The 72,089-nt window shown below is 42.8% G+C and overlaps 1 protein-coding gene across 1 annotated transcript; it reads right to left on the reverse strand.

The window, feature by feature from the left end:
- Window positions 1-31,512: 31,512 nt before the first annotated feature.
- On the reverse strand, window positions 31,513-39,714 carry OSR1 (odd-skipped related transcription factor 1). Its single transcript, XM_054195626.1, has 3 exons — window positions 39,362-39,714; window positions 33,313-34,005; window positions 31,513-32,745 (listed from the first exon to the last, which is right to left on the reverse strand). The coding sequence occupies exons 2-3, from the start codon at window positions 33,957-33,959 to the stop codon at window positions 32,610-32,612; spliced, it is 783 nt and encodes a 260-aa protein (XP_054051601.1). The 5' UTR covers window positions 33,960-34,005; window positions 39,362-39,714; the 3' UTR covers window positions 31,513-32,609.
- Between the last annotated feature and the right edge of the window lie 32,375 nt (window positions 39,715-72,089).

Below are 72,089 nucleotides of genomic sequence, written 5' to 3' on the forward strand. Positions count from 1 at the left end.
ATCACCCTGAATCTGATCCTGCCCAATCCTTCATGTATTTTCAACTTGAAGTTCCTGTGGGAATGCCTACGATTTATTTTAAGACGCTCCTCCAGAACAAATTAATTACAGGCAGCAAATCTACAGGCACTTCCCAGGCATGACTGGAGGCCACTCTCTCAAATGAGCAGATCCCTTTAGGCTGTGGAGATGACACCACTCAGATTAAAGCAAGAAAACCACGGAGTGGTGTAATGGATTAGAAAATCTCTAGGCTTGCCTGGACATGAGGTAGGTGGCTTTCTGAGCATACTTCCCAACCCCTCTTCTACTCCATATGCCTTTTTACCAAATATATGGGTACACTCCAAAATATTAGTGGAGTATCAGACAAGTTTGGGATGCTAGTGGCATAGAAATCTTGCAAAATTAGGATCTTAGTCAGCACCTCAGAGACCGCTCACTTTAATAGCAGTAATGATGCTAATTATAGCTAAACTATTCATACAAGAAGTTCATAAATCACAATATGTGGACCTTTAAAACTCTTTTGCCAGTGCTAGCGTTCAGTTCTTCCCACGTGTAATATCTTATAAGGATAGGGTTATAAGTGCCTCACCGATCCTATGAGAAAGTGTAACCCTGCAGAGTAAGGAGCTGTGATTGCCACTGCTTTCATGTAAACAAAACCGCAGCTGACTCTCCGAAGCTGCTGGCAGTGATGCACCAGTTTGAAGTCTGTGAGAACTGCTCTTCTCAGACCAACATTAGTGCAGGTGTGTGGCAGAACAAGGTGAGGTGCTGGGGACAGAGATGGCAGCACCAGCCTGTACACCAGAAGGGTGTTAGGATCCTGGGGCAGTTTGTCATGTAAGGTGCATAGAGCTAAATGAGGGAATATATATGGGCTAGAGGCTTAAATGGGCTTGACAGAAAGATCAGCCAGGTTAGGGGCATGGTACTGGAGTCCTTGTTTGGAGAACATAAAAAGGACATAGAGGTCAGAAGGCAGGAGACCAGGAGCTGCTGCTGTGCTGCTTCTGAGGGCAGCGCTCAAACAAACTCAGTCTGAGAAACCCCTGGTTTATTCCATGGACTCTCTCCCACTGTTGTACGCAGACCAGAGCACCAATCCTGTGTATGCTCAGCTACGAATCTAGGAGAGAACTTGCTGCCAGCGTGGGGACTGACATGAGTGACATTAAACACGTGCATACAGTTTGGGTGCTACTGTGATATACATAATAAATAATAACAAGTATAAAAACAGACCTACCTTTTAGCAGCCACATCTCATCTGTATTTCTGGATCCACAGCCATAAATGTTATAAATATAGATGAAATCGTCCAATATGTATTGAATGCAGATATTCCAGGATGCCCATAAAACACATTGAAAAATGTGAATTGATTACATAAGCAGTTTTTTTTAATGAATAAGGTCTATAGATTTTATAGTATTCCTCTCTCGAATCTTGTAAAAAACATGGAAGTCTTAATTATAGCTGAAAATATCTGAACTATGTTGGCCTTTGATTTTATAATACAATATGTAATTCCTGCTGGCGTAATAAACCAATAAATTCAGTATTTGTTATAAATGAGTTTAAATTTACAAGTCTATCAAAATACCTCCTGGTTCCTGTTAATGTTTAGGAAACATTTCAGAAATGTTTCAGGTTCCTGGCTGAAAGAATTGCCTCACTCTTTGCTGAGCTTCTGTTGATCCAACGTCTTGAAGTAATCAACGGTTATATGTACTGTACAAGTAACACACACGCAAATGTTGTATATGTAGGTAAGAGAGATATAGAAGGAATGGAAAGAAAGCAGAAGTAGCAGTTTATGTGTACTTCCTCCAGGAAGATGTCTGGATCCTAGCAGCCCATCCTGAGCCAGTTGTAAATCACATTTTGCTTTGGAAGGCATAAAATAGACGGATCGCCTTTCAAATAGTACCCTCAAAACCCTGCAGGTCGTGGCCAGGGACATTCAGTTTGCTAGTAGACAGCCAGCTGGTGGCATTCATACAGTACCACCACCATGTACGTGACAATGCGTGTTTGTGCAGAGACTTCAGCTCTTGCGTTTTGGTCACATTCATATCAGTGCTCATGTAAAATGAGTTTCATTTCTCACTCTGAAAATCCTTAATATCTGGGTCCTAGCAAAAGGTGCTAAGAGTCTGGTGTTGTAGCTGAAGATGGTTAAAAAAATGGTCTATGAGTTGGTGCCCCTTGATGCGGCTCCTGAAGCTGCAAACAACCAAACCTGTAGCAGGAAGGAAGGACAGCAAAAGGAGATGAGATTTGTTTGCTCATATTATCAGGCTAAATATGTAAAATGAAGAAGCATCTGATTCTACTTTTAAAACTCAAATTTAGAACATATTCTAGCATAGTCTGGTAATGTTTTGTGACAGAAAACCAGTAAAATTTTCTTGTCAAAATACTAAATACCACATAAAGGAGTTACAGATGCTGTATTTAGGTAGATTAGCTAAAGCATGGCATAAACTGCAGTTTCTTGAAATTCTATCCCCAAGGCAAAATTAAAATGTTCAATGGTTGGGGGGTTTTGTTGTTGTTGTTCCTCAACAGAAAACAGGTTTAAAAATATGATGCATATAAAGTGTTATACTTTCTAAATTATGCTGGCTTTTGGCTAGGTACATGTTTTCTATTGAAGTTCACACCATAATCTGAGACATGTTAATTCAGGGTAGGCGTCTACTCAGCCAGCTGTTCAGTAGAACGTATAGACATATCCATTCAAGGCCTTTCATTCCCTGGAAGCCCAAGGAACATTTTGGATATTGCCTTTCAGCACTAAAACTGGTCAGCTTATGGTAGCATTTTCTCATTTTAGTTTCTGCAGGTCCAAACCACAACGATCCACAAGGGGATTAGAGCATATATTAATGAGCTTTTTAGCCCCTGTAGATTCCTCCTTCTAATTTGCCAGAATTTTATGTACCCCTTTCCTGACCCTAGAAGTGATATTTTCTTCCATCTGGAATGATTGTTTCATGTTAATATGTTGGTTTGAATATAAAACATAGGAATGTTGGTTAGCACAAAACCTAATGAAGGCTCTGGGGTTTTTAGCTTTTTTGGCTTTATTTATTTTTTTCCTTAAAGAAACATTACTCATTTGTTCAGGCCAAGAATGTAAGTCTTCAGATGTTACTCATGCAAATCTAATGTAAAACACAAACATTAGGCAGTAAATCCATATTTAGGCACCTAAATGAGCAGCCTGCTTTGATGCATTAGCATTCTGGTAAAAGCCTATGTTTTATTTCCTGAGCCCTGTCATCTGAATTCAGTCAGAGTTATTAAGAACTGAAACCCCATCTTATAAGAGGGACCTGTGTCTACTAGCTGCTGTAACTACCATTATGACAATTACACTGGAATAAGATCCCAGGGAAAGTTAGACCTGGGCAAACATTTTATTTAGGTCTTTTGTCTTGGACTGCAGCATCCATCTGAAATGGCCATTGTAAAATGGAACCGTACCTCCCAGTGGATGCAAATCCAGCTTGTGCAGTTACCCATGCGACTTCCCGCATAAAGACTCTGGTAGCTAAGTACATTTTTGAGGGCAGAATTTGGTTGCAATGTTCTCCCGTTGAGAATTTCCATTTGTTCTTTTTTTTTTTTCCTTTCTTCCATGTGTTCTACTTACTCTAAAGCAAAAGTGTGTGTTTTCTCTTGAGTTAATGAAAACTCAGCAATCGTTAGGCCCACTGAATTTTTAACTAAGCAGTTCCGCGAGAATGAAAAGGAAAAAAATACGCACATGGTAAACACAAAAGTGCTTAAGTAGATACCCATATATGGTAATACGTATGGGTTAAATACGAATATATTTGGCAGAAATGCATGACAAGAATCCCTGTCCAGAGCCAAACCCTCATAGAGCAAAGGGCAGAATTTACCACAAGCTTCCCTATCTCAGCTGCACGCAAAGCACGTTTCTTTTTTGGATGTATCTGGACCATCATCCATTATGCATTCCATACGACATACATCTCAATGGGGTTTACTTCACCTGCTTTCATGAAATAAACCTTATTCTTCTTGCTCTCATATAATAAGAACGTTTGCTACCGAGTATTAAAATGTGTGCAACATGTGGCAGACATCTGTGGTGTGCTGCCATTGCACTTGACTCACACAACAAAGTGAGCCATCTCACCTTCCAAAATCAACCCTGCCCCTCTTCAAAATACATCTTATTTGAGAAATGCAGGTGCAAAGCAACACACCTCAGCAAGCACTGAACACATAAAGAGCTTCAAAGAGTTTTTGTTCCACTGTATTTTGCTTAGACGTATCATGGAATCGCACATATGTAGGAATCAGTTTTCACTTGGTCTGGTCCAGGGGTTTTCAGTCAGTTGGGATTTGGTTTTTGTATGGTTTGGTTTTTTTTTTTTCACTTATTCTATGTCACCAAAATTTAAAATTATTCTTAAGAGTGCAGGTCACTGTTAGTGGGAGGCAGTTTCATGGTGCCGTTACACAGCACACCACACCAAGCCACTTCAGCCAAAACCCAGACTGGATTCTTTAAACTCCATGGTGACCATGACATAAAATGCATTAACTTTGTTCACAGTAACAGCAGTATAAATTAATACATCTTACTTCACATTTGCAATATTTTCAGTGCATGCACAAGCTGAAGCTTTGGTAGCTTGCGTTCTTTGGGGAAGCAAAGTAAAATAAATGTAATTGAGCTCCTTTCCTTTTGAACGAGTTCCTGAAGCCTCTTAATTATCTTTAGCTAATCCACTTTAACTGCTAATTCGCGCTGCCTCCCCTGAGCATCCTTGTGTCATCAAGTTCTGGCATGCAGGTGTGGGAAGTGGACCTTTTTCTGCTGCTTTCAGACTGCACCCACAGAAGATGTACACGCAAACAGACCTCTCAGGCCCAAAAGTCTCTGCTCACGTAGCTCTGGAGTAATCACTTACACCTGTGCTATATGAGTTCAAATCTCAGCATTTTCACTCTTACTTACTGTCTGGCAATGTAAAAGACTTGAAATTACATTTTCTTTAAGATCATTCTAATATACCAGGTAGCATAGCATATTAAAGTAAGGCCTCTCTCTCTCATCAATCACCTGCCATAGAGGTGGACATTTACACTTGCTTTGTACTTGCCTAGTCACCAACTTGAGGTGCAAGAACCTGGAAAACTAGACTCATTTTGTGCAGAAGCTGAACATTTGTCTTGTGTTACTTTCTTATGTTGCATTGCATCAGAAATGCTTCCCCTGACCAGATATTAATACGTAAATCAAAATGTATTCAAAATTTATTCGTCCTGCATGAGAATGAAAAAGATCATTAAAGAAATTCAAAACAGACTGAGGATTTTTGGAATCAGTCTTTCAAAAGGAAAATAAAACTCTGACGCGTGAGGAATTTCTAGAAGCAGGTAATGGGTCCTTCACATCTGCTATCTGCAGTGGATAACTTAGACGAGCACGCTGCTCCAGGATAGCTGCAGCTGTACCACTATCACCTTACTGTAACCCTGCGTAACCTCCGATACTGCAAGAAGAGGTGATGCTCCCCCTATTCACTGACAGGAATAGGAGCCACCTGTGCGAGTATTTCGTGCCACAAGGTCTGTTTCAATGCCGAAAACTGACGCATGTAGACACACATGCAGAAATATACGTGCCCTTTGAAAAACTACTGAAGGAATTTCTGGCATTCACCACTATACCTGGCTCTGCAAGGATTACAACTGTGAGCCGTGCCATAGGTGTTGCAGGCATGGAACATTTGCAATGTATCAAGAGAGCATATTGCCATTATTACATGAATGGAGGGATTCAAAGCAATTTTGACTGAAAAGGCCTCATTTTAATTTACAGTTAGGGCTCTCCCACCACTCCTGCAGTATAAAAATGCCTTCAAATGGATATAAGTAATCCTAATCAATCCCACTTTAAGGCATGTTTATGCTGCTTTAGGGCAAAAATGAAAGTTCAAGCTGTCAAGAATTATGCGTGTAAAGCACCTACTGAATTGGACCCGTTGCTATCTTTTCTTTGATGGCAACACTTTAGGGCAAAGTACAGAATCACAGCAACATCTTATCAAACTCTACATAAAAATAGTGTTTAGAAAAATTATAAATCAATGGAAGATATATACGGCCAGATCCAGACTCAAGCTACAGTAAAGAATTTCTGAAACCACCTTAAAAGCATGATAGGAATCAGACCAAGTAGGGAAAAAAAAACCACCACTCAGAAATATTAGTCCAGTCAAAGGAAACATTGTGCATTTACTTTAAGATAATCTGATGCTTTATGATATCTGATATCACAGTATTGTACCTACAATAATTCGAATGCATGAGGCAACTACTCTCTGAAGTACGTGACTTCAGGCATCTCTGCACTGTGTTTTCAGGTGAATGCTAAGTTACTCCTTTCCAAAAGTGCTGTAAACTTCTGCACACTTTGTGCTTGCCACAGCATAAGCATGAGAAACCAGTGCTCGGCTATTATTTCCCTGTGTGCCTGCACTGCAGTAGCCAGGTAGGCAGTATGGAGACAGCCGTTGCATCGTGTTGGTTGAGAGAGCTTGTCTTGGTGGCCGCGAGCTGTACTGCTTGGCCACAGGACCACAGGCCAGCCCCAAGAGATGCCCCATTAGATGTCTGCAGTTTAATGAGCAGCACTCGGGACACAGCACACAACAGATGTGGCTATCTACCCTTGCAGTAAGCTACCCTGCACAGAGGCACGCATCTCTCACAGGCAACAGCCAGGCATGTATCCAGCTAGCACAGCGCAAATCCAAACCCCAGCATACCACACATTAATCTGCTGCCTTATGCAAACGCTTAGTCTTCCTGGCCTATTGGGATGATGAACTCTTCAAGGCAGAGACTTTTACTGCATGTCCATTCGCATGTCTGAGTTATTTGAGCCAGCTGTGTTTGAGAAACGATGTCGGTTAGCGATGAACAAGACAAAATTCGTGTTGGCATCCACAGTGAAATCCCTGCTATGGGTATGGAAAAACAACCCAACCACTGAATTAAGGAAGGAGGATGGGTCAGTGGTCCCTGTTGCTGGTGTGCCTGAGAGTAAGCCTTTGTCCTCCTACAGTCTCTAGACGTGACACATTGCTTCATCTCCATTCATAGAAATGGAGACAGGGATATTTCCTACCCTCCTCAGGGTTGTGAAGGTCAAATCTAATAAAGAGGTTTATATAAATGTGAATACGGGTACCTCAGAAGAGGCATGGTGTAGACAGGGCACCTCTATAGGTCCTCGTACCGCCACACACAGCAGAGCCAAGCAAGACATGGCAAGGCTTTGCAGGGAAAGCTATGTGGATGTTGGAAGCAGCAGAGCCGTGTTAGCACATTGCTGCACCTGAACTAATAATACTGGCACCTGAACTAACAGTGCCATGCTGAGGAGATCACATACTGAAGCGGGCAGAGTCAGCTCAGTAACTCTGCATTACACTTTGTAGTGTATTTGTGCCACAGGCTGTCCTTCCTCAGAAAAGTCATCATAACATGGCCAGCTACAACCTTAGAGGGATACTTTTTTATTTGACTAAGCAAGGAAGATGCCATCTGTCTGTGTTGAAGGCACAGCTGTAGACAGTGTTACCCATACCAGAATAAATGAGGAATAGTTTCCCTGAAGACATCAGAGACAGACAGACGAGAAATAGGGGAAGTGAGATGTGAATTCAGCTCAAGAGTTCAGTTTCATTCATTTTTTTCCTGTCCCAACTGATGTGTGTAGAGAGTGAATGATCCTTGGCAGCAGACCAGGATGAAGGATATTGAGATCAAAGGAGTACCAGCACACCACTGTACTTCACAAAATAGTGTGTATTTGGCACAGAAACACCTCTGATAAGCATTAAAAATACCTTTTTAATGGATATTTTATTCTCTTGACAGAGGCTATTTAAGATTTGAAAGTGACACGAAAGTAATTTATCCTCACGTGTAAAAATGCACTCTTCAGATAGAGATATCACATTAATTTTACTCGCTCATGTAGCGCTCTGAAAACTGATCTTAGGTTCCTCCCTCAACACTGTGGAAAGCAAAAATTAATTAACTTGGGTACAAGGAAAGGAATTAATCTGCCCTTTCTTTACTTTAAGATTCTGCTTTCAAAGTAGCAAACCTAGGTCATCTGCAAACAATCATTTGTTTTCTACTACAAATTCTGCTTCATAATGTGTTTAATATGTCATTTGCTCATTAGCAATGAGCTAATTGATGAATATTTGGTCATCAATTTCTATTAACAGCACACTCTATGATCCATCATGCTTTTAATTTCTCCGGTCATCCAACATACAGTACATAATGTGGTCATAGTTGCATGAGAATGATTTTATATTTATATACTGTCTTTCAACCAGAAGAATCCCAGAGCAGGTTCATAAACTATCTTCTGTGAATAGGTTTATAAACAACGGTTTAGCGCAAATGTAATTATGGATCTGTTATACCTTTGTATACATATTTCCAACTGGTTTTTTGTTGGTTTTTTGTTGGTTTTTTGTTTTGTTTTTTTTTTTAAACTGCAGATCTGTCACAATATTGGCCATTTAATCCTTATGTTTCTTGCTAATCAGGAATTTTCTTCTTCTCTTCTCCCCTTTGAACGTTCTCTTGGTTACTCCTGGTGTTCTTATCAGGATTCTGAGGCATGGAAAAATTTAGCAAGAAATTGCAAAATAAGAAAAACTGACAGCGAAGCTACAAGACAGAACATCGTGTGCTCTCTTGCAAGACTTCATTGCATCAAAACCAAAATGGATGCCTGTCTTTGGAAACAGAAGACTTCGCGAAGGAAGTAAACCGCAGTTCAACGATAACAAAGACAGAGTATTAGAGTTACATATCTCCCATGGGCCAAATTTCAAGAGCTATTTAAACAGCATTATGAATTACCTAAGTCTCATGGAGCAGAATGAGGAGACTCTCTACAATGTATTCCCTAGCCTTAAAGACAATCAGACCCAGAGCATAAAACAGTATGTTATTGCGAGCTCCAGAAAAGACAGGTCTATCATGTGGAGAAAATACAGCTTTGCTTAGAAGTGAGATTAGGAACTCCAGTTCAGTGGTAGGTTTGTCGTTTGTCTATATATAAAGTAATTGAGATAAGTACATTCCTCATATTTTTGTACAGGCATGTTTAAACATGGGACAGCTTTTTCAGGGAGAAGATCATATAAAATATGTTCACCCTGAAGTGAACAGACAAATATTTCAGGGAAAGAATTTCTCTAGAAAACTGTTAATGAAAACAAACATTTTTAATCTATTTTTTCAAAGGAAAAAAGAAAAAGTAGTCAGAAAAAAAAAAAACTTTTTGGAAAAAAATTACCTCTGAAATGCTTTTTGGAGTCTCAAAAACTTGCAGTTCTTATGGCACCTGCCTTCCACTTCCTCAGGTTCCAGAACCAGGCTACATTTTTCATTATAGCTCCTTATTTCTGCTTCTCACTGAGCTGCTGTGTTGCAGTATGGGAGTCTATGGTCACTGTGGTTTTAAATGATAATACCTTCATGAGTAACCTAGCTCCTATAGAAGAATAAAGACTTGAGGCTCCTAAGATCCCGGAAATTCCTCAGCAACATTTAAAAGTATTTCTCTCCTGACCTACTCTTTAAACAAAAAGACATCATTTTATAGGAAAAGCCAACACTTTCCCTTAGACTAAAGGCTTGAAAGTCTGTCTGGGAGATTTTTGATGAACCATGCGAGATAGTGAAGTTCATCGGAACTAACCAAGCCTTTTCCTACTTAACTTTGGACCTTGTTGTCTGAGAAAATTAGTCATCCAGTGGCTGGTCAGCTGGTCAGCTGGAGACAAGTCACACACACCCCCTTTCCTCTACTACTGTCACTATCGGTATATAGGCTAGATAGATTAAAGTCTTTGTCCATTTACTACACCTGCATTCCTGGTAAAACAGGGCCAGGTACCAGAGCAAGCACTGTCCTGTGATTTTTCCTGCCATCAAATTGCTAGGATTCTCCAAGGCATAGCCTGATGACTCACGGTGCCTGAATAAAGCCTGGAAACAGCACAAACCTAGCAGAGCTTCCAACCAGCAGCCTGGACAGAACCACCCTCTCCAAGGGGACAAGCCAGGCTGGACACATGGACAGGAATCATGCTCTGCCACTTAGCTTCAGGGCCAGACAAGTAGCCTTGGCTTATTTTATTTAAGAATACGGAAGTAGTGACAGTGGCCAAATGGTTGACCCCATAGGAGCATCCTCCCACTTCGTGTGCTCTTCTGTTCAGATGCTGAGGACACTCTTCAGCAAACACACAGTTAGCAATCGTGCTGAAATGACAGCCAAATGACCAACTGTATTTTGTTGTTTCTCCCAAGTTTTCATATCATAGCTGAGAATAATTACCCTGTGAGTCTGATAGATTTTTAGGTGGCAGTTTTTCATACTTCAAGATAGACTACATGTCTCCACAGTAAATATTTTATTGGTAGATGAGAGTCTATTATTAACCCATGTGAGAAAATCTGGGCTCTTTGCTTCATATTTTTAGCTCTGGAGGTCCCCAATGTAATCCACGGTGCATCAGGCAGCATCACAGCTGTCACTTTATTATATTAATCTTCAACTGCTGATCTTACACCACCATTAATTGGTGAGATGGAGTGTCCCAGCTCTCTAATCTTACAAGGATCTGATTTCTTGATAAGCAGGTTAAGAGATATTCATATGCATATGCGTGTTCTAGATAAAATGATCACAAAACCATATTTAATGACACTGTTACTTACCTGAAGTTATTCAGCTATTTAAAATTAGTGACTTGTAAATTACTTCATTGCATATAAAAGTATCCTTTCTACGCCAAAATGCCCTGAAATGCAGTAACGGCTTATGCGCAGTTTAAGGTTAGATGAGGCTCATCGTGCATGCATTGAACTTCATAACATACGTATAAGGGTCACTGTTTTCCATGGTATTTCAATGAGACTTGGGCCACTGCTTCAAGTCAAACTTGTGCTGAAGTGCTTTGCTGAGCAGAAATGGACTTATGTACATCCCTCATTGGTCTGCTGAACCAGCAGTTCTAACACTAATTAGTATCAGCATTAAAACCCCCAGCAAGACATGACACTGAAATTCAGCAAAGGCTGGATAAAATTGCAGCTTGCATTCTTTAAATATTTATACAGTACATCAAAACAAATGAAACTGGAGATTCCATTTCCAGCATGAGCTGCAACATTGCTAGAATGGGGTCTACTGTGTCATGCCACTTATTTTCATTTCTTTGATTTTTTTTTTAATGACACTTCTGCTGAATCAGTAATCAGGGACAAGGGACAGAGTCATACTGTTTTAAATCTTCAGTATTTCTAAGAGTAAACAGATATCCAGTGAAGCAAGTCAGAGAGAACTTTAACTCTATGAATTATTTTGAGAACATGAAAGTCCCTTTTGCAGATCGAGTTTATCACAGCACTGAAAAGATGTAAGTATTTGTATTAAAAATTGCATACATCATAGAAAAACACCTAAGAAAAATTTGTCATTTTAATACAAATTCCTTATTTAGTTAATCAGGTCTGAGTGTCTCATGTCTGAGATACACAGATTCTCATGGAGGTTAATATTATCTCTACAGAAAAAAAACGGCTGTAGAGTTTGATAGTATTATCTATTTGTCTATTACTTTTTTTCTCTCTTTTGGAGCAATATGAATGCAGTAGTGGATCAGCTTTGATATGAGTGACTTCCAAGTGACTATGACATTTACCAAATAGTTGGTGAGGTATTTAAATAAAATGTAGAATAGTAAAGACTACTCCTGCCACTCTGCTCTTTCTCAAGCTCCGGAACATTGTGGTTAAACAGAGCCCTGGAATCCAATCCAAAGCTGTGATCTGTGTGGACGAAGCACTGCACATGTACAAGTCTCTGCTGCTCTTATTACTTTTAATATAGATTTTTTTCATCACTTACATGGCATACATTTTCTTTACTAAAGATGGAATGGAGTAACCAGAGTAAGGTCTGATCCCAAATGTGAACTAGGACTTAGTCTACAAAAGAAAAGACTGCAAGAAGTACATAATAACATATAAAAAACTGCAACCAAGAAAATGGGAATGGTGCACTTCCTGTTGAGGCTGAACAGGCCAAAAAATAGTATGATGAAACTTAAACATGGAAGAGTTGTGTTGGACCTTAAGGAATCACATTCTAACAGAAGTAGAATATCTGGGGAACTTACAAACTCTCTGTCATTGAAGGTCTCTAAAATAGATTAGAATTACTTCTCTCAGAAATTACAGAAATACAGCACTTTAAGGTAGGAAAAATGTAGGTGGTTTTTTGAGATCCCTCCCAGCTCTGCGATTCTGTAAGCAGTTACTGTGTTGGTGCTCGGAGGAGGAAATGGGATGCTCTGAGTGCCCCTCTTACAATGGTGTCTATAAGGTTTGTCTGATTGCGTATTGGAGAAAATGCCGCTGTTTTTCATTAAAGAAAGCAGCACTATTTTAGCCAAGACATTTTTTTTCTCAGTTCTCTGAAAGTGTAGGAGCAGAGCACTGCCACCCAGCACTTTGAATAGTGATGCTTTCTACATGAGAACAACCACAGTGCCAAGTCAACCAAACATCCAGCTAGTCCAGTATATGGACTCCAGCAGTGATCAGGAGGGAGATGCCCATAGAAGAACAAATACCCACAGTGAACAGTCATTCCCTATTCACTTTTTCCTTCTTTCACAAGATTTTAAAGACCTTTTCCAGTCCATTCAGTTTCTTTCACTGTAGTGCACCGTACCGCCCCATGTTGAAACCCATTTTGGGAAAGATGGACAGGGGAGAAATGATGGCCCAACCCTCTCATCCTTTTTGGTAGGAACTGAACATTTTCAATGACAGTAAGACAGTAAAATGTAGTGAGATAACATCCCTTATTAAATGTTTGAAGCCTTTTACGCTGAAGACCCTGCAGCCCTGGTTCTTATTATTTCCTTGCATGGGGAGGGGAAACTTAGGTTCTGTCTTAATTCAACAGTCCATCTTCTAAAAGAAGGTCTAGAAATTGGGATATGCAGTGCAGGAGGACTGTTACCTACCTTACAGGTCCCATAAATGAGATGACATATTTTAAGCCTATATTAAAAAAAGTTTAAATTTCTAGTAGCTTATGGCAGTGAAAGCAAATAGTTTCCTGTCATTTTGTTGATAGAGTTACAGTCCACACACAAACTATACAGACTTACACTAAGCTGGAAATAAAATTTCAAAATCACCTCCCCCATCGACTGTATTTTCCCAACAAGACTGCTCGTGTAAATCTGATCTCAGTGCACTGAAACTAAAAGCTCTGAACTCCCTGGGCTGAACTCAGTTCCAGCGTAAATCCAGTCAAAATGCATTTGTGCTATTCCAACAAGTTATGGACTTGCACAGAGTTTCTGCAAGCCCTTGTTAGTTCAGTCATTTATAGGCCTGAGTTTCAAAGAGTTTCAGCTTCCAGAAACCTCCCCCTGCAAACTCAGGGCTAAAACAACCCCACCAGCTGAATCTCATTTGTTTATGTATTTATTTATGTATGTGTTTCATTGATTTATTTATTGGTCCTAGAATAGAAGGGGTATGAAATCCCCTGCCTGCTACTGGGTTTTGTTAAATACCATCTGCTTACTCCAGCCTTGCTGAAAGAATTTCTAAGTTTCATGTTCTAGCTGGTGAACCTTCCTCAGTTCATTATAGCAATAACCGAAGGCCGTTTCTTTCTTTTCTCCATTTTCTCCCCCTGGTCTCGTAACAGCACATAACAGTGAACTTGCAGTGTCTCCCTCTGCCCATGATCTGTGCACACTCGTGAAGTTTTTCAGCTCTCAAGTTCCTAAAGAAAATTCTGATTTGGCACAGCTTCAAGTTCTTTTAAACACAAACATTATCTTCCTTGCTTTGGCACGCTCCTTGTTTTTTCTGTCAGCCTTTTCCCCTCCCTTCTTCATTGCTATGTCTACCTTCCCTCTATCTCTCACTCAATTCCTCAGTGAAGAAAGCTAACACTCTCAAAAAAATCCATGTTTATATGGTGATTGTCTTAGCTTAGAGCAATGCTACTGGGCAACACCATAAATAAAACGCTGCTCTGGGGCAGTTAGATAATCTCTATCTTGCACTTTCCCAAACTTTCATGTGCTTCACTCATTTGGAAAATTGTTTTACTCCATGTCAACTTTCCCATCTGTTCTTGTTTTGTAGATTTGTAATAATGATGCGACTTAAGGCTTTGCCTCGCTTTTGCATTGACTTTAGGGAAACTTTAGAACTTGAGTCTGAGAGCTGCAAAGTCCAGCAAGGCCAAAGTACCTTGGAATGACTTAAATCTTTCTCTGATAATGAGGTGCTCAGAAGAAACATCTACATCAACATCAGGAACGTCAGCGCAGACATACCAGAGGCTGCTGAATGATACTTCAGGCAGCCCCACTCCTAACGGGGAGCATTCTGCAGTATGAGCCAAATCTCCTGGAGGAACTCGGAATAAGCTCTTGCATCTTCAAGCCTCTGGATATAATGGAGATGAACCAATGATGTAAATGAACTTTCCCAACCTATTACACAAAGGTCATGACAGAAGGAGGCTGTTTTGCACTTTCCCAGTCTTTCTTATGTGTACATAGCTATGCATAACGACCTCTCACTTAGTGAAAAAGAAATATTGCAGTTGTTACAGAAAGGAATCTTTGCCTGGTGATTAAGGCTGGGAGAAATTGCTGCTCTGCTGATTTCCATGACAATTTTGCAATTGATCTCAACTGCATGGGGATTTTCCTCTTTGGTTTAGATAAATGAGGCCTGCAGAAAGTTCTTGGAAGGTGACAGACATGTTATGGACAAAACAGAACTTGCAGACCATATTTGGTCTTTTCAGTTATTTTTATGACATGCATATTCATCTGCTAGATTAAACCGCATTAAAAATAAACCTTCCCATATGCATATTAATGCTACTTTTTAAATAGCGTATTTCCATATATTAAATTACAAATAGATCCTTCTTATGCTTTTCTTCCTTAGGGGCTACATCAACTAATTATGATGGTTTCTTTAGAATTTTCAGCCTTTCATCTACGTTTGTACCTAGTGACTTTCACAAGAGCAACTGATTGCTGCATTCATAGTGATTTATGTGGAACGGGAAGCATATTCATATTAAGCATATAATGAGAGGCCTGAAACATTAGTTTACATTTTGCTGGCAATCACAGTGGCTTTGGCAATGGATTTTAGATGACCTTAACATTCACGTCTAAAACATATGCAGTAACTAGCCTCAGCCTTCACCCTACCGTTGATCTTTTAAAACAGTGAACATAAGATAAAGATCTGTTGTGGTTCTTTTCTCAGCTCTCCATAACATTTCATAAATAGGTCAGTTTTAGCATGTTTATATAAATTGATTCCCCTTCTGGGAATGCTGGGCTGTGATAAACAGTTCTTTCCAATTAGTTTGTTTTTTTAAAATAGTTAGGGATTACTATTACAGCTAAAAATATTTTAAATATAAGTATCTTCTTAGTCAAGAAAATGTTTTCTGTCTGTTAGTGACAGACGAACTGCAAATGCCCACTCCTGTTCCCTTTAAAATCAATATTGCAGTCTCCATGCATGTGGACTTCTTTTTGACACTACACGGCAAAATGAAGATCTAGTCCTGCAACACAATGCCCACTGCCACGAGTCATTTTAACCATAAGGAAGGAATGATTGAGGCCAATGAGACTTCTTTGGTTTGTAAGCCCTGCTCTTAACAGACTTCTACAGGATCAACTCTCTTTTGTCATATTTGCTTTAGAAGTCATTCTGTTGGCTTACAGATTTGTACATTCCTTTAGACGCCAGCTGTCCTTTTAGTTCTCATTAATGATCCATTTCATTTGATTTTGTTGTCAGATCCATTTCTAGAAAAAATTTGCATGGTAAGTCAGGTCAACTGGTGAATCAGTTGCCCAGTAACCTCCCTCAGCAATGAGCAGCAGTAGATGCATCAGAAGAAGATGTAAGAAATGCTAAGAAATTGTTACGCTGGGCAGAGTGGACTTATAGTTTTTGGCCATTATTGCTCATCTTGATGACCATATCTTTCTTCAGAGTACTTAGCAGAATGATGATGACAAATCTTGTGCCTTGACTCCCACTTTTTCGTATCATTGCAGCTTTAGGGGAGAGACTGAGGCTCTGAGGGAGCCTAGCTCTGCTGCCCACTTTGTGGTAGGTTAGATCTGACAGCAGATGGAATCCCAGAGGCATGTCATTTTAATTTTAGGTTGTGCGTGTAATGCACATGTTACCAATTACAGTGGTGTATGATGTCTTTCTAGGAAGGAGGTCTTTCTCTTTCCCACTGGATGAACATGCGAAGGATAAATTTTGCAAAAGTTATTAAATCTGGGCTCAGATCTGGGTTCCCCTGCATGAGAAGGGGAATATTTTTCAAGGATTATTTCTGACTCTCTAGAAGCAAAAGGACCAGCTACCCCCAGGGTGTTCAGCTTCTTGGGCTGGAATATAAGAATGGAGAACAGAACAACTCCCCTGTAATCCAGGAGGAAGTAGTTAATGATTTGCTTATGCACCTGGACACGCATAAGTCTATGGGGCCGGACAGGATTCACCCAAAGGTTCTCAGGGAGCTGGCAGGAGAGCTCACCAAGCCTCTCTCCATTATCTATCAACAATCCTGGTCAACAGGGGAGGTGCCGGATGACTGGAGGGTGGCCAATGTGACGCCCATCTACAAGAAGGGCCGGAAGGAGGATCCCGGAAACTACAGGCCTGTCAGCCTGACCTCTGTACCGGGAAAGATCATGGAGAGGATCATCCTGAGTGAGCTCTCAAGGCAAGTGCAGGGCAGCCAAGGGATCAGGGCCAGCCAGCATGGGTTTAGGAAGGGGAGGTCCTGCCTGACCAACCTGATCTCTTTCTATGACCATGTGACCCGCTTTCTTGATGAGGGGAAGGCTGTGGATGTTGTGTACCTGGACTTTGGTAAGGCCTTCGACACCATCCCCCACGGCATTCTCCTGGAGAAGCTGGCAAATCATGGCATAGACAAGTGTACTCTTCGCTGGATAAAAAACTGGCTGGATGGCCGTGCCCAGCGAGTTGTGATTAATGGAGCAAAATCTGGTTGGCGGCCGGTCACCATTGGTGTCCCTCAGGGCTCAGTTTTGGGGCCAGTCTTGTTCAATATCTTTATTGATGATCTAGACAAGGGGATTGAATGCACCCTCAGTAAGTTTGCGGATGACACCAAACTAGGTGGGAGTGTTGATCTGCTTGAGGGTCGGAAGGCTTTACAGAGGGATCTAGACAGGTTGGATCAATGGGCCAAGGCCAGCTGTAGGAGGTTTAATAAGGCCAAGTGCCGGGTCCTGCATTTTGGTCACAACAACCCCGGGCAACGCTACAGGCTTGGGGCTGAGTGGCTGGAAAGCTGCCCGGCAGAAAAGGACCTGGGAGTGTTAGTGGACAGCCAGCTTAACATGAGCCAGCAGTGTGTCCAGGTGGCCAAGAGGGCCAATAGCATCCTGGCTTGTATCAGGAATAGCGTGGCCAGCAGGAGCAGGGAAGTGATGGTGCCTCTGTAGTCGGCACTGGTGAGGCTTCACCTTGAGTACTGTGTTCAGTTCTGGGCCCCTCACTACAGGAAAGACATTGAAGTGCTGGAGCGTGTCCAGAGGAGAGCTACCAGGCTGGTGAGGGGTCTGGAGAACAAGTCCTATGAGGAGAGGCTGAGGGAGCTGGGCATGTTTAGTTTGGAGAAGAGGAGGCTGAGGGGAGACCTCATTGCCCTCTACAACTACCTGAAAGGAAACTGTAGAGAGGCAGGGGTTGGCCTCTTCTCCCAAGGGAATAACGACAGGACCAGAGGAAATGGTATGAAGCTGCGGCAAGGGAGATTTAGATTAGATATTAGGAAGAATTACTTTACTGAAAGAGTGGTCAGGCACTGGAACAGCCTGCCCAGGGAGGTGGTGGAGTCACCATCCCTGGAGGTATTTAAGAAACGTGTAGACATGGCTCTTCAGGGCATGCTCTAGTGCCCAAGATTATTGGTTTGTGGTGGGGTGTTGTGTGTGGGGTTGTGGGTGTGGAGTTTAGTAGGTGGGTGCTTTTTTTTTTTTTGTGTGTGTGTGTGTGTTGTTTTTTTTTTTTTTTTTTTATGTGGTTGGACTCGATGATCTCAGAGGTCCCTTCCAACCGCTAAGGTTCTGTGATTCTGTGTGATTCTGTGATTCTGTGATTCCTCTCCTACTACTCTCTTAGCTACTCTTTTAGCAGTAGTGCATTCAAACTCCCAAGGAACAGAGCAAAAGCTCCGGGTTTCGGATGGACGTTAGTGTTGATGTGGTTATACAGTTTCAGTCAAGCAAGGGACTTCAAACTTTGTTTGTTAGATACCTGTGGCCACAGTTCTGAGGAAACCGGGAAACCCCAGAACAGGTTCTTAAAGAGTGTTCAGATGGATAGATTAATGGCATCAGCTACCTGACTCCTCAGCAGAAAAAAATACAGAAGGGCCAGGTAGCTAAGAGTCGTGTCGATGGCAATCTAAAACCACTGTTAGATGCAGGACAGCTTCAGACAGCAAATTTGCCTGGGTGGGAGGAGGAGCTGATGTTTTCATACTCCAACTCTTCTAGCCATTGGGAGCAGTGGAAGGAAGCTCTGCCTAGCAGAGCGAGGCAAAGCCTTTTCCAGGTAATCTGTGGTGATTATCTAACTGCTGGGTGATTTGTTCTTTGAGCAAATGTCATACCTATTGTTTGTTTTATGTTCTTTATTCTGAGACATTACCTGTTTTCCTTTATCCCATCACTTCTGGAAGACTCCGCTACAGCATTGACCTAGCTCCACCACCACACCAGACCATCACGGATGAGACTTCCCAATGAAACTTCCACGAGGCCTCCTTTTAGCACGAGGCTGTAAAAGTCAGTATGACTATCTTTCTGAGGAATATATTCATGATACAGCATCCATACGTCCCAATTTTAAACAGTGTCCTACAGATATCACAAAAGGTTGAAATAATTGCATCCCTAACACTGCTGTTTTTTTAACAGCATGTGAGATAAGACATTTTTTTTGCATAAACATAAATATTAATTGTTCATTTTAACTGTATATTTCCAAGTTCCAGTTGGTCTCACAGTCAGAGAGCAGTCTCTGACCCACTTCACACGCTGGCATAGATGTAACTTCAGAAGCATGTTATCTAAAGAGCTAATAATCTATTAGTCGTGAGCAGTTCAGATGTTACCCGTAAGCCATATATGGCGCCTGTGGTCCTGGCCAATCCAAAACATTGAAGCTGGGCTCTCTAGAGCTCAAACCTATAGTTTGACCTTTGCAATAGGGAAAAACAATAAATTCATATGTGCAACATGTAACTCATACTCCAGACAGCCTACACAGACATTGTGGCTACAGAATACCAATAAAAATTAAAACAGAACAATTCGTATTTGCATATAACATAAATAAACATTTGAAAACACCTATACATAAAAATGTAAAAACTTATTTTTAAAATTCCATCAATATTAAAGTATTTTATCCCTTATTTTCAAGCAGTTTTTTCCAACAAAAGCCTGGATGTGGACATTGACTCAGAAACAAATTATGAAAGATTCAGACTTGACTGTAAACCCTTCAGCAGGATCATGATTTTTGCTTCTGAACACATGGATATTTGTTTGACCCTTGCAAGACACTCACTGCTCTGTGTCTGGAAATAAAGAAAGAAAAAAGTAAGACATCTGTCTTCTGATTTGCTGACATTAGAGGAGCAACCAAGCACCATCTAACCAGCATATGAATACATTAAGCTAAGCTTCACCATTGCTGCAAAGTCTAACTCTAAATACTACACTTTCTCCTACCGAAAGACCCCTTTCCACAAGTTCCCAAGTTTCACAAGGAAAAGGGTAAGATGCAAACTATGTTCAAGTCCAACTTGAATCTGACCCAGTTGGAATAAGAGAAGAAAATAAATTGCCACCCACACACAGTTTGCAAGCAGGAAATAAAATTCAATTGTTTTATTTATGTATATTTATTTCTTTATAAGTATCTGCATTGTCTATTAACAGAGAGCGGGTGTCTGTTTGTTAGTCTGGGGAAAATAGTGCAATTTATTTTGAATAGAAATATCCTTTTGCTTTTTTCTATAATTAATATCTTCGAGCTACAACTTCCATGAATTTTGCTGGCACAAAGGATTCAGATGCCAGATTTGAAGGACGGATATGTGAGTAATTGTGGAACCAAGAATTGCAAAAATACTCATTGGAAGTACTACTCATACATCTAATCAGGAAAAAGGAATACTGCCAGGCAGCCAGTCCAACCAGCGATAGCTTGAAAAGCAAATATTGGCTGTCCACACACAATTTACATAGCAAAGATCATCTGGACAACATAAACACTATAATGCTCTCATATAGCAAACATTTGCTCATTAATTTGACTAATTTTGTATTATGCTTTAAACAAACATTCTGAATATATTTTTATTTTCTCAACATTTGCCAAACTTCAGTTACAGATTGGTGTATCTAAGTTACAGACATAAACACTAAGCCAAATGGTGTGTGTCTTGATATGCTGTGGGTATAGAAACACCGGTGGGAAGTAAAAACAGTGGCCGGTTTGAATAAAGGGTTTTGATTTTTTGATTCATTTTCTTACTCATCTTAGATCACAAGTGCTGTTGATTTTGGTGTCTTTTCAAGACACCATATCTAGAACACTGCCTTAAAGTGAGCAGATACGTGACTGTTAAGTTGTCACTGTGAACTGTTTCCATAACAAAGAGATTAAAAATAAAAGAAAACAATAAAAAGTTCTCAATTTGAAATATTATGAAGTGGCCTATACTATAAGGTGGTCAGACAAGTCTTCAGTACAACCAACTCCCTATTTTAAAGGCAACTCCCATTTTGGAGCAAATTCCCCTTCAGCAAATCACTCCTTACTTCACATCACCAAAAAGGGGGGAATAGGTAGATCTCAAATTACTCCCCTCAACTAGTTTGTCAGCATTTTGAGGGATTATTCCTTTCCAGAATCCAAAAAAACGTTAAACTATCCTTTACATAATTGAGATAATCCTGCTGTACCATCTAGACCAGGAGTGCCCTACAGGTCACAAAAAGGTACATGAATGCAGCCAAGGAGCCATGCCTACACCTCTTCATATGTGCGTATTCAGGCAGGAATTACTGCCCTTAGCAATGGCAATTTCAAGGATGGCATATATTCTCAACTGGACTTGGTAGCTCTTGCTCCTGATGGTAGCAACATAAAAAACCTCAAAGATGGATACATACTATTTTGGAAATCAAAAGCCAGACTAAGTATGTCTTAATCACCTTTCAGTATCCAATAATATTTTTTTTTATTCAAAAGTACAAAAAGATATTAAAATCAGGATGCGTTGATTTAAAAGTCCTTTGTACACCTATAGGAAGAAATACTACAGTACTCTAAACACTGCTTAGATCTCCATATGAAGTGAATAATTTCACCATAAATATATTTAAGCTATATTTATGCATATGCTTTTTTCATTTATGCGATATATTTTTGTTTATATGAATACACAAATTGTTCATGCAAAGACATTTCAGTATTTGAACTGCTTGTAAACTGTTCCCTTTCAATCCGTTACATAAAATTTCTTACCTGTGTTCCAAGAAGTTGTTCTGCAATGAGTTTTTGGCTCTGAATCAGGAAAGCAACCTTTGTTAGGATCAAACCTAAGGCATTTACGGCTATATTAAATCAACTGCTTTTAATTGCATGCTTTTCTGCTTTTGTATCTAGATACCAAAGAAACAAAAACTGGGTGTGGGGAGGGAATTTCCCATGCAGATTTCCACCCACCACATGAGAAATAAAATACTATTTATATTAAGGGCTACTATCAGGTTGTGGTCCACTGAGATTTTCAGTAAGCAGCTTCCTCAAAGAAAGAGACAGCACATGAAGAAAACATCATCTGTGATCTTTCTTTGAATTCTGCAACTAATTTTGTTATTGAAGAGTACAATTTAATACATTGGTATCGTAATGACAGTGAGATACAAAACTTTCCACATCTCAGTCTGACCTCCCCATCTTTTATTAGTGTAAAATCCAAATGTAGGAACTTAAAATGTGGTTCACATGATTTCTCTTACCCCCACTTGAAACTGGGGCTAATTGATGCTTTGTGATTCTGCAGCTTGCTTTCTTTATAGTTAGGTTTTCATCACAGCCGTTGTGTCGCTTTGACTCATGGGGCTGAATATCTGAATTAGGATTAGAGCCAGATACAGAGCTGCTGTGCCACAGCTCCCTCAGCAGAGCAGCAAATGATGCTGAATGCCTGGACACTTTAATATTAGTGAATCTGTGGCATTCATTTATTCAAAACAAGACTCTGCTGCTGACCTAGTTTGCTCGTTAAACTAATGGAAGCTGGAGAAACTAAAAAGAAAATCCTAGAGGGGTTTCATTTCTGTGCCTACTTGGTTGGATCGGTAATTCCTTTTATTTTCATTTCTTTTCTCCTGGCTGTATAACTGGATGAATTTGTTTTAGATTATTTTCCTATTAACTAAAATTTCCCAGAGGTTCCTGGTATTTGCATTCAGCTCTTTCAGTAGCAGATATAACACTGCACTGAATACACCATCTACTGAAACAATGAAGCCATAAGGAAATCAGACACATGTTCCCTACAGATGTTTGACCTAAGGCATATTGGAGTTGTCAAATCCACCTTTGGGTCACACTCTTCTCCATCTGGACATCTACAAACATTGGGCCAAATGCAAGGAGTGATTTATAAACTGGGTAGCCCTACTAAAGTCAACTAGCAATCCTGAATTTAAGTGCCAAAATCAATGTTGTAAGTGCTAAGAACTTGCAGCCAACGAAGACTTCAGTTGGGACATTCTGGCACTCTGTATCTCTCAAAATTGGGACACCAAGAGTTTGGTGCTTACATGTTAAGCTTAGAAGTTTGGCTTTGGACTTCTGACTTTCAAAACCATATTCACACCTCCAGGTTTAGCCAAATGTCTCTTGATCTTTTATCTCCCATGTTCTCCACAGTGGGAGGAATGGGTCAGAGAAATATGCCAGTGCTGGCAAGAATTGTATCCAGCATACCTCTCTCATTGCTTGGCCATGGGATTGCGTGCAAACTGGCACGCCTAGCAGATGGGCTTGTTCTCTTGCTCGCTGTTCAGTCCCTTCTGATGCATCTCATTGCTCTCACAGGAATGCCAGCAGTAATGAGAGCTCTGCCCTTATGATCAATTTTATCCAGGTTCATTCTACTTTAGCAAAATCGCCATCGAAGGGAACGTACCCACTGCATCCCAGGAGAACAGGATAGTATGTGCCATCCACCGAGGACTGAAAATTCTGTCTCATTAAAAGCACAAGTAACTATATAATAGGTGTTTCCCCCAAACTCAGAAGGTACAAAATCCCCACCTTGTAAGTAATACAAGATCTCAGTAAAAAAGACAAAAGGTCTTAAACTATTATGTGCCAGAGGAAAAGAGCAGGTGGATCACAGGAATTCTAAGTAAATGGCACCAAGCACTGAGTCCTCCTTGCTGACTATTTTCTACCGAGTGAAATCTTTGCAGGAAGTTAGTGTTGTTTCCATAGTGCGATAATCGGGCTGATACCAGTTCAGTGGAAAGGTTGTGTTCAGGGATATTAACAACTCCATCTGCTTTCCCCTTCTATTTTCCCCAAATGATGCAATTGCTTTTATTATGTTTTATGTAGTTTATATATTTGATTAGGTACACTGGGAAGTTAAGGAAACTCTGAGCCATTCATTTAAACATTTCCTTTGCGGTGCAGGAAAAAGGGAGTTTGAAAACACTGTGTCACTATGAATGTTCTTCCTTCCCCATTTTGAAAATCTAGTTTTCCTTTTTGCAGCACTTTGAAATAGGCTTATTAATCCACTGAGGGAAATAAACAGCTGGAAGTAAACATTTCCCAACTGCTGGAGAAATACTAACTGTTTCCTAAGCCATATCCAAGCGGTCACCAAATAAATGCATAAGGGAAAACCAGTTCTTGGCCTGGACCTATGCCTGTGCTAATGAAGAAATCAACAGTAGAGGGCTAGCTGAGTCATTCCTCTTTAAGGATCATCAAATATCCAGCTTCTTAATTATTTATTGGTTGCTAAGACCAGCAGCCAACAACCATGCTCAGAGCTGTACAGGGTAGTCTTCACCACACAGCCTAAATTTGGCATACCAACACTATCCAGCAACTCACTAGATGCTCAGTAGACATCCAGCAATGCACTTGATGGGTGGTGAAAGCCAGAGCTGCTTGTAAAGTGCTAGAGAAGTTATTTTCCAAGAGAAGTGCATTTTAAGGAAGAACACAAGGAATAGTACACAATAGGCACCAAAAGAATTGACTGACAGTTCAAAGGAAAGTGGTGAAAGACGTTCTTGAAGGTCTGTGATTTCTCCTAGAGCCACAGATTATGGTATTTTTCATGTCCTTTTCAAGAACACTTACATAAATCGAGTTTCATGTGTGTAAAGAAATGTTAGGGAGAAGAAGCTGTAAGCCCATAGCCAATATAGTTTTACACATAATACAAAACTTTCTGTCTAAAGTGGAAAAAAATAATCTTGGGTGCAAGAAGGAATTTCGATAAAGTTCAGATAGAACAATTCCAAAACAAAAATAAAGAAGTGTGTAATTAGCTGTCCTGTCACCATGGTCAGTTAAAATGAAACTCACCCCACATGAAAAAATCCATCCTTAAGGCCTCAGGACAGTATGGCCAGCCACACTAATCCATGAGCACATCCCAGTGAGACCAGCTGAGTGTCAGACCGGAAGAGTCACCAGCGTGAGGCTGCAGGTGGTCTCTGTACACAGCAGAGACAACCAGCAGAGAGGAAATCCTGCAGGACAGAGGAGGCTCTGCCTGGAGGACTGAAGTAGACTCAGCAGCCTGTGTAAGTTTGGGAAGAAACATGGGGGGTTGTTCTTTGTAAGGTTTGAGAGTTCAACTAATAAGGGATGGAAGACACTGAAAGAGACTTCTCCTGAGCAGAGCAAGAGTCCCACAGCCCTATAGAGTTGTGTATCGCTGACATCCTGCCTTATTCTCTGAAGTACAGTACAGTCCTTCCTCTGAAGTGTGTCTGACCAGCCTCACTGGCTATGGCAGGTGAGGAAGGACAGCAGGATCATGAACACACTCATCAGTATGTGGTTATTCCCTAAGGGTAGCATTTAGCACACAGACCCCTCCTACCTAATATAACTTTAGATGAGATCTGCTCTCACCTACTTTAATGTTTCCTTATTGGGAAGTTTTCTCCTCTGCTTTCTGAAAATGTACCTGAGATTTTTCTGTAGCCTGGTGCTGAACTCCTGGAGAATAAATAGATAAAGAAAAAGCCTCAAAAGAATTTACGAGACATATATAAACTGAAATATCTTCACATACGTTTGGAAGAAAGCCATGCTATGTCTGGACAACTCTTGAGTGGAAAAAAAGTTGTTAAATAGATTAATCATTCACCCATAACATGTGATTCGAGCAGCCCTGGTTAGAAGCCGAAAGGCCAGAAAGAGAAAAGGTGTCATGATGAGAGAAGGGAGGTAATTATGTGGTTGTTTGGAACAAGGGAAGGAAGCAAGAGGATGAAGAGATGAATTAATTCAGAGACTCCGAGACAGACTTATTTGTGGTGAATTTCGTTCTGGAAGAAACTAACTTGAACTTGATGCAGAAGGCGAAAGGCTAGCCAAAGAAAGGCCAGATTGAAATGGAGTCAACAGGTCCAGTGATGCGACAAATAAAATTACGGTTGCAGCAATACGTGGGCAAACTAAAATGGAGCTGAATAAGAGGCAGAAATACAAAATGAGAAATTAGATGGGCAGGGCAAGAACTCTAGCAATACTGAGGAATGAAAAGGAAGACAGAAAGAAGTATTAATGCATGCAGGAGGAGAGGGGTGTATTGCCTGAGAAATAAGGATTGAAGAAGAAAAAAAAAACACAGGAAAACTGGGTATGAGTTCTCTGGTACAAGCCAATATACCTGTTGAAGAGCCAGTAACAATTTTCTCTTCAATTTACCCTAGTATGAAATACAGAAAAATAGGGACAGAAGACAAAATAGTAAAGTGAAACTTAGGAAAAGTAAATATAGACAAAAAGTGATAGTGGGTCTCAGCATTGTGGATTTTGTGGCTGCAGCAAAACCATCAGTAGGCTTTATTTTCTTCTCACAACTTCTGCTGTAAAGCTAGAATAGCTTAACTTGATTCAGCCAAGTCAAATTGCTGTAAAAGAGAGGAACAAGCCCATCAACTCAGATTTCATTATTCCACACATATAACGTAAAAATATTGAAAATCAAATGCAAGTTCCATCACCAAAGACATAGTAAAGACAGAAGGGAAGTTAGAAATCAAGAAAACAGATAATACATTCATCCCTTGGAAAATAGTTGAGATGCCTCATATGACCAGAGTGCGTATTCTGCTACCCAAACTTAGCAATAAAGTTCTCTAACTGTTCAAGTTGACTCGCTCCTTAAAGGTACAATAAGAATGCAGAATCAATAGACCTGGCAAAGAATTTAACTCATTAGTGGTGACAAGTTCTGTAGACAAACTTTTGCTAATCAGTGCCACTGATCAAATTATTGTTTTGCTTTATTTTTTCAATAGCTTCTGTGTCAGGAACTGTAATACTAGTACAAACATTTTTATATGTTTGATGCAATATCAGACTCCAATAAAGCACAAGCATAAAGTGTAGGGGGAGTCAGCACGAGCAGCCAAGGCACAGGCAGAGGAAGGAACAACCCTTTTTAGTGATTTACCATGTTCTCGTCAGGTATAACTGGCAGTGGAATTGGAGACCCAGAGAGCAGTCTACAGGGAAATGGCTGGAAGTGGCAGAGCCGCATGAGCATGACAGGGATTCTGGAACAGCTTGGCCTGATAAAGGTCAGAGTCAAAGAGCTTCAGCACAGCACCGTGCTGAAGCCACTGTTCTGCTTGCAGGCCTCATGCCAACATCCCTGCAGGGTGCTGCCCTGCGTCATGTAAACACTTCTGCTGGGTATCCGAGGCACGGTGCTGCACTGAGTGGTATGGGCAAATAAAATGTTTCATCGAAAGCTATGAACACTTTGGGGCAGCTGGGTGTCAGTTGTTTTTTTTAAAAATTCTGCTGGAGGCTGAGCACACTTCAGCTGCTCCTTGAGTTTAAATAAGGTAAACTTGACGGTGTAAAACAGGTCAATGGCTTAGTTTGTGTCTTCCAGACTCAGAAGTGATTCTTTCTAATACAAGGAAAGCTTCCTTCACTGCTGCAGCTCTCTGAGCAGTTAAATATGCATGTGGCCAAACTCAGTCCTCGTAAAACCCAATTGACTTCATTCAAAAAACTCCTATAAAGATGACTGATGTCATTGGAGTCCCACCAGGGATGAATTTGGCCCATGCCATTCCTCCTGTTTAGTCATTGGATAGGAATGTAGAGAAGAAATGCATGCTGGGCTCTAGGACTCCATCTCTCAACAAAACTGCCAGGGCTGAAAAAGAATTACACGTGAATATAAATTTGTCTTGCACACTCCATTAGATCTCTCAAATCAGCCACCGCTTTCAGCTTCCCAGGTACAAATCAGAATATCTCCTTTCGCTGCTGAGGGCTGAGCAGGAGTTTCTACACAAGTGTGCCAGGCCTCTTGGGAGCAAAAGCAGCAGCATTATCCCAATTTACAGATGAAGAAACCAAAACAGGGAGCTGAAGTGATTTGCTTCAGCTCACATGTGGTGACAGAGGTAGAAGAGGTATTGAAACTTAAGTACTTACGGCTCCTCGCCACTTAGGCCGTGTATTCCTGTGATATATCCTTTTAATTTCCCTCTCCTTTCCCCATCTCCCTTCTCCCCTGCCCCCAACCCCATCAACATTGTCTGTAGCCACACAACTGGGAAGCTGGGATTAATCCATCCCTAGGGAAACTGGGATTAATATACAACTCATGCGGAACCTTTAAAAACCCAATGATTTGTGGTTCCCTTTTCAGAGGCACATGTAATCCACAGCTGAAAAGTAACTATTTGCTGTTCCAGTGCACATTCTGAGAGAAGCTTTTGCTCTGTTTTATGAATGTACACTGAAGACCCCATCTGACAGGATTTCTTCCTGCATCCAACAAAAAAAACAGGCTGAGTAGGCTGTGCAGAATCAGGCTCTTGTGGAGTAGTAACAGTTTATGGGCAGAAAAAGAATGACTGGAATGCGAAGGGGGGGAAAAGAGAGAGAAAGATGTGCCAAGACATCTTTACATTTTCTCTTGTAACTGGAAATGGTTAAAAAAAAAAAAAAAAAGACAAAAAAATCTGTGTTTCCCTTGTAAATCTTGCAGGAAGAGACAACTAGAGTCAGGTGCCCTGGTTTTTACTCTTGCAAACTCCCATTCAGTGATGTTTTTATGATGAAAATGCAAAATTTAAAGCAACTGTGAAAACAGAATCAGCTCTCGATTGGCAGACAGAGGCCTAAGTAAATTTTATTCACTGCATGAATGTCAGATTAAAACACATGCAAAGAGAGAAAAGAAAAAGAAAGTAAGGAGAGGTAATTAATCATTTAAATTATTTGTGATCCTGATTCAAAAGGCACATTTCACGTCTAATTCCTTTCATTTATTTTGGGGGTTAGTACGACTTATCTCTTCGGGCTGTCATGATTTCATCTCTTCTTTGCTTTCCTTGGAATCACTGAACTGATACTGCCTAGCAAAATTGAAAACACTGGGGGGAACAGGCGAACTGTTCACCAGTGCAGCTGAGAGCATGACCAGAGAGATAGCCTTTGTTTGCACGAGGTCGAAAGCGGCCTTCTGGGAAGAGGAAATACACTCACATATATGAGCAGTACAAATGACAGACATTAAGAGGCTGTGTGTGCATCCTGTGCTCAATATGTACACATAGTTTTAATACATCTGTAATTCTGATTATGTCAATTCTGGGGATTTTTTTTTTTATTTGCACATAAAATTACATGTCCAAGGAAATTCTTGGCAGGCAGATCATCAGGCTTCAGCCTTTACAAATGAAACGCTTCTCATGCCCAGCTGGGAGGAGCAGTTTCTCCACCTTTGCGACCCTGCAGTTATAATGGTTCCCAGGAACCAGTAACTGACACGGTTTCTTACCTCGCCATGGGTGTTTCAGTATGCCAGTGTTAAGGAGATGGTGGAGCAACCGTGGGAAAGCCTCCGTGGAGTGATCCTCCCTGCATCCCTTCCTCCCTTCCTTTGGACCCGACTCGGATTTCTGCCTCGTAGTCACGACCTCTTTAAAACGACAGGCTCTGAGCAACAGAGCCCTTCACTTTCTCCCTCCACGACCGGACACCGGGAGCATCCCTATTCCTTTACTCTGTGCCACGAATGACACAAGAGGGACGGGGAAGTTCATCGAGGATTTTATCTCCTAAGTTCCCTTTAGAAGAAATACACGGCGCGGGGGGGAGTGGACGACCCAGCCCTTAGGCGGGCGGTTCACGCCGTGTCGGTGCTGGAGGCTGCAGGTCCCTCCTCGGAGAGGCGCGGAATGCCGTGCCCCTTGTCCCGGCGGCCGCGCACGCCGGCGGCTGCCGGGGACCGCCCGGCGCGCTGGCGGGGGCGGGTGGCCTTTTCCAAGGAGAGCTCTGGAGGCAGCGACCCGCGCGGGCTGAGGCGGCCGCTCCCGCTGGGCTTGCGCAAGGCGATGGAGCTAAACCCCAAAGGAGGAGCCGGGTTTGCGTGGGGGGAACCTTCAGAGGCAGCGCAAATTGCCCCCGAGAGACGCTGCCGAGAAAAGGCAGCCCGATTTCGGGTCGGCAACGCGTAGGCTAGCGCAGCAAAGGGATTCTCCTTGCTCCTGCCGGCCTCAGCGCAAAACGCGCCCGGCGCAGCGCCGCGCAGAGCTCCGCGCTCGCCCCACGGTGTCGCAGCGCGGAGGGCCAGCCCAGGCGTGGGTGATTGCACGCCCGCGCCCCTTGCTTGTACCGAGAGGTTGGTTTTCAGATGCCTTTTAAGACAAAACTAAAAAGCCTTTACGCGGCGTGGGACGCGAGTGGCGGGTGGGAAGCAACGCGAAAAAAAGCAAGCCGGCTTCAAACTCTGCCCGTTGTCCCAGCCTCCGGAGAGGGATGGACGCAGAGGTGTCATCTGGGCACCCTGCGCTTCCCAAGGGCCTTCCCACGCTGAAGGTGGACTCCGCAGCAAGTGCGTTTAAATCAGTTACGATCCGCTCGAATCGGTGTCCAATAAAAAAAAGAAGGGGGAGAGAGGTTTCTCCCCCTCTCCCCTCACATTAAACGACTTGCAACCGCAACTTTTCCCCTGTCGTTGATAGGATTCCTTGACCAAATAAAGAAATATTTTCTAAAAGCGGAGCGGGGAAGGCGGGAAAAGGAACCGCTTTGGACCGAGCGGCTTTTGCGGCGTCAAAGCATCCGCGCTTCGGCCGCGCAGGAACGGTGGGCTCGGTCCGATGTGACTTGGGACGCGTCGCCGAGCTAATTTGCGGGAGGCTTTTCTTATCGCGGGGGGCACTGTCTTGTGGAGGCGGGGGGAGAGGCTTTTGGTTTTGCCGAGGGGACGAGAAAGGAGGGCAAGAGGCGCTTCAAAGGCTCAGGCGGATCCCCCAGCCCTAAGCGCTCTCCCCCGTCTCCATCCAAAGCGGTTTCGCAGTGGAATAAACATCTCTGATCTAAGACAGCTGCCGGGAATCAAAGGCCGCCCCATCAGCGCTGAACCGGCCGAAGATGCGACTGAAAAATGCCCGCTCCTGACAAGTGAAGGGAAGGCTGTGCGAAGGCGGCTCTCCCCGCAGCGCCTTCAGGCTGTGAAAGCAGCAACAGTTTGCCCATTATTCATCTGATTTGTTTTATAACACTCCTGACACCTAATCTTATCAGCTAATACCCAAGATTTAGTTACCCAAGACGATTTTTTTTTTTCCACACTAGCAGCAAAATTATTTGACTCCCTGCAGATCTGTTTACTTTTGTCAGCCTCAAAAAAAAAAAAAAAAAAAAAGGGAAAAAAATAAAAAGGACAGAAAAATAAAAAGGATAAAAAGGAAGAGAGGAAGGGGAAAACTTATGCATAAGGGAAAGATCCAGACTTTCCAAGGCTGGTAGAAACGAGCAGTGAGGAAATGCCAAGTTAAGTTAAAAAAAAAAAAAAAAAAACACACAACACAGCAACAACCAAAAAAAGCTCAAAAAAAACAAAACAAAAACAAACAAACAAAGAAAAAAAAGACCCTTTCTGAATATTGACAGAGAGGGTTTGCTAGGGAAAAGACCAGAAACCAAATGAACACGTGTGTAGTCCATGCAGACTTGCCTGTAAAATAACGATTTATTTTAATACTTAAAAAACACACACAATCCAGTGATAAATGTCAATTACCAATAATCAGCATAAAGTGCCAAACAGCCATACAACTTTTTTTTTTTTAATAAACAAAACTTATTGGAATGTCTCTTAATTTGAATACACTGTTCAGAAAGCCAGCATTTAAAAAAAATACGCTCTCAGGTTGAGATTTGTTCTCTCTCATCAGGACGCACGAAGACTTTAAAGTACCACTAAAACCACGTTGTGCATACCGTCGGTTTGACATATTGCCATCTTTCTTCCCTCTGGGTTTTTTTAAATAAGTCCACAAGTTACAAACCTCCTCACAGCGCACTAGACCACAAGGCCAAAAAAATCGGTCTCCATGTCCCATGAACACTGATTTATCCCACACACCGGGGACCCGCAGGTCTAAGATCTGGATGCATTTTCTAGCACACAATAGGACTCCTCACTTGAGAGATTTAGATCATTTCCAAATATTAATTTTCTTCTCCTTTTAAGAAAACAAACTAGCAAATGAGATTTGCAAGTTGCCCTTCTCCTTGTCCTAATGGTGCTGTGATGAGAAACCACCGTTTCAGTTCTTAATCGTCTTCTGGAACTCTCTGTATTTCCTGAAGTGTAAAAATAAGAAGCTTTATACAGTCAAAAAAAAAAAAGTATAAAATAAGAGGTTGGGGTTTTTTAAAAAAAAAAAAAGTAATACTTTTGGAAGCTACAATTTTGGGGCTCTTTGTTGGGATTCGGTGGGGGGGGGAATTGTGGGTTGTTTGGTTTTCAAGAGATTCCTGTCCAACACGTGAGCACCACCTTTTGGCATAAAGTTTATCAAAGCCACACAAGTCAGCTAGCACTCTCTGCATCATTCATGTATATTTTAAATGCAAAATAATCTTTTCACCCACAACTTAGGAAGTCAGTTGCTTGGGCAGTTGGGGGGGCGGATTTTGCTCTTTTTAAAGTACAAACAAAAACAAAACACAAAGTTCAGTGCTCCCGTCCTGAAAGTTTTGTTTCTGCTTCTGGTTTTGGTGTAAAGTCTGAAGGGGAGGAAAAGTTCATAGAAGCTGGAGATTCAGCACTTAAGTTTGGCAGGTTTCAGTTCCTTTACTTGCGTGTGCAGTGTCTTGTGGACAGCTAGCGTTCTGGACTGGCAAAATCCTTTCCCGCATTCTTGACACTTAAAAGGCTTTTCTTTAGAATGGATATATCTAGGGAGAGAAAAACAATTGAGATGTCAGAAATAACCGGCCTGAATTCAGCACTGACCTACCTGACAGAGAACACACTGGAGCTATTTACACCTACTGCTGAAACCGCGAGTGCCAGCGTGCGGCACGCGGGCGATCATCCATACGTGTGTGTGCAAGAAGAAAGGGGGGTGTCAGAGGCTTACAAGGATGCCTTTCGTAGAGATAAAGAGCTTCTCTCTAACTTTGGGGTCATCAGGCTACGTGTCTTCATGACACTTCTGAACGATCACAAAGGCAGAGGACATAAGACGATGCAAACGGAGGGTGAAAACGTCTGTGGAAGCTAAGTAGGAGGCTGCGCAAGTCATTTTTGCAGGGTGAGGGAGTACAACAACAGGTCTGTCTTCCAAAATGAGTTATCTGGGCTCTTCCACCAGCAGTCGGCAGAGGAAAACCTAGAGGGAAAGCTGCCGGCCAGCCAGGAACGTGACCTTTCGTACAAGCACCTTCCTGAGTCTAGGTGGCTAACCGAGAGAGTACAGATACACACAGAAAAAAGGACAGGAAGAGAAGAATCGTCGTTACCTGTGATCCCTGAGGTGATCCTGTCTTCTGAAGGCCTTGTGGCAAATGTCACAAGTGTAGGGCCGTTCATCGGTATGGGTTCTTTCATGGATCAAAAGGTTGTAGGACTTGGTGAAGTGCCTGCCACAGAATTTACACACGAACTCCTTCTTGGTTTTGGATGGTAACCTTCCCCGTGTGGGTTTCTTCTCTGGAGAGAGTTTAGTCACCTCAAGCAAAGACCCCAGCCCTGGGGGTGAGCCCTGATTGTCTGCCTGTCCCAGTTTAGAGTGGTCCTCTTGTGTGGCAGCCACTGCTAAGTTGGCAAAGTCGAAGCGGGGTTTGGCTTTGAGGGTCACATTGGCGGCCTCTTGCTTGGGCTGGATGACATGTGGGAAGAGCGGGAAGGTCGGCAGCTGGAACCGTGCATCCACCAGGCTTGACACGCTGGGCACTTTGGAGAAAGAGGAACGGGGCAGATGCATGGCCGGGTACCCCAAAGTCCACTGGTGCAGGTGTACGGCGTGCAGGGCGCTGAAGCCATAGAGGTTGGAGAGGTGGTCAGAGGGCACGGCGGGCAGCCCGTTGAACGCTTGCAGGAAGGAGTAGTTGGTGAGCTGGAGGGAAGGATGGATAGGCACTGGGGCCGGCAGTGTCTTACTTCCCATGGTGGCCGCTCAGGAGGAGGATTTTGGGAACAGGGGAGGAAAAGATCTGAAAAATAAAGATGGAGGGGGGAAGAGGGAGAGGTGCATTTATATGAAGGTAAAAGTAGAGGGAATTTCTCACCTCATCCCTCATTAACACCCTTCTCCAAAGCCACAGGAGAAGGCTGCCTTGGATTTGGAGAGGCCTGACCAGGTCTTGGCTGCGAGCGTATCCCTCTAGACTCTCCATCTCCCCGTCCCTTGCACACAAAAGTTGTACCCCATCCACAGTCATTCACACACCCCCCAACAGCATCCCTGTGCTAGGTAGACCTCCGATGATTCTCTGTACAGGGACAGCAAAGAGATGCCATTTTGGCCCGCAAAGCTCAGGCTTCTCCCATGGAATTTAAAATCCCTTCCTGGGCACCCTCAGCCTTTAGAAAATAGTGGGATACTGCTCGCTATGTCTGTCCATGAAAACTGCCTTTAGCCCTGACCATTGAGTTGACGTGGGGAGAAGGTGCAGAGAGCTCACTGCCCCTGGGCCGCTCAGCTCCCTGCGGTCTGGCCCCAGCCAAGCCTCTGCCTCTGGGGTGGTGGAGGCAGTTGGGTGCTCAGAACTGCACATCGTCCCTCATTCAAAAAAGAAAATACGCAATTTTTTTTTGTGGGGGGGGAATACCAGCCAACAGCCTTCCCTCTTATGTACTGCAAAAAAGAAATGGGAAAATGCTGAGTTTGGGTGACAAATCTGAAGTGCCATTTGTTCTCCCCAGGGGGAAGTGCCTGGCTTCAAGCCCACATCCTAATCTAGGCAATTGCTTAATTAGAACCCTTCAAAAGGCAAAAAAGCGAGGGCTTGAGGGACCCTTCCCATGGGGACACCCAGCCCACCAGCTGCAGGGCCGCAGGGCTGCAGCCCTTCCCTGGCCGCCTGGATGCCAACACTTTGCTCTGTGTTTCAGGGTCCCACCAAGCCCCCAGCCTCTCCTCTGGGCCAGATCCCTACCCGTTCCACCCCACAAGGCGAAAGAGAAAATGCTACCAGGCAGCAGCATCGAGGCGCATCTGGCCCTGCCTGCAAATTCAGCCCCGGCTGCTGTCAACCATTTGGCAGGCGATGCCTCCCGAGGGCTAATGGTGGGGACGCAGCTTCCCCTCTTTGTGGGTGCGAGACAGCACCCACAGCTTTCGGAGGCGTCACATCCCTGCAGCCCAGGGAGCCTCCGCCTGACCCCACAGCCCAGATCTTATACTCATTTTCCCCCCAGCCAGCTCTGGGATTTGCCCTCAGTGGGGATGTTCTCCATCAGGATCCCCATAGGATCCCCGTAGAGTCCACACAGTGTGCTCATGAGATCCCCACAGGTTTGTTGCAGGGTTCCTGCAGGATCCACATAGGATCCCCACAAGATCCTGGCAGGATCCTCGCAGAACTCAGCCTGCAGGGTCACTTCATCCCCACGTGAAGAGTGAAGGCCCTTTGGAGAAAAGCAGGCAGCAAAGTGCTGCAGAGCAGTAATTGTCCCTCTGGGTTGGAGGGGTGGAAACTGGTGGCAGAAGAGGTCTAAAGACCAGGGAAACAAATCTGATTTATATGTGGGCTGTTGCCTGGACCGAGGAGATGTGGCTGGGAGGGTGTGAGAGGGAGAAGTTTACTCTGAGCAGCTTTATACGCCGGGTCCACCTTTCACACCACTTTACATAAATCAGCAGCAGGAAGAGAGACCCAAACCTAAGAGGAATTCCATCGCAATGACCCAGAATAAGAGATTGTGACATTTTGCCTTTTTTAATTGGATACATTTTGGATCGTGGCTGATTGAAAAATGCACACATTGCGTTCTCCTCCCTTTTCCCTCCTTTTTTTTTTTTTTTTTTTTTTTTTAACTATTTAGGGACAATGAGTCAACTGGACTGTTTTGCTGTTCAAATGGGGAAATGCTTTTTATTTTGTTAGTGCTGCCTATACGCTAGGCGTGTCCACTTCGAAGCAGAAATGCCTCAATCGATGACCCCAAGAGCAAATTACGTGGAAAACACTCTTGGCCGGGCACCTGAAATGTCTGTTTCTGTCTGTCACAACGGCTCTGTGTCTATTTTCCTGTCTAGGTAGCCCTAGATCTCTGAAGCGTGAAGCATGCTATTGCAAACTGAGTTAATTTCTGGGCTTAACCCCCTTTCTTTCTTTGTATCCTTAGAAAACATTTAATACGGAATATATAAGCAAAAATCTACTATGCCAATTTGGGTAAATTCTTGCTTGATAACATTTAAAAAATTCTCTTTCGATTTCCCTGATGAAGAAGGGGGCAGAAACCGAGGAGAAATACAGTCGGGTCATAACAGCATCTATTGCGCCTGCGGTTTTTTGCTAGAGCAATTTTACTATTTTTCAAAAAAAGAAAATTAAAAGGAAAAGAAAGAAAACAGGGGGAAAAGAAAAAGAGGGGAAAAAAAAAAAAGAATAAGAAAAGGGGAGGTGGGAGTAGAATGTTCACGTTACTACAAGTTTATTGGCGCTTTTCCAGAAATGTAAGCTACACTTTTGCTCCGTGCGACCGGGATAGTCAAAAATATAGCTGAAGAGCAGACTATTTCATAAAGAAGTCCCCTCTTTTCGGGACATCAAAGCGAACGTGTTTCACGGCACAGTAACTCTCCGCTCTCCCGCTTGCCCGCAGAGAGATCAATGTTTCTTTGATTTCGGTGTCACCTCCACCTTTAATTCTGTTTCATGTAAACAGATCGTTATCGGGGCTCCTTTTTTATTTTTATTTTTTTAAAGAAGAAGACCCCGCGAGTTCTCTGCTTGAATTCCCCCATCACAATAAAACTGTGCGGGGTTTTCTTTTTTAACACAAACTAGCTCGGTGAGTAATTAAGAACAAACCTCTTGTGTTCTGACTGAAACAAAACCCACTCATGCCAAGATAAATTTACCCTGCAAAATAGGATCATAAACTTGAAAGTCTACATCTGTCTCTAGCTTTCTTACCCTTTGTCCTGTTTGAAGATACGATAATGCTATTGTCCAGTTGCCATTGTCTTGAAACCATTGTAATCTTAACCTTCCAGATTAAATTCTACCTCCCCTACACGCCAAAAAATGAAAAAGAAAAACCCAGACGGCTTTTTGCTGGTAGCATAGCAAGGGGGGGAAATTACATGGATTTTTAAGGAATCTTGTGGCTAGTCGGTATTTTTCCTTTCTACCTTGAATTATCAATTTCCGATGTGTCCTTTGAAAGGGATATTTGTTACATTAAATACCTGACTCATAAATAATGAGGTTTGCTAATTAGTTCCACATGGGAGAATGAAGGAGGTAAATTACCCTGAGAACGTTGCTTATTTTTACAAACATGATAAAGTAGTGGGCATAAAATGCTGCATTCTTGGGATAGCCTCAAACTGCAGCAATCAGATTCATCTGTCAAAAAAAGTCCCCCTGTTTTGCCTGAATCTTTTAAAGTTTGGTAGTCCTGTCCTTTCGGCTGTATCGCATCGGTGTGCAGCATTTTGCCACCAGGTCGGCTACTTATTTTGTCCCCTTTGAGGGGAAGAGATTTTCCCTTCCTATCAGTTTAAGCGAGGAAAGAGAGCTTACAATTTATCTGTGTTTGGAAAATTAACTGGAAAGGGAATAAAATTGCCCTTTCGCTTCGCATTATTCGAGCGTGGTGCTCTTGAGGAATAAAGTGCATTGTTCAGCACAGATTTATTCAAAGTATTAACGAAGTGTGCAGAATCTATTAAAGCAGGTTTATTCGGGGCTAATTGAGCGTGAAAGAGTTAATTGCTAACATTAATGAGGACTGGAAGGACTCAGTCAGCATATGCCTTGGATATCTCCGCTCAATCCTTATAAAATCATCATTCACGTTTTATCACGAAATCGGTGTTGACAAGTTCCTCCAGACCACCGTTGCGAACGCGGCGGATTTTAATCTCGCAATAATAGTAATAATAATAATAAATAACCGGGTTCCAACTGCAGCAGAGATCTCTACACTACCCGGGGTAGCATTTATCCGAAACAACAACAACAAAAATATGCCCGGGCCCGGCTCCCGGCGGGACCGTGGCGAGGAGGGCCACGGGCGGGCTCGCCGGGCGGGAGGCGGCGCGGGTGGGTGCCGGCGGGGCGGCCGCAGGGACCAGGCTCCTCAATCCTCTCCCTGCAGAAGTTTTTAGGTTGGTTTGGGGGCGGTTTGCGTGTGGTTTTGTTTTGTTGTTTTTTGGCTGTCTTTTTTTTAATCCCCTCGGGTGTAAAAAGGCTCCCGGCAGAAGATTCATTCTCGCTCTCTCTCTCCAGAGAAACGCCCGGTGCCTTCCCCTGCGCACGAATAAATCGTCCTTCCTCTCTCCCGGCGGCAGGAAGGATTCCTTCCCTCTGTCCTCCTTGCTTCCCACGGCCACAACGCGCACAGCCACGGTGGCAAAACCTTTGGGGTGACACCCCCGCGGGGCCCCGCAGCGCGTCCCCGGCCCGTCCGTCCCGCAGCCGGGCTCCCGCCGCGGAGCGGAGCAGCGCGGTGCTGCCGCCGCAGGATCCCCCGGCTCAGCGCTAATTTAAAGCTTGGCCCTTTTTCTCAGTTGGCTTCGGATTTACTAAACTGGACCTCCTATGCACCTGTCCGGGACGCGGCTCTCACCCTCCTGCCCTGCTCGCGTTTGATCGGGTAATTCCCGCAGCGCGACTGTAAGCTCCAAAATGCTCCATTTTTACAGTTTCCCTCCCAAAAGCCAACTATAACAACTATATCCTAATCCTCGGCTTTGCACTGACACTTTATAGGCTCGGCCTGGAGAGAAGCTCGGTCTCTTCCTGCGCTGAACTTGTTTTGATCCATTCAGACAAATATGAACACTAGATTAATTTCTGTTATGGCCTTGGGAGGAAACAGAGGCGGCTTCTCGGACCCTAAAACACTAAAAATGGAGTAGAACAGAAAGAAGGAAAGAACAGAAAGAGAGAACAGAAACAAGAGAAAGGGAAAGAAAATGAAAGAAAAGGAAATAATAGTGGAGAAAAGCTGAACCTTCAAGTCCATAAAGGGCATTCAGGCTTCTGGTTTGCAGATCGTATGTGTCATTTTTAGCTCGGGTTAAAGACACGGGTCCTCCGCAAGGGGGGATAAACAACTTTGGAAGGGGAAGACAAATCTTTAAATAGCAGCAAAATATCCGAGCCCCATGTGAAGGCTTCCCCCAGCCCTCCGCCCGCCCCGAGGAGAGCAGTCTTCCTCACGTGAGCCACAATTTCCCCACTTCTGCACCATCCAGGGGATGGTGGGAGGGGATGGGGGTAAAGAAAGAAAAGAGGGAGAGAAAAGGAGGTGTTTGGATCGATATCCCCAACCCCTGAGGCTTGGCAAAACAAAAACCAAACAAAATGAGTTATTCTTTTTATTTACCTAATCCCGATCTGTGCTCCACCGCTGGCAGCAGTTAAAAGATCCTGGGCTAAATTGGAGTTGGTAAAATAAAATAATGGGGAAAAAATAGTAAAAAAAAAAAAAAAATAAAAAAAAAATAACAGGTTGGGCTAGGTCAGTGTCTCTGCCCTGGGGGGCACAGCTCTCTCCCCACTCCACCCCACTGCTCCTCCAGCGGGTACAGGCAGATCCGAACGAGCAGCGGGGCCAGGCGTCCAGGTGCTCTGGCTGATGGGGACGGAGGTGCTCTGTCGCCTCCTCCTCCTCCTCTTCCTCCTGCTCCCGGCGCCGTCTGCCTCTGCCGGAGTGCAAACGCGCCCGGGAGCAGCCGAGCTCAGACTGAACCGATCCCTTCCCTCCAGCCTCCTCCTTATTTCAACCCCCCCTCCCTCCCAGCTCCCCCCTCAACCTCCCACCAGACTCCGGGCATGCGCACGCGGGGAGAAAGTTTTCTGGCTGGGAAGAACCAACTTTTCAACCCGCTTCTCCTGGAGGCGCAGCAGCCTCGGGGCTCGCAGCCCGCAAACGTGTGATCTCGTCCCCCGCCACCACCGCCCCGCCCGGCTCCCGCAGCCTCCCCCGGGGCATCTCCCCGGGGTCCCGGCGGCGGAGCGGCCTCCCGTGGGGCGTGTGTGGAGTCCCGGTGGAGATCCGCGGAGGAGGAGCGCGCTCCGGGAGAGAGAGAGCCCGGCCCGCTTCTCCGCACCGCTCCGCATCGCTCCGCACCCGGCTGGCCGCGCCGAGCCGCGGGACGGGACTCACCGGGACCTGCCCAGGGAGGCAGCGGGAGAAAGGCAGGAAAAAAAAAAGAAAAAAAAAAAGAAAAACAGTGGGGGGAGGATGGAGGGAGGGATCTGCTCCCTCCGGGAGGATTTTGGGATCGCAAGTTGTTCTCCCTCTCTGAGAAGACCCTGCGAGGGGATTCCAGGAGCCGCTTACCTGTGAGGGGTCCACCCCGGGTTAGCGCCGCTTCCTCCCCCTCCGCCCCCCAGCATCCCTCTCGGACCCCACTTTCCGTCTCAGCGCCCCTGACGTCGCTGCCTTCCTCCCGTCCCTCCTCCCACGGCCCGGGACGGTCTCTCCCCGAGCCCCGGGAGGGGTTCCGCGGCGTGCGAAGTCCCGCGGGTGTCCCGCGGATCGGGAGCCGCAGAGCCCTCCTTAGCTCCGGGGGGAGTCAGACTACCCGGGCGAAGCAGGCAAAGCAAAACAACCTTCGAAAGAAAAAGGTTAAACGTGCTTTATAATTAATCCTGAGGCCATAATCTCCTTGCTTATTTGTTTTTCTATTCATCCATCCGTTCACACTCCTTTAGATCCGTGAAGGGGGAAAAATTGCTTGGGTGTATTACATTGTCCCTAGGAACCGGGGTAATATAATACGCTAGCGAAGACAGATCCGTCAGGATAACATGGTACCGTGCTCAGGGACACACATGTGTTATTTTATTGTTCATGTCACTGCCGTTGTTACTCTGATTTTTGCCCATCTCCGAAGGAAAAACAAAAAAAACCCAAACAAACAAATAAATAAATAAAACCAACAAAACAGCGACAAGAAAACACTGCATTATCGTCCTGCAGAATAAGCGTTCATACACGACAGTAGCGTGGCGAAGCAAGCCCTAGCACTGCCATTTCATCCCCAAAACATCCCTATTTCTGGAGAGATTCTGGGGTCCAATACTGCTCACTGCTTTGGGCAGGCGAAGAGATTTTCGTTCCCTCCTTTTGTAAACGAGTGGCATTTTTATGAGGCAGAGACGAAGGAAAGACATTCCCTCATTCCGGCTTCTTCAGTTCTCTCTCATTTCGTGCTGTTATTTTCTTTCCCTCTTTCTTCTTTATTACTCTCTCCCCCTCCTCCCTCCCCCCAAAAAGAGATCCCAAATCCAAAGCCTAGCATTTTTGTTGCTGTTCCGGGGGTCTAAATGTCGAGAGTGTGATTCTGTGCCCGATTCTGTAAATTGATGCCTTCGAATAGCTTCGCATTTTCAAAAATAGTTTTCAAGTTCTGTTGTCAGGACACGAACGTAAGATCCCCGAGTGTCCCTAAACCAAGGGACAGACCGGAGATGTGCTCTTGTAACTGGACTTTTCTCTTTTCCCACGGGAAGAATCTTGGTAGAGCTGGGGGTGGGCGCGTGCATTAATAAAACAAAAATCGCAATTCTCTTTAGAGAAGTAGCAGATTAGTCGAGATGGTAAACACAACAGCAGCAATGATACCTGCACGTGCTGCCTCTAAGGGAACAAAAAAAAAAATTGCACTTGCAGTTACAGAGACCATCATTCCGAAATAAATACTTAAACATCGAAATAAGGGGCAGTAAAAGATCTCGGTGTTTAGGGGGGAGGGAGACACAGAAAAAGATTCCCACGCGAAAATGGTTTATAATCAAAGCGGGTCGTTGGGATATTATTCCATCCCAGAGTATTACTGGGAGCTGCAGCTGAAAGCTGCCTGAGTAACGTATAGTCTGATATTTACGTATTTGTTAAAAAATAAAAATATTTGGACTTGTCAACCCACTGGCGATTGAACTGAAGTTTCAGGTTAACTGTCTTGTTAAGTGCATTTGGTTTAAATATCTGCTGTTTAAGTTATGAAGGGTATGCTGTTCCAAAACCTTTATTCTCGGATGGATTTTTATGATGTCCCTTGCTAATTTGCATTATGTCAACTTGTAACGGTGGGGAACCTAATACCGGGAACGGGATACAAAACCACTATTAGCACTGACACGCAGGGAATACGCTGCGCTTTTCCACAGCGAAGATCTGCTGTCGATTAGGAATGTTACAACTTCAAGAGACTCGTAAAAAGTGAAGGCATCTGCTCCCAAAGCCAGCCACGTTTGTAGGATTTAGACGTGACAGCGAAACCCAATTCGTTTCAAGAGAAATCTGTGGGCTGACCGGGGAGACCGGAGCCCCCATCCCGATTTCCCACCTGCATCCCCTTCCCAAAACCATCCCCGTCCCCATCCTGACCCTCGTATCTGCAAGGTGAAGGCCCCCCTGGGCTGTCACCCCCCGCCCTTTTTTTGGAGAGCAGCATCCCGGACAGCACCAGCCGGCCGCCACACCGGGTCTGCCTCCCTGCTCCGCGCCCGCAGCGCCGGGGCCGGCACCTCGCCCCGCCGCCGCCCGTCCCGGTGCCGCTCCCGGTACCCGTCCCGGGGGGGTGTGTGTGGGGGTGGGGGTTACTTCGTGCCCCACCTGCGGAGCAGACTTGGGCACACGAGGAGCGCATCTGAGGGCATTTCCCCTTCCCTCCCGTAGGGAGCCCGCTGCGCTTGTCACCTCGTCTCCAACGACTTCTGGTTTCAAGGGCTAATCCTGCGCAGCGCAGGTACTGGGGATGGCTCCTCCTCTGGTTTAAGCTCGTGTGAATGCCGGGCATCCCTGGATGCACCTACACGGCTGCTGGGAAAGGGGTGCAGGGAGGGTGATGTTCCTCTTCCCTCCCTCAGCTGGGGCACCCGGCTTCACCTTCGGGACCCACTCAACCTTCGCAGAATAACGATTCCCGGCCCCATCCCGCAGCCATGTGCAGGAGAAAACTCCCTTTTGCTTGCGTGGGACTTTCTCCCCACCGGGGAACGGCGCGTGTCCCTTGAAAAATCATTTATTGAGGAGAAACAACCGCGCCACTTGCGCAGCATCAGCCGCTGGCGCCTCGCTAGGGCTGCGAGGAGCAGCGGGTCCGGCGGGGCAGGGTGGGGATGTTTGTTTGCTCGGCGGGTTTCAAGGGCTGCTTCGCCGCCCCGGAGTCCAGCAAACATCTCGCCCCCCGCAACGCGCCAGTGGGTGGGAGATGCCTGGTCGAAGCCGCCTCCAGTCGGCGAGCCCTGCAGTTCCCAAACCTCCCGGGGGAAGGGAGCGGGGGAGCAGGGCAGAGCTGCCGGCTCTGGCGTTTCCAAAGGCTCTCCGCGCTCGGAGCTTCGCCGGGAGGGAAGGAGGGAGGGAGGGAGCCAGCCCCGGCGGCAGGGACGCAGGAAAGAACAGGCACAAGTGCACTGCAGCGTCCCCCCCTCGTTGCCCTCCCGCCTCCACGGGCAAGGTGTCCCCCCCCGCCCCGAGACAGGCCCCTTGGTTATCAGTGACACCTGGGAGCTATCTATATATTTTTTAAAAAAATTATTTTATTTTTGCCTTGCTTCGTTTTGTCTAGTTTTTCCTTTTCTTGCAGGTTTGGTGTCGACCGCCGTGAAGGATCAGAGTGTGCGGGCTCTGACGGCCCCCCCTCCCCTCCTCGGGATAAACTGGACTCAGATGGAAACGGGAGAGCCAGAAAGGGCCAGGAAGGGCCACGGGCCCGTCGGGGCTGAGCCCGATGCGCACTGCAGCGCGCACGGGGAGCGCGGGGGGTGTCGGGACGCGAAGCCGGGCGCCGGCGGCAGCGCAGGAGCTCCCGCACCCCCTTTCCGAAACTGGTCCCGCACCTCCCCCCCCCACCCCCACCTTGGTCCCCGGTTCGCCCCTCAGGTCCCATGGAGCCTTATTATTTTAATAGCTGCTAACGACAAGAGACGGAAGAATAGCGGCAAGCAACGCGGGTGGAAACTGCTCCCGCGGTGCGAGTAAACGCTCTTCTGATAGCAACTCCCGCCCCCATCCCCCCGAAAAAAAAAAAAACGGCACAAGGATGGATATAACGTTGTTCTGCCAAATTTTGGCTTTTTTTTTTTTTTAATGAAAAAAAACAAACAACAACTACTTCTAGGGCTCCCTGAAAATCAGAGCCAAACTTTGCAGCATCTCCATTTTGTTAGCGACGGGGGAAAATCGTTTGCTGGCTTTTTAGTAGCGGTGCTGAGATGTGACCCAGCGCATTGATACATTGCTGCCCTTGGCTAGCGGGCTACTGCGCAGGGGCGAGCGATCCACCGGCGCGTAAGCGCAGCCCCCCTTTGCCTGCGCGGGGAGCTACGGCCCAGCCCGGCCCCGCGTCCCCTCCGCGTCGCGGGACGGTCACCCAGCAGAGCCAGACCCCTGCCAACAACTTTTGCGGACTGGAAAAGAAAATCCAGAGCACGGAATAGGGCGATAGGGGATTTGTCTTCTTCAAGAATCACAATGGATTTTGCAAGCGACTAATTAAGTGCAAGATCTTCCCCCCACACACGCACACGCACACACACCCTCCGCCATACACACACCCCTTGTTTGCAAAGCGGTGTGAAGTCGGTTGTGTAAATGATTCCACTTTAACTTCCAGCCCCTTTAGATCGCTAATAACGCCGAGCTGGTGCTGCTCACACTGCTGCAGTGAGAGTCAGCATTTCCATTATAATTTCCTATTTTCAGGAGTTTTTACAGTGGTCATAAAAATTCAATCCAGGCTCAAACTTGGCATCCCAGGGCTCCTCCCAGGAGTCATTTCTTTTTGTTGTATTTGAAAGAGGAAACCATTTATCTGTTTTTACATTACAAGAGAGCAACAAAAGGAAGCGAAAGCAGGGTTTGGAGAACATTTTTGTATTTTATATTGCTTGCTTTTCCTCGGTTTTCAGTATCTGCCATAGATGTTAAAGGAGTACAGTACACAATAATTAATAACACATGAAAAACCATCAGGTTATGGAGAAGCCAGAGTCTGCAATCAGAACTGGTCATATAAAATACCCTTTATCATTCTAAACCCCTTTGCTTTTCTAAACTGATAATTTGCTAGCAATACATCCAAAATGTAATTTGATGCTGGGGGTCACTTTGATTTAAAATGAACTGATCATTTTTGAAATCTGAGAAAGTTTATATATGTGCTCATATTTAAGAAGAATTTCCTACAAGTACAGATGTTTTCACTGCAGATTTGAGGGGTCTGTCCTCCAGCCCCCTTTGTGCAAGTATATGTATAACAGTCAAATAATCTTTGGATTTAGGTGTCCCTAAGTATTCATTTATATGATGGATTGTAATGGCTATATGGTTCCCTTGAAACCATTATATTCTATCAGGTCAAAACCAGCTTCTTAAAAAAGTTCATTTAATACAAGGGTGGCTGGAATGATTTGTGTACATTGCATTCGCTCACATACAATTCCCATATCTGCTGGAAAATGAGTAAGGATTTAATGACCCCACAGGAGCTGAAGGTTTTGGTGACATGAGCTCAGAATGGGCCTATGAGACACAGACCAGTGTGAATTGGGACGCTCAAGTGGAATGCCAGCAAAGCCTGGTCATCACATCATTTTGCTGTGGATTATGCCTATGCCACATGTTTTACAGAGAAGTCCTTTCTCTACTGCTATAAAACATGCTTTTCTACTAGCCTAGAAACTTAGTAGGGGTATCCTCCAACTCAGCCAGCTCAGGTTTGGCTATGAAAAAGGATCACAAGGAATGATATCTCACAGAGACGAAAGAATTATTTCCAGGTGGTAAAAAAAAAAAAAAGTATGTATGGAATTAGAGACATATATGTATACATATATATACACGTACATGTAGAAAAGGAAATTACCTTTCTATGTGTATGTAGATATATAGAGAGATTAAGACAGACAGCCTTCCAGTATACACGATGGAGTTAGGGGTATAACTATATTGTTTCAAGGAATGTCAGCCACCTTTATCTTTTGAAATTTTTGCGACAACATGTATTTGATAAGGCTTATATTTACTACAGCTAGCAGTTAAAGGAGGACTCCATAACTTTTAGGGAATGAAGGCAACATTTGCTTGCCGTGATCTGTCAAACACAGGACTAGAATCAGGATTCCACAAGATTTATCTTCCCTTGAGGGGTTTCATCAGAGCGACATTGGGCTAGTAACCTCTGGTGGATCCATCACTTCCCAAAAGCCAAGGAAACTAATTCTCTGACTTCACTTACACCTGTAACTCAGTCCAGATGTGTTACTTTTCCAATTAGACTGTTGCACCTAATTTAGGAGTGTTGACTCCCAGATTCTTCACGGAGTGGAGGTAAAGCCAACCCACGTTGAGATCTGATTCACGTTTGAGAAACCTTTCTTTTTTTGACATACCGTATGCTGCCACATATACAGAGCCAATGGTCCCTATTTTAGGCATCTCAATTCATTGCCTGAACGTTAAGTGGGATGCATATAAATCTTCCTGTTTCTGCATTTTTATCAGGCTCTATCTTCAGTAGTTCACAAAGTACATATCTGCGGTAGTTGATAGGTGTTACACCTACATGACAAGAATCTTGTTACATCTGAAAAATGAAGCCTTTTTTTTTGCGCAAGAAGTGGTTGGAAAAGCTTTTCCTAGGGCTTATCACAGCAACAGTTCATGGCAGCAATTCAACATCTCCTTGGGGATTAGCAGGACTGGAGATAGCAATACAAACAGAGATCCAGGTTTTATATCCTAATTATCTGGGGTCGTGTTCTGGCTTTGTTCACTGCATAGATCCTGGTAATGAAACAAGGCTCCAAGTTCATTCAGTTGCCAATGATCATATCTCCCCACCCTGACAGACTGGGCACCGGAGCCCACAGACACATTCAACCCCGTGCACTAGCATGAGGGGAGATCTGACCACCGTTTGTGCCACAGAACTCCCAGCCTCCTCCCAGTGCTGTGCCCACTGAGGCATTTCATTTCCATGGCTTTGACTCACCAGCTGCCATGCCTGTTCAGAAGAGAAAGCAGAGTGAAGAGCTGCTGAATGTTGTGTGCAAAGCCACTCTGCAGCCTTGGACAGGCTCCCAGGGCAGCTCTGCTGGGTCAGATCTGTTGACTCACAGTTTACAGCTCAGAAATGTGGGTGGTATTTTAAATATCCTATGCCTGGGCCTTGGAAAGCCTTCAGGGGAGGTCAGAGCCCAGCCCAGTAGTCAATGGGGGTCAAGTCTAAAACCAGGTTTGGGACGTTCACTATTTCAGTGAATATTTGGGACTGCTACTATTTCAGCTCCTGTAGAGTGACAGGGGAATCCACTCCAGGAGTAAAGGCCCGTGCGCTGGGGTCACCTTCCCGGCTGCACACAAATGTGTTGTCAATAGCTGGTGACCCCCGCACCGCTTCCCGTTCAGTTGGCTGTGGCTCTGCAGCTAATTGACCAGTGCTGCTGGCAGACGCAGTGGCCAACCCTCCACAGGGGACAAGGACATTTTTAATTCGGTGGCATCAGTCTCCAGTCCTCTAAATCACATCCACGCCCCCTCTCTTCTATAATATGACGATTGCCAGAGCATAGTTGGTCTCTGGCCATATACACTGCCGACATGACCGTGTGACTTTGAAGCAGTTGTGGGGTTCCAGTTTTCTTCCACAGAAATCTGTATGAATTTTTATGATTGACTTCAGCGACAGTAATATCTAACAACTGCATTACTGCGTTACTGCGGATTCAATTTCTTGGCTTGTACTCGGTGGAAAGCTCATATTTTAACACAAAGTATTATTGTTGCTAATACAGAACTAGTGTCTGGCTAAAGTACATAGAAATACAAGGCAAGGATTTTATTTTAGCACATCCCTAAAATGAGGTTTATTGAGGATAATATATAAGAAATCAGAATTTTAGTTGCATAATCACTCACAATGCCTTTCCTGTTTTTAACAGTTTCTAAATATATACCATCGCTATAGAAAAAATGGCATGCCTTTTGTTTTTCCTTTTTTTTTTTTTTCTTTTTTTTTTGGTAGTGTTAGCTTTCGAAAAGGATATCAATTCCCACTGAAACTACATGGAAATAAAGCTGAGGGATCAGCTGAAAGTCACAAAAGCAAAGGAAGTTAAGAGTCAAGCCGGAAAGACCATTTTCTATCATACCCAGCTATGCTGAAGTGTTAGAGATAAAGGTCACCTAACAGGGGGGCTTTGTGCCGTCAGGTGATCCTAAATACCAAATACGCTGTAATACCTCGGCCCAAGGGGAAGGTTAAGTACTGACAGAGTTTCAGCCCTAACCGAGAACTTCCTGCTATTTCTGGTTTGGGGTCAGACCCTTAAGGTTATTTTGAGATAGGCTTTTGTATGTAAAACTGCAGGAGTAATACTGTCAGGGCATTATTGAACAGACGGGACCATAAAAATCTTTTCTTAAAAGTGCAATCCTGAAGAAAACTCGCCACCTGCTGGCCAAACCCCCCCTAGTGCCGCTCTTTTCGAACCAGCAGTTGCTAAAGTCATTATTTACCAGTTTACAGCGGCTGAAATCGTCCACAGTTCATGCTTTCTCCAGTTAAAACGTTGATTTGGGGAGCTTTTGCCTTAAAGGAAAAAAAAAAAAATTCATCTGAAAATCTTTATGTGATGCTGTTTTGCACTGATGTTTGAAAATACTACTAATCAAATGTTTCAACATAAATAACAGTCTCTCAAGGCTTCAATGTTTTTACACGGGTGAGTTTTGTTAAATGCTCTTGTAAAATGTATATATCCTCTTTCTTTCCCTTATGATTGTACCAGGAATCTTTGTGGTTTCCTTTGTGATATTTGTGTTGCCACGGAGTCTTTTATTTGCTGTTACTACTTTTATTTACTGTTACTAAATAGTAACTGGAGATTTTGACATCTCATTAGAAATAGCTCTCATTCCTGTAATGGGAAAGGGAACACCTCTCAGGGCTAAAGCTCACCATCTCATGACTTACCTTTTTTCAAGTAGACATTTTGGTAAGCAACTCTAGACTATTTAGTAGAGATAACAGAGGGGTTTTTTGTCAGTTAAATAAGTCAGGTAAATAATGTCACCTTTCTTTCTTAGTGTCTTTTACAGTCAGCTAAGCCAGACAAAAGACCCCAATCTGCTTTGTGTAGACCACTACACAATAACCCAAAACACAATGTGTACATTCTTCAAAGCTGGCGTTGGGTTTAAGTTTTCTTGGTGAGGACTGTGAATGCACAAGCCGCAGAAAAAAGACTCGCAACCAGCAGGGTCTGGACTCAGCAATGGAGAAGGCAATGAAGGCTGGGTTCATCCAGACTCAGTGACCAAGGGTCCCATGGAAGGGGACAGCACTCAGAGTAAGGTTACACGTAGCAAGGTATAGGAATCCATCTGTCAGTACAGCCAACAAAGCAGAGAAGGAAAGGAAAATGTGGATAGTTCTCCAAAATGGAAGAGACCGGTAGAGAAATATCAGAGACTATTAAAAATCCTTACTTCCAATTTATATTACATTTGAATTTCAATTCAATGCTCTACTTCACAAAACTGAAGTTGAGAGATTTGTAGGAAGCAGGAGTCGTGGAAGAATTAAAAAAAAGGATGTATATATCATAAAATGTAAGCATAATACTGAGAAGCTAAAATGGAAATATTGGTTAGAAGAGCCAAAAGAATTAAAAGATGTTCCTGTGAGTTCATTTAGAAAACAATGGGAAAGTAGTCTAACAAAAAGACCAACTCTAAAATAAGAATTTCTGCTCAGTTTGTGGTAATAAGGATGATCAGAGAACAGCAGCAGAACAAACAAATGCAATTGAAGCAACAAAAGAGAGGATGTCTCCAGTGTAATGGTGAATATGAGTGCTAAAACCCACGCTTCTCCACCCAAGAAAGGGTCAAAATGTGAATGAAGAGCCCTGGGATTAGGTCAACGGCTTCTACACAACTCATCTATAGCTTTGTTCAAATCATTTGATCAGTTCTCTGCTCTGCTGTACCCATCTGTAAAAGGTAGGTAAAAACTGCCAGAGATTATGTGAAGAAAAATATTAGATATCATATTTCATAGAGCGGAAGAGAGCTGCTAACAGTCTGCATTTTCTTTGAGTTGGTCTGGTCTCAGCTACTGTTTTGTTCTGTCCGGGTTTGGTCACAATACAATTTGGGGAGCGTTTGTCTGGAGCTGTCAGTTTGCCCAAATTACTTCCTAAATTGTACGTGTTTTCACGAAACCTTGCTCGCATAAAGCAGCGGTAAGCTGCTAAACTGCTAGCCTCTCTTTTGGGGCAGATTTAGGGCAGGACCAGCGACACGGGTTTCTGACTTCAAGTGTAAATGAATGAGGGAAAAGAGCTGAGGAAAATCAGAGGTCTCATGTCAAACCGAACATAGTAATCTGTCTTTTGAGCAGGTGGCAGTGGTGCCCAGAGAACTGGGGCTGCTGGCAGTGCTAGCTGGCTGTGATTTTAATGTCCTTCCGCATTTGATCAAACAAACTCCATCAGAGCCCTGATTTTAAAGAGCATCAGGGTTCGGATGAGGACACATAGGGCACAGACATCAGTTATTGTGGCACAAGTGAGGTTGTCCTATGTTGACCAGTTGCTCTGTAGCAATTACACACATGCTTTAACTTGCTGTATAGAAAAAAATTAACTTTGATTTCTAACTCTCAAGCTTTTACTTGACGTATACCCATGTATGTCACGGAGCACAAGGAGAGCAATATGCTGAAGCAGAGCTACAAACCGGCAGAAACAGCAGCTGCTGTAAGCTCATATCCTGGAGGTAACCTATCCATATCTTCATCTTATCTACATTCAGATGTTAGAGAAAGAAATCTAAGAATAAACAGTGCTAGGGCATTTGTGGCTGGTCAAGAAAGCTTTAGATAAATTCAGACAGAATAAGATGGAAGATCTGAGTACGGGCATCTCATCATATCTCAGCTGAGTATATGCAAAATTAAGCTGGTGACCATCCCAAATAACATTGTCTACTCTTTCTGACTCTGATGGAAAACAGTTCCTTACTTAACCAGCTGAAGACATTACACATGTCTAAGAGCTAGGAGTCCAGCCTCAAAACGGCATCTTATCTCTTCACTAGCAGCTGTTCTTTGGTCAGACATCAGGACTTCTTCTGGCTAGTTACTGGCCTGTGATCATTCCCATCCCCTCCCAAAGAAGAAGGGCAAAGATGGAATCAGGTAATACTGCCTTTCTCACCTGTGGATAGTTATCCAAGAGAGAGGTCTACGCTCACATTTCTTGATGTTATTTGGAAGTTGCAGAGGCTGCCTTTTGAATCATGACCGTTAGCATAATCTTTAGGGAAAGAAAATAACTTAAAGGTACAACTGAGACCTATAGTTACAGAAATGAACTAAGGCTAGAAACTGACTGTAATGGTTTTTCTCAGTCAAGGCAGTTTGTCCCTCTGCTCTCTGGTCATCTGGTTTTGTATTGTCTTCTCATTAATTTCTTATGCATCATTGTAAAGCTACTGAGAATTATTTGGGGGTTTTTTTTGTTTATTTATCCCTATTAGAAAGACATTTCAGCTCTTAACATCCCACATCTTACGTCTTATGGGCAGTTTATTATACCCATGTGTTCTTGTGCTAATTTAAACTGTTTCGCTTCCTTGGTATTCCTCTCCCTTGGCTTTTCTCTTCTAAGTTCATGATCAGCTTCTTTTTGATGAACCTTCTCTGCAGCTGTTTCATTTTGAATTCGTACATAGGCAAATGATACAGATGAGGTCTTAAGGGTGGCTTCTACAGTAATTAAATGCCGAAGGTGCTTGGTACCCAAGACAGGGTATGCAGTGTTTGCATGTGCAGTCACATCATCCATATAGCCAACATACACCATCTGAAATATAGTCCCCTTTGGAGTAAGACTGTGCTCTTCACAAACCAAATAGTTGTACAATTTAGCTATTCTTTCCAATTCAGTTGACTTAAACAATGTTGTTGGTTACATATCTGCTTTCTGAACAGACACATCCTGTCAGCGCACACCTCAGTACTTGAAGCCTTGCTGCGTGCAGGCCAGCTGAGTCTCTTTCCTTTAACACAGATCTTTTTGAGGCTCTCTCATCTGTCTCTGCTTGGCTCAAGGGGGAGGGTCTACTGAGGAAAGAGAGTATGGAAAAGGTTATGATCTTCAAAGATGAGATGCTTATTGTGGCTGACCGTACCCAAGCTCCGTTTGTTCCCCTGAAACCCAGGCAGTCCTGTCCACTGCATTGGGACTGGTCATGTTTCCTTCTGGGGGCCATTATCCTCTTCCAGTAATGTCTACCTTGAACAGCATAAGGCTAATTCAAACCAAGAGGACAACTGCACCTGCTTCCTCTCAGCCAGCAGGGCAGCTGAGCATCCAGATGTTTGTAGCTGTGGTTGAGTTTATATATTTTCCATCTACATCTCACAGGAACTAACGGTATTGCATTCCAGTGACCATACAATCCTGGCTTCCTGTCTTACAGGACTATAGTATCCTTTTCACCTTTTTTGTCATTGTCAAAGATCTTCCCATTATAATTCTCTTTTCTGCAGAAAAGGGGTTTGTATCTGTACTTTTTTGTTCTTACTTGCATTCTTTGGACTTTTAAAGTCAGTGTTTAAGTCAATTATTTTTAGAATTAGCTGAACTCTGTATTGCTAAATACAGAGGAGGTGCTGGAGAATAACTGACTGAGTTTAACTTTTCAGATCAGATGAAACTTAATTGTCACACTTCGTAACGCTTTTACTTATGGATTCTGAATTGGAGCTCTTTGTAATCTGTCTTAATTTTAAATTATTTGATGGATGGCGTATTAAATTTTTTGTCTGGCAATGGATTGCTTGCAAGCTGTTTGCAACAGAGACTGCTTTGTGTTTTCACACGTTCATGAAATTTCTGATCAAAGATTCCTGTCCTACTTTCATAGAATCATAGAATCATAGAATGGTTCAGGTTGGAAGGGACCTTAAAGATCATCTAATTCCAGTCCCCCTGCCATGGGCAGGGACACCTCTCACTAGACCAGGCTGCTCAAAGCCCCATCCAGCCTGGCCTTGAACACTTCCAGGGATGGGCCATCCATGACTTCCCTGGGCAACCTGTTCCAGTGCCTCACCACCCTCACAGTAAAGAATTTCTTCTTAATATCTAATCTAAATCTGCCCTCTTTCAGTTTAAAACAATTATCCCTTGTCCTATCACTACACTTTAACTCAATACATTGTGTTAGAGCTCTAGGCATAGGCATGTAAGCTGCAGACATTTTACACACCCCTACATTCCCTTGCATTCCCCAGGTTTGCATGAAAACAGAATTTCACTCTCCAAAATATTCTTTCAGAATAACATGACAAAAACAGAGTAAGAATCTTTGGCTGAATACCTCTTCTCAGATATTATTTTTGTATCATTTGCACAGCCTGACTTTGACTATCAGGCTGAAGATTCACTTCAAAGCAACATTCTGCAATAACGTTTTCCTCTGCAACTTTATAACGGTAGTCATCATTGAATTGCATTGGACTTAAACTCCATGTGCAATGGACTCTGCAGATACATGGTGACCTTTTACCACTCTGACATATGCACAGGGTTTAGTATCGTCCAAAAAAACAATTGTTACAGAGAATTAGCCAAAGGATTCTTTTAAAAAACTTAATATTTTCTTGTTTGTTTGGTTGGTTTTTTAACTTCAGTTTCCAAGAGAGTGATCACTTGTAATCACTTGCAACTATAACTGAAATAATTCAATTTTCCGAGGAGGAAGTGCAAAAAACAACAGAGAAGAGCACCATCTTATTCAGTTTTAGAAATCCGCAGTGTAGAAGTTTGCCTCTGCAGTAAGCTGCCTTGGAATCAGTGGGAAGAAGCAGGCAATTGCAGAATGCTATTCGTCTAACCTATTTTAGACCCTGTTCCTTTAGCATCTGCTGCACACCAGTACACTCCTGCTATATTTGGCACAGAATCACTTTCTCATATTGCTCGTGGCCTTCAGGCTTTCAAGATACAAGGTGGTAAAAAAGATAGCCCTATCCTCCCATCATTCGATCTATGGTTTCTCTGTTGATGCTTCCAGCAAGCCTTGCCAAGTAATACCAGTGGGTAGGGTGTAGCCTTTGCAATGCACAATACTGTCTGGCAAGACTTGGCCTGAACCCACCAGATCTGTTGATTTCATGTTTAGTTAAGTGAAGGTGACGTTACGACTCGATGACTTCTGTTAACCATATTTTTCCAAATAACACATGAACATGCTTGAGCCTTTTAAGTTTTATTAAAGATTAATCATTTGAAGGGGTTTTCTTTTTGGCAAGGATCACAACCCCCATTCATTCATCATGAAAACAGAACTAATCGGTATAAGGGCAGAACATGCAGAACTCATTCTTGAAAGGGGTATGTGTTGGGGATGGGAGGACGAATGGCTCTGGCTAACCTTCTCGACCAGCTCTCATAGCCAAGAAGAAAAGATGTCGATGTCCAGTTTCCTTCCTGTGACATCTGTTCATTGATCATGCAGTTGCCTTTTGAGCAGGTACAGATTTCCCAGGGGGATGGAGTTAGGGGCTCTCTTGACATGAGAGATTAATCCCTGTCACCTATTCCCTGCTGTAGGATTAGGTATTTCTCACATTACCAAAGCAGTGGGAACACGAGTTTTGCCACCACCACATCACAGGAGAGGAAATAAGGTGTCAGAGGGAGGAGGAGTCTCTTCCTGTGTTCATGGTAGGTGGGACCAGCCTCTACGGATAGACTGGTTGTAGCCATGGCTGAGGTTTGGAGTTTGAGCCTTGGGCTAGACTGCTTTCTCTAGCCCTGCATTGACTGTACATATCTCCCAGCATATGAGTCACCATCCTGGGCCCATGCCATTGACTTAGAGTCTGTGTTTAGTCCCGTTTAAGGTCAAAGGACCACATTTCTTACAAATGGTATGAAAAAGGACCAAAAAGAAGGATTCCCACAGTTCTTGGGGAATGGTCCTAATACATGGTTTCATGATCAAGCACCATTTGTGGATGCACAGAGACAAATTTAGGTGTTTGTGTGCATGTGTGTGTGCGTGTGCATGTAAATTCGTGTGCACAAAATAACACACATTGCTTTCTTTCATTGGCGGTCTAATACTTTGGGTATTTTCACACGGGGTTGGGAGCAGAAGGTTCAAAATTCTTCAGACTGGGGTGGGTCTGAACCAGGGTCACAACTACAAGCAATATAATAAAAGATGTTTGTCTAGTTCTCATCTATCTTTTAAGAAAAGTGGCTGTGCTTTGACCATAAGTATGCTCAGACTATCTCCCCTTTCAGACATTATGGCTATAGGTCAACAGTGCTTAGGCTGGACTCAACACTCAGATGTCTTGGTTACCTACAGAAGCACTCCAAAGTCAAAACATTGATTTTACATTCTTTTGGGAATTAATAAAGTTGGACTCATTCTCTGAAACCCCGAATCTTTAGCTGGGACTTAAGAGTCAGTCAGTCGGTCTGAGTCTCAGTATTTACTTACTGCAGGAACAAAGAGGAAAAGTTTTTCCCCTTTCAGTTCTAGGGCTGCTCAAACTTGCATTAGTTTTGTTCTTTGTTCTACTCCTTTTGCTCTTTGCACTGACTGACACACTCACTATCCCAGAATAGCTATTTTATTTCTCACCATTTGCCTTCAGTGGGCTATCTTCGGCAGAGGGTTTCCGCTAAGGCAGGGAAGAAACTGTGGACACGTTGAGGAAACTGTCTGTGATGGGAGCAGAGTCAAAGGGGGAGTTTGTGCAGAGATTCCATAGTCAAATTTTGACAGTAAAAGTGTTTACAAGGTGAATTCTCTCCATCAGGAAGGGGAGTAACTCCCCACACAACTGTGCATGTGCCAGAGAGAAAGTTTGTGTGTGTTTTAGACTGTTTGGACAGAAATTAACATACCTACCAGGGTTGAGGGGTGTAGGGACAAATTGTGATCCTTTTCTCTTGTTTTCCTCGTTGGAAAGGACCTGGAGTAAAGGGTGGCCCATACACGTATGTTGTATCATGGCTGAGGAGTGTATAAACACAGCATAGCCAAAATCTGTGATCTAAGAAGACAGGTTCAATGAAAAACTCTTCACCTGCCAGCACTGAAGTTTATAGGTTTCTTTTTTCTTGGGTCAGTGGCTTTATTAAGACCTGAAATGCTACAGGGTGAGTGTTCTTTAACATACTTCCAGCTGCTGGGGATATGCTTATTTGTAACGTACAAATTTCCCAGTAAGAGGGGAAATTCAAAGAGAAACTGGAAGGAAAAAAGAAAGTGATGAAAAATCCAGAAAAACAGTTAGATGTCTAACTGCCACTTTAGACCCTTAAATCCAGCTGTAACTCCAAGGCGCCTGCTTGGATGAATCCTGGAGACATCCAGGTTTTTGTCAGTAAAATGCATCCATGCTTGCATACATACAACGTCAGTAAAATGTGTCTTCTGCACACATACACAGCTCCCAGCCATTCTTTAATAAGTATTTTTTGGAGGAGGGTCTGGAGCCCAGCTTTTTCAAGTTAATATATAGGCTACAACCCAAAGCAGAACTTTTTATCAAGCAAGCTAGAAAGAGAGCCTCAGCCCACATTCACCTACAGAGCAAAGGTGCCTCCTCCCCGGAGTGAAATACTTTGATTCAGATTCCTGTTATAAATCAGGAAGAGGAGGACACATGGGGCTCTCGTACACCAAATGACTGGTCTGATCCCTGCCCTGCTGGTCACAATACCGTTGGGTTATTCTTTGTGAGAAAGGCACAAACTGGGCTAGGCACATAACCTCAGGTGAGTATTCAGTCATAAAGCCAGAGGTTGACTTAAACTACAGATGGAGTAGGACAGCAGATGAAAGCTGGAAATTTATAAAACCCCGGAGTTCACTCTACCTACTTTGTCTATGGCAGAGCCCAGCCATCAGGGCTTTTCTTTTCCCTTTTGCTTTCTATCCAATTCCCTTTATTCCCTTCGTCAGCAGAGCAACGCATTCTTGTTTTGGAAATGACACCTCTCATTTGGAGCAAGTGTCTGAGAAGGCTCAGATTAGTGCTGTGGAATGGAGGGAGGTTATAAACTCCCCAACAGGATGGATGGAGAAGCCAATTTATCCAGTTTTTTGTTTTTTTTTTTTTTTTTTTTTCACTAGTCTAGGCAATTATACATAGAAGGCAGTGTTTTCTTAGTTACTTCTGTATAGGGTCACTGGGCATTTTTTTCTGGGGCTAAGAGCTCCACAGAAAGGCAAATTACCTATGGTTAAGGTGGTACAGTGCTTGATATCTAACATTACATAAAAGAAATACAGCTTAGGAAATATAAGAAACTAAGTCATAACAAAATCCATCAATACTGAGACACAGGACCCATGGAGGATCAATGTGAATTTGCTTTTATGATATATCCTTTATTGTTTTAGCTCAGTAGCTGAGGAAAACACTTAAAAGCTGTAAGGCATGAGAAACCCAAAGCATCGAACTTCTAAGTGCAAGGCACTAAATGAATTGTAAACATCTACATGAATTGTACATGAATTTGGGACTGAAGGAAGTCCAGATCATATTCAGGTTCTTTTAAAATCCAGACAGTGATATTTGAAAAGTTTCTTCCAGACACGTGTCTATCTTCTTAGCTGTTCACTAGCAGTATTTTACATTGGGTTTTTTTGAAAGACATGTCTCATATATTAATTCCTCTCTGAGTAAAATCAAGTTGAATTAAAGCTGTTTAGACATGATGGGAAAATTGGACAAAAGCTTAACTAAGTACTTCCAACACAAACAGCCTCCTCGGGGATGGACCATGGTATTGGTATTTGTCGTTTGCCCTATCTGACTCCTCCAAAGACTTAAATTCCCTGGTGCTGTCTCCTCTTCTCATAACACAAATAAGGTTCCCTGCCTTCATTTGTTGAAAAAAGTCTTTCTTGGCTTTGAGGCTCTGCCCACTTAGAAAATGTCTTTGTTAAACGGGGAGGCAGTTATGACTAAACTCACTAGACAAAAGCACGTATATGAGCATACATAAAGATTCTTCCTTGTTTCTCTCAGTCTAGGCTCCTTAGCCTCTTTGAAAGGGGACTTTTTCTCAAAATGCTCAAACAAGATGCCACATTCTCTGTTGACTCCTTCAGTGACATTTTTGGCTTTAACCTTTCTGTCTCTTAGTTTCCTCTGCTGTATAACAAACGTAATAAAGTTTAGGGTTTTTTCTCCCTAAGATTATTTTGAGTTCTATAGTAATTTGCAGAACAATTCTAGTTCCCTCGGGCTACAAATATTTGGCTGAAGGGGATGTGTGATTTTCAGAGGTGCTTGCCCAACAATTTCTACATCTTGGACTCCTGTGAGGTGTGTCATGTTAAGCACCGCAACATGGACACGCATTGACATGCAAAACTTGTAAAAATTGTGAGTTTTGCCATTCTTGCTGGGTTTTTGAGAAGAGGATATATCCAAATCAGTAAAAAGTAGCAATCTTCTCCTGTATAAGAGAGAAACAGACATTTCCATAATAATGGAAATCTTCCATTCTCCTAATGTAGAAGACTTATTTCTCAATTGACAAATCCTCTGCAAAAAAAATTTATCCTTACACACACTAAGCATTACACCCTTCCCTTCATAATGTGTAAATTACACGTGCTGCCAGTGATGTTCCTGCAAAGCTCACATCGTTAAGATATTGTTTTAACTGAATGCACCCTGTGAGGGAGAAACCTCTGTTAATAAGCAACAAGTTAAGAATCACACGTAGAGGAAATGGTTAAAAGAGGCATAAGTAAGACAGAATCAGAGAACGCACATAATCCCAGCTTGATGCAATTACTCTAACATGAATTTAAAATAAAATTAAAGTTAACAGTTTAAACTGATGTTTGAGGGGTTTTAAAAAGATTTAGTTTCCCTTGGAACCACTATGTTATTTGAGCCACTGTAATCTCAGAGCGCAGTGCTCATAACTTCTCTCAAGCACTGTTACTACTAGATTATGCCCACAGGTTAAGTTACAAATGTCTAAAAACCTTAAAATTATTAAACCTAGATTAAAGTGTTCAGAGAATACGGTGTTATTTTAGTCTCCTGCCATATCCTACATTTACTATAAAACTGTTATATTGGCATTCTAATAAAATGTCATAAAGCAAGTATGTAAGGAGGTGTTTTGGGTTTGTTGCAGTCCGATGGAAGCCAAGTTAACATGGCAACCAAAATGTGTAACAGAAACACTTAAATGTTTTTCATAAACTGCAAACCTTGTAAGAGCCTAAGAGCACGTTGACTACTGGGCAGTGCATTACTGAAGATTACTGCCATATATTCTTGATGCTTCATCTTAGATCATTTCTACACAACTCCAAACTTAATTATCTGAAGTGAATAACCTACTTTCTTTCTGTCACACTCTTACCCACTAGAGCCCACAGGTGTCCCTTTGACTCCAGCAGCCACAATTAAAGAGGAAGGAATGATTTATTCCTTGAACCTTGGGAGCAAAGTTATTACACTCTGACTGATATGTAGAAAGTTTAGAGCCAGAAGATCCAGAGCCAGTTTAGAGACAGATTAGAGCTACGAGATCCTCTGGGTTGTCTTGTTTTTCTTAAGATTCCGCACATCTTGAAGAACACCTTATCCTGATGCCTACACGAGGGATATACAACTTTAACAGAGTCCATAATGTCTGTAATGCCTCATCTGCTGAATATGCTCCTGTTATTTTTCCTATCTGTAGTGCACTTGTTCTTTGTTCTGGCTCACAGATGTTTCAAAGTTCTTTATTTAACTCAATAAAAAAAAGAGTCTCATTATTAGACCTCAGTTGTTGCTCACAAAAATAGAAGAGTTCAACGATGTCTGGACTGTAGCTTAAAATTTTACCTCCTGGCATATTCATGAGGAGGACAGAGACAGTCCATCTTGACTATCAGGTCATCTCAATGTTCCCATTTGAGACACCCAAATTAGCACTCCATTCTTGCTATCAAGGAATAAACAAGTTTACTCAGGCTCGGTTCTGAGAGAAAGAAAATTACTCAATAAAGTTTCTTTCGCCTAATGAACTCCAGATGAATCCTTTAAAAATGCTTAGTGCCATTACCTGCGATAAGGCTGGGTTTTTGCTCAGTAGCAAAACCTCCACTGAGTGCATGGGAGGCTAAATGAGTATGTTTGCATAGAGTACAATATAGAATAGGAAACTATATAGAGATATGAAGGAAGAGTAAGGGAGGAAGAGAGCTCTGTGAAAGAGAAATGCTAACACTGTCTGGGGAGTTTTATTTACCTCATTTATTTACCTCAGCTGATTGGAGAGGAAAAAGCAATAAGCTACTCTAAGTCAAGAGACAGTGTGGCCATTTACAGACCAAGTTTGTATAATGAAAAAAAAAGACATACATCTGACCTGGGAACCAGACAATACACTTTGCATTGGTCAGCAAGGTTTGGGCAGTTTGGAGGAAAAAGTGCTAAAAACATTGCATGAGGGCAGACACCTCAGTGGTTCGTAACAGAAGATCTTGAGAAATAGAAGTAGGCCTCGTATGTCCAAATAATAATAGTAATAATAATAAATTTAAGAAAGTAATAATTAAAATGATTGAAAAATGCAACTCAGAAGTGACCGCAATTTTCACTGAAGCAAATATGAATTTAATAAAAGAGTTTCTGCTACAAAAGAATTTAGTAAAACATTAAAAAAAGTATTTAAAACTTTTTCTTGGTGCATATCCCCCCCAAAAAGGCCCCCAAAACCAACTACTAAACATTTCATTTTGAGACAATATTTAGAATTTGAAAAATTTAATTTTTGATTGAGGGTACAGATCTTTCAAAGATCAAAAGAAAGGCATCTTTGTTTTGAATAGGGTGGTGAATAATCGGTTATCCGCTGTGGCTTGACAGCTTTCATTTTTGACAAGATGAAAAAACAAAACTTTTAAGCCAAAACACCTGAAAAGCAATTGTTGACACAATCCCAGTTGCAACTACAGATCTCAGCAGCAGAAATGAAACCGAGGAGGTAAATATAGGCAAATGACTTCCAACTGCCCATTAATCGCTACCCAATTTGAGCAGACGTGTCCTCACTATGGGTGTACAGCTCCTGCTCCCTTACTGCCTATCTGTCTGATGACAGCTGAACTTCGCCTGTGCTCAGAAACCTCAGGTGATGCGCAGCAAGAAAGGTGCAAGCGTTGTGTAAATGTGAAGGCAAGACTGAAGCTGAGTACCATGCTTTGTTCAGAGCTTTTAAAATCTGAATGAATTTAACTCCAATTATTCACAGCACAGAGCAGGGAAAAAAAAAAGTATTAAACCAGCATCTGCAAGCCAATCACATCACCAAAATAGAAGTAGCCATAATAATACTGCTAGAGGAAACACATTATAAAGGCAAGGGAGGGGCTTCTTCCTGTCAAACCTACTGTATTTGTTTCCAATCAAGCAGTGGTGAGGATCATTTTGTGTCCCATCTGTGCCTCGCATAGTCTCACAGAAAAGGAATGTGAAGTGTGCCATTAAAGCTTGTAAGTCTTTCACAGAGAACTCAAGTTTGCTAGCGCTGACAGGCCCGGTACACCCTTTGGATCATTAATGGTTAAAGTGCGTTGCATTTGAATGTCCCGTTTGACTAGATCAGGGACATCACTGTTTCTGTTGGTATAGCTGGCAGAACTTGTAAGGCTTCTTATTATCAAAATATCTCCATTTCTTGAACCATGAACCTCTCTGATATAGCTGGTAGGACTCACCATGAGAAAGTGATGATGCTTCTTGCAAGGTGTTTTAGCACAGGACCTGACCATTCCTGAGAGAGAAACAGTTACAGGTCAAAGTAATTCCAACAATTTGCTATCACAAATGATAGCATAAGTGCCATAGTGGGAAACAGCAATGGTTCACGACAAGTTGAACATCACAGTCAGGGGCACCTACAAAGTCTGGTAGTATGTATAGCAGAGGCAGGTGAGAAAAGAACCTTGAATAGTGCAAATAAAAACGTTATTGTCAGAGTTTGCAATCTTTGTTTGATTTTAAAATGTGATTAAAAGTTGATTAAAAAGAAAACAGTTACTGAGTTTTCTATAAACCTCACCAAAAATACTGATCAGTTTGCCGTAGAACAGGAAAGGAAATTATTCTATCAAGCAGGACAAATTTTAATATAGCAAAAGTTTTGCTGCCTGCTCCAGGATATAGTCAGACTGTCCAATGTTTATGTAATTAAGATAATTTCCCCCATTTTCTAGTAGACTAAAATTTCCTATGTGAATCCATGGATTTCCACATATCCTTCAGGCTCCTCAGGAGAGCCATTTACTTCAGATAAATAGTCAGGTTTCTAAGGATAAGAAATTCCCTAACATGAAAAATATTCCAAAGACAGTTTCTTGAAAATGGCTACGTTTATGGACACAAGTTTTTGTTTTGAAAAATCAGCATTTTCCAGTAGAAGAAAACTAGCAAGGTGGAAAATTCTCAGTCTGCTCTCATATGGATGCTTTTGATCTTTGATATTGTCACGAAGGTGGGGCCTTGAAAACAAGCTGCAGGAGTTTTCAGAAATGTATAATGAATTTTCTTTATGCAAAGAGGGTGTGAAACACAATGGTAGTATCTATTATTCTTAATGAGCCCAATATTAGGTATTTTCTTTGGAAAAGTTTAACTGGATCAAAGGGTGCTGATAAAGGTCATTAATTCCACAGTCCAGTTAACTTCCCCAGAAAACTCTGTCTTCTCCTCAGAATAACTCTGCTGTTCTTGGACCTGAAGACTGAGACTATACACCAGCCTTCACCCCAGTGTGCAAACAACTTCTGATGCAGTAATATGGCTTCAGTCATATTTTGAAGGAACAGAAATGTACTTCAGCAAAGTGTGCTTATAGAATCATACAGCTCAAAGACACTTCAGGTAGCCGTCTAATGCATACCTCTGCCCAAAGTAGGGTCATCCATACCTATGGTACTCTCTAAGATCTCCACTACTGGAATCTTCACAACCTTCTTTGGTTAAGAAATACCAAGACAGTTAATTTTTTCCTTCCACTGACCAAAGACTGTAAACATTGCTGTATTTGTTGTCTAATGTATGAAAAGACAGATGCATCCCATTCTTTTGTGACCTGCATTTTATTGGAAGGACCAATATAGATCATGTTCCACGTCTGGAACTTTGGAGGCAAAATTTTATCTGCTGCCTCAACATCCCCTTTTCAATATGACTTTGGGTAACTCTATCTCTGCAGTGTTTTATTTCCTCAGAAATATAATGAAAGTTGTACTTTCCCGTTCTACCGGGAAGTGTAAGAAAGAGAAACATCTTCAAGGAGATTGACCCATTGTTGGCAAATGTCCAGTAAAGTCACAAGACCTCTCCTGCAAACTCAGTCTTCCCGTTGCTCCTCAGGCCAGGACAGTGCCAGGAATATCAGCTTTTGAGATTTTTTTGTTATTTGGGAACGTGGTTCTTTTGTCATACAGGAAGTTTTTTTAGGCCAATGACTTTAAGATTTTCAGGTTACTTCCATACTAGTAAACTAAACTCACAAGAGCTTGAACGCAAGCATTTTCCCATGACCATACACACTGGTCACTATGGTGTGTATTGTGGTCACTAAGAGTGATGCTGGCATGATCCCTGGCCCACACTCAGGAGCACTGTCCCACACAGTGCCCAGGCACATTGCGAGGGATTTCATCAGTCAGAAGCTGCTCTCAACAGCATGTGTGAGACCAGTCAGTTTTGGGAATTCAGACTTATAGATGTGAACTTTACCAGGACACTCACATGCTGGAGAACAGGCACTGTGCCATTTTATTCGCTAGTAGAGATATAGTCACAGATCTGAAGGCCAGGAATAATCCAACTTTACTTAGACTCAGGGACACCAGTAAATTAACCAGGAAAAATATTTGGTTCGCTGCAGCATGTTACTCTCTTCTGACAGTTCTTTAGGTTCTATGCGATCCTACGTAGCCGGTCAGGAGGGATGTGCACCTCAGAGAGGGATGCCGAACATGCGATGTGAGCCGTAGCTGGGTCAGCAGCTGTTAACATCAGGTTTAACTTAGATTACCAAATCGCATTTCTAAGGTTAAGCAATGTAAATAGCAACTGTAGTTAGAGAAGGGGGAAATCAGACCATAGCAATAGGCTTCAGCACAAATGTTTCTAGACTTGGTTCGGACCCAGACTGGCATGTTAGTTTTGAATTCTTCCATGAACAGAGACATTTCACAATAGATAAACCTATTATAATGTAGACACACTGCAGAGGGCCTTCCACATCGAGGCTCTGCCAGCACCCTCATTATACCTGAGCGATACCAACTCAGATTCCTCCCCTCATATCAACTTTTAAAACACTGCTTCATGGGGAAAGAAAACCAGTCTCTCAGGTAACCAACTCCCAAACCACTTAGGTCTTTATAGGTTAAAACCAACACCTTGAACTCAGCCCAGAAATTTATTGGCAGCCATTGCAGATTTTGGAGACTGGGTTTTTTTATGTCCTCTCTGCATGATGCTCCACTTAATAAACAGGTGGTTGAATTGTGCACACTGGATTCAGTTGCCAAATGGCCTCAAGATGTAGCCTCACACGGAGTGCATTAGGGTAATCTAACCTTGTGGTAAGAAAAGTATGGATAACTTGAGCAGGGACCACATGTGACAGGAAAGGTTGTGCTCTCCTTGCCAAACACAGCAGGAAACAAAAAAAACCCTCTTGGCTGGCTGCGTCTGCTACCACAGCATCAACAAACTGCCCAAGATATTCTGTGTGCTCCAGGACCTGAACACTCAATGGGAAGCTGGACCTAAGTTCTGAAGTAAGGCGCTTGGATTCTCCAGTGTTCTGGAGCAGGAGGCTGGAAATTATGTGACAGATTCACTTAAATTGAATAATGGAAGTTTTCATGACTAAATGTAAAATGAACAATGTAGCCTGTAATATAGTCCTTGTGTTATTTATTCTGATACTAAATGTAATTTTATGCTGTTCCTACAATTTCTATGTGGAATGTGCTTACTATTTTGAATTCATAAGAGCACAAGTTCATCACTGAACTGGAAACATGAGGTTTGGGAGAATGCGTGTGGGCTGCTGAGGATCAGGAGAACGGTGGTGTGAAGCATGGAATTACAGACCTAACAGGCCATTCCTGCTAAATCAATGAGCAATGAAATAGTTAAAAATGTAGACAACTTAATCGTCACTTGTATTCCCCAGGAAAGTCTAAGTGAGGGTATTATGTTGGAAATCAACATTGCATTGGTTCATTTCTTCAACCTTTTCTCCACTGCCTGAAAGATAAAACCAATATCTTAACACAATAACAAAGATCTAGAGTGGTGTGAGAAATTCAAATTTTCCAACAAACCATTTTAGGTAAAGAATTATGAGATGTCTAAACCCTAGATTGTCATAAGGCTATGAATCTGCTGATAGTCAATATTAAAGAAGGGTAAAAACCTGAAATCAGTGGAGTCCTCATTTCATCTTGCCCAACTCTGACAATTTCTTGCAAATTCTACTTCATCTTATTCTCATGTATGTGTCAGCTTCCAATAGTAGCTTCCACTGGATTCTGGCCATCTTAAATAAATAAGGATGTAAAAATGACTAGATTTTCACCAAACACAAGTTTTAACTGTTTCAAACATTGTATCATTGTGAGTTTTTTAGCTTGTGTCAGGTTTTTTCAGGTTCTACCAGTTGTTTTCGGGGATACAAGCCATTGTTCCAAACCTTATTAAAAAAGAGCTTCCTCGTTCCCAAATCGGAGGGAATATTTGCTAAAGTATCTACATGATGTAGAAGCATACATTTCTTTTGCCTACGTGGTTTAAGTATCCTGATGTCTATGCCCTATTGTCTTTACTGCTGTGTATACTCTATAAAACAAACATGCAAAATATAGCCTCTACTCTGTTTTAATCAAAGTACACTGAAAAGGAAGGCTACTGTAAAAACAATCCCATGAAGACCTAATAAGTTACTGATACTTTCAATTAGCTGATTTTAGCCACAGGGAAATTGAAGAGTAGCTGATGAAGAGGTGTCGGTTTGCCTAAGAAACTATTTATCCAAGGAACCTGTGTAGGTGCTACTGCTGCATTTCCTCCACTCCTCCTGCGAAAGCCGCCCGTTGGAAGAAAGCTATTTTTGGGCTGTTGAAGGACTGTTCAACTCCCGCACCCGATCTTGGTATGGATGGGGGCTGACATTGCCATCAAGGGGGCTAACTGCAGGGTGCTCTGGTAAACTCAGTTTACTCTTTTATTGCTTTAAGCATTGTAGTGAAAACAGGATTTGCATGTCATTTTTATTATAATTTGGTTTCCTGTTCAGGCTAAAATAGCTTTTGAAACTGCAGTTTATCCACTCGTGAACTAAAACAACGTCTTGTAAAACTGTGCTGGGTTTACACTAGTTTCCCTTATTTGAAACATATGCAGAAGCTTATGGTTGTGATCTAGGATTAATACTGTTATAGGCTGGGTTAAATCTAGTTGGAACTGCTGGGTGTGACCGTCACTCTTCATTTAAGATAGCAGAAACAGGCTCATTTTTAATGTGATAGCAGTATTCAAACTGAAACAAAGGCACACCCAAGGCCACTAAGGAATTTGAACTATCTCGGAGGAAGGCTTTGCTGGATATTTTTTAGAAGGGTATGTGTGTACATGTATCTGTATGTCAGAGAGAGAAACAATCAAAGTGCAGAGAAGCTCACATTATGAAGCCTTTCATGGCAAAGCTAGGGTGAAAGATCCCTTTCCATTTCTCTCCTGTCCTATCTGTTTGCTCCCCTCCACACACCCCCTCCACTCCTCTGGACTTGATTAGCTATCCACTTTTGCTATTGAAGCTATTTATGTGGCTGTGTTCTCAGGCATATCTGTATACTAGCTTATTTTAAAGAAAAAAAAAAGAAAAGTATTTCTTTACCTCCCTCCCCCACCAACCCAAGTAGTTTCCCTCATTGACAGCATTGCCACAGAAACAGTTGCACTGGCACAAAGGGAATTTACACCAGGGGCAGAGAGGGAATAGTGGACTGGATCAGCTGCAGCAGCCAGGAAGGGTTAGGATGGAAAGCTTAGCCTAAAGGAATAGTAACCAAAATTACAACTTTGGGGTAAAGCTGACCTTGATTTGAAAAGGCTAAGGAGCTATATTGGATGATTCAGTCCTTTTAGCTGCCCTGGTAGTCTCCAGAAGCACCCAGAAGAAGAAATCCCTGTATATTGTCTGTTCCTGGAGGCAGCTGAGTCTGGTTTGTTCACACCTTCTATTATATCCTGCTTCCAGTGCACCTGGCTTCCTTCTGCTTTCTGTTCCCACACTAGTGACTTCCAATACCCAGCACATCAGAAGGCCTCTCTGTTCCCTTTTCTTCCCTGCCTGCACCAGCTTGGTGCTAGAAACCTTTACCCTCCCTAAGGACCTCTACCTGATGGGTCCCCCTCCTGAATGAGACAGCGTAGAAAGGTCCTGGACACCCTGAGAGGTGGTCTGCAGACAGCTTTGGAGGACTGCTCACCGACGGCTCTCTGAAAGCTTCATGCTGATGAGAGTGTGGAGTCCTTCCCTGACTTCACTTTGGTCTTCAGAAAAGATAGGAGTGTTTACAAAAACTCAGAATTGCATCAAAAATACTGAGCTGTCAAAAGTATCTTAGTCTGGTGGCTTCTCATTCAAGTAACAAGGGGTAACATTTACACCTCACAGGTAATTCCAAACATTAGTTCAGCTCTGCTGTTAGTAAGCACTAGGAGGACCTATGGAGAGTTCCCATAAGGGCAAGGAAAAAACTTGGTGCTGGAAGATGTCACCTTTGCTCTAAGCTGTGTTGGTCACTCTAAATTTGCTATTGGACTGTTCACAGGAACCCTGTGCGCCCACTGGCAGGTTGACATTACAGAACAAGCTTGTTTCAGATGGTTGTTCATTAAGGCATCTGTCGTTCTGGGTTTGCATGGTCTGCAAATATTCTGGAGAAAAATGCTGTCCCAAATAATTGTGCATAACTATAGCCAACTCCAAAACTGGACATGTATCCATACTGTGGGGCAAATGATTGCGAATATATCTCAGAAAATAACATTAATAGAGTAGAACTATTAGTTTTAGACATTACAGTGTAAGACAAGACGGTATGATTAGCTACCTTGATTCAACAAATACACAATAAAGCTTCCTCAAATTATTTTTATTTCAACTAGAAAAAACTTATTATCATATTTTAATGCTTTCCGGGGACAGAGGAAACACAAACCTTGCAAACCAAACCTTGCAAGTCATTTCAGTGATTAACTCACAAAAGACTAAAATTTTCACTTTGTTTTGAGGCTGAATTTGATTATATTTATTTTCAGTCACCAGTTCTGTTAGGTTGAAGAGCCTTTGCCTGTTCATCAGCTCACACTAAACCTGATTCTTACCAACAATCCCATCCACAGATATTGCAGATAGAGTGGGGTCCCCAAGTCTTAGGTGTAAAATATCTTTTGCCATCCTATAATTTCATGTGCATGTTTTTTCTACCTCCACAATATGCTGCAGGACTTAAGGTCCAACTCAGAGCACAGCATCCCATTAGTGGTTCCCATCACCACATCCAGAGATAATGCAGCATCCTCTAGCTTCTTCCAGCTTCTTCTCCTCATGTATATAAGAACTCTATTACCCTTTTTGCTTCAGTGCTATATTGGGAATTTGAACTCAGCTGTTTATACTTTACAACTCACAAGCCATTCATGGAGGTACTTCTTCCCTAGTCTGTAAATACAGTTTGCTTATGCTGAAAAACATTTCAGTTGCCTGCAGCTGACCACAGAATCCTAATTATTCCATGTAACTCATTTATTCTCTTTGCTATTAAGCATTCTTTCCTATATAGGTCATCTCTAAATATTACATATAACAATCCTGTTTTCCTCCAGTTAATCAATAAAAGCATTAAGTAGCAGATGGCCATGAATTAAAGCTTGTAGGACTCCATCATAGATGTCTCACAAGTGATTCCTTGTTCAAAAATCCATATGGCACCTTAACCAGTCCTTCATTTAATGGAGCAATACTCTGAATCTACAACATATATGTTTCTTGGTCAAAGTAAAAGAAAATGCCAAGTTGGATACCCTACAGACATCTATAATATCAACATTATTATCACTGAAATGTTTGATTTCATCAAAGATATGAAAGTACAGACATGATATGAAAAAAAAAAACCAGACAGGATCTGTTTTCATTAACTCTTCATTCTGTTATTCATTACATCGTTCTTTAATTCTTTATTAAAGAAATTACGAATGACCCATTACATTATTTTGCCGCGGAGTAACGCCAAAGCTGACATTCTTATACTTAACCTTTCACAATGTTACCACAGTTGTAGCTGCCTTTTACACCTCTACAATTTCCTCAGTGTTTCAGATAGCTCACGTGCTTCCTGTCTTCCCATTTGCAGACGTGGGAATCCTCATGTACTGATTTAACAGCCTCCTGCTTTGCTGTAGGACTGGAAGTATTTTCAGCACTGTCCTATGGTAAGAGTGTGTCCTCCAGCTCTGTCCTAAATAAAAAGCAGAAATACCCATTGAACACTGCTTCCTTTGTGTCATTAGTAGCAGTTGGAATAATATTTCCAACTACGTAATGGCATGGACACTCACAGGTTTTCTTTGGTGCTATTACACTTCTCTGCTTTGGCAAAGTGCTCCTCCTTGCATGCTTTGGCTTCTTTCGTAATTTTTGCCACAGCTCCTTGTCTAATACTATGCTTTGCTGCTGGTTTTCACTCTGTTCCTCTTCCTTCTAGATGAATTTTAATTTTTGTATTTGCCATCATTTCTCCCCCCATTAGATTATTTTACTTTATCACCATAAACATCTTATAATTCTAGGATTGTGAATCTGGGATAAGTGAGAGAAAAACTTATTTGAACACTTCCTGATTATCTCTTCCTTTTTGAACATTGTTTTACATGTTATTTACATTCCTTATTCTTGTCAACTTTGTGAAATTAACTCTCCTGAAAGACCAGTCTGTAGCCACAGCCTAAATGAAAGAAGACATGAATATTTACTTCAAGGCAATTATTGGATTTCACCTCTACAATGTCTTGCGTGGTTTATGTCAAGATGAGAGCTAGGTAATTCCCTTTTGTTGGATGCAAGATTTTTTGAATTGTTACATCTTACTTTCAAAAATTGAGTGTTTTGAACAGACAGTATGAGGTGTACAGTAAAAGTATTGAAGTTCTCCAGGATAATGCAGCTTACTTTTTTTCTCGCACGCAATAGATGATGAACAAACCAACCATTCGCTTTCCAATGTGGATTGTGTACTACACACTGATTTTTCTGTAAGGGCATGTATTTAGTAGCGTGTAGGATTATTTTCATATGTGGCATAGAAACAGGTGGGTGGAGATCACCACCTCCTTTTCCCATTTGCTCACTAACCCATTTTAAGTACATTATAACATTTAGGGCTACCCTAAGGCTGGGTTTCCTCGACATTTCTTCCTTCTTCTGCCAGAAAGTTTTGTCTGGGCAGACTTGGGGGGATCATACATTTCTCTGGGATTTCCCTATGGCTGGTAGCCCTAACTAGCTGAACATCTCCAACTCAGCTGCTACATATCCAGAAATACACCTGGGGCTGACTAGCTGCCTGTGCCTTTATTTACAGGAAGCATTCAGTGTAATGGCTCCATAGGCACTCTACAACAGTACAGTAGGTCCAGTGCTTGCTAGAAGCACTTCCTAGAAGTATCTGTCCTTCCCAAGCAGCCTCCATTCACGTTGCCCTGAAATATCAAAGCGAGAATGTTACAAAAGGCAATTTTTGTTTGGATCAAAGTATCTTCAGCCCAGTAGCCTGCATCTGACAGTAGGGGAAGTCTAGGGAAAAGAAAATGAATGGAACACCACAAAGTGCTCTTTCCCCAGCAAGCCTCCCCTGGTTCCAGCCATTAGAGAATTAGAAACTTCCCAAATTAGAGGTAACATCTTTGTGTTTAATAGCCCTTGTGCTAATTGTCTTCAGTGGATGAGCCTCACCAGTTTTTGAACCCTGCTTGACTTTTGGCATGTCTAGCATCCTGTGACAGTGATTTCCACTGTTACATTGTGAGTTGTATGAAAAGAAGTTTCATTATATTTGTCTTGAATCTCCTATCGGACAGTTTCATCTGATACCTCTATTTGTGAAATACAGTTAAAAATAATTCCTCTTCTACAGCACACATTATTTTACACATCTAAATTTCACATAGAAAGTGATTTTATAGCCTCTCTCAGCCGACTTTTTTCTAAGTTTTGTTTTTCATCATATGGTTACTGTTCCATATTTCTGATAATTTCTGTGGCTTTTCTTTGTATTTTCCTTAATTTTCCTCTGGATTTTGGTGGATGCAGCACAAGACCTAAATACAATTTGAGATGTGAATGCACTGTGCATCTACTGAGTGACATATCAAAGATTAATGTTTTATCTTGAGTGTCACAAGTTCATTTTAAATAAATTGTAGTTTGATCCCCCTCTCCCTTTAGCTCTTGACTTGCTGTTCTCCTGACTCACCTGAAAAGCACATCCTCTCCATTTTCCTCTTTCCTCCCATGCACACAGATCCTCTTTGTCTTTGTCATAACCAGCTTCTCGTCAGAGCTGAGAGAGAGCTAAAAGCATTGTCTGGACCCAGTTGACTCCAGCTGGAGTCATTCACATTAGTTGCCCTTTCTAGGAGCAAGATGCAAAGACACTCAGGTTGGTTCTGGAGAGAAGCAGCACAAATCCAGCAAAGCTTTTCTCTCTGGGCTTTGTGCCACAACTCTTTGTAATGGGATCCCTTTCACTCAGGAGAAACCACTACCCAAGAAGCCTGATTCAGTATAGCCACTCTGATGTGGCTGTTGCCAAAATATGGCAGTAAGCTGTGCATTCAGGTTTTGAAATATTTTACATTAATTCTCACCCTAGCGATTTTGGCTTACCCATCATGAAGACCACCATAGAGAAACAGTGATTGGTAATTGAAATATGTGCC

The sequence above is a fragment of the Rissa tridactyla genome, chromosome 3 (genome assembly GCF_028500815.1).
Source record: "Rissa tridactyla isolate bRisTri1 chromosome 3, bRisTri1.patW.cur.20221130, whole genome shotgun sequence".
Lineage (NCBI taxonomy): Eukaryota > Metazoa > Chordata > Aves > Charadriiformes > Laridae > Rissa > Rissa tridactyla.

What these genes read in the sequence shown, in the direction of transcription:
- OSR1 (XM_054195626.1), bottom strand. Translation starts at nt 33,959, where the DNA reads ATGGGAAGTAAGACACTGCCGGCCCCAGTGCCTATCCATCCTTCCCTC. An exon ending in GATCACCTCAGGGATCACAG is followed by an intron (nt 32,746 to 33,312) that starts GTAACGACGATT and finishes TTCTCTCCCTAG; the next exon opens with ATATATCCATTCTAAAGAAA.